Below are 72,089 nucleotides of genomic sequence, written 5' to 3'. Positions count from 1 at the left end.
GCGATCATAGCTAGGGTGTATTGAGCCCTTACCATGGACCAGGTGCTCTTCCAAGCACTCTTCATGTTTTCTAAGGACTTTTCATCTTCTTTGTTCCTCCCACCAACCCTTTGTGCTAGGTACCATTGCCTCCATCTTATAGATGAGGAAGCGGAGGCACAGAGAGCTTAAGGAACCTGTCCAAGTTCACATAGCTAGAAAATGGCAGGACCGTTCAAATCCAAGTGGTTGACCTCCAGAGTTCACTTCTCAACCACAAAGCTATGAAGCCTCGTTTCACTGGAAAGAGAAAGGGAAGAAGAGAGGGAGAGGGAGAGAGAACATGAACATAAGTGAGTATATGAGTGATTATAATGTTTGTCCCTGTGTAGGACTGTGTATAGTACCTGGCTATGTACTTTGTGTACATGGTTCTTTGTGTACTTGATTGTATGTAACTATATTTGTTCATTCATCCATTGATTTACCACCCACCTACCCACTCACATCTCTCTCTCTCTCCTCCCCCCACCCACCCATCCCTCCACCATCCATCTATTATCTATTTATCCATCCATCCATTCGTCTATTTATTATCTATCTATTCATCTGTCTATTCATCCATCCACCCATCCATCCATCCATCTATTGTCTATCCATCCATTCTCTATCCTTCCATCCATCCATTTATTATCTATCTATTATCTATATCTATCTATCTATCTATCTATCTATCTATCTATCTATCTATCTATCTATCTGTTTTTAAGTGTGGGGTCATATGTATGTGGGGATGCTTCCGAGCATGTCTGTACTTACGTGTGCATACATCTGAATGTGTATGATAGGTGTCAGTATATATCTGGGTGTCCAGACATGTGACCCCCTCCACTCCCTCACTGGAGACCCTTCCCCCACACCTGGACAGCCACATGAGGGAGGAGAGAGAGGCCCAGCCTCAGCAAGCCTGCCCTGGGCCCTGGCTCCCCTCTGAGCCCCAGCAGAGAGTTAATTAAATCCCTTTCCCAACAAGTGTGGTAATTAGTGCTAATGGTTGGGCTTCAACTCTGCAGCTGAAGAGGTTCCTGCTGAGTGTGTGTGTGTATGTGTGTGTGTTTGTGGAGAGTGGGGTGGGGGTGTGTAGCAGGGCCTTCTCAGCTCCAGAAACTCATGGAGTAAGGAGAGGGGGTCTTCGGAGAGCTCCCTGCTCTTCTCGCCTCCATGTCATCTGATCCTGGGGGCTCAGAAGGCTGAGTGTGGTGGGTCTCCTGCCAGCCTACCTGGAAAGGGCCTGGCTGTAGTACCCTCGGCCTGAGGACTCTGGTGCTCTGGGTGTCTGTGTTTGACAGAGGATGTGCTTCTGTGTGTGTGTGTGTCCATGTGTGTGCCCCTGCAGGAACACAGGACGCTATATCTATGTGCCTTGCTGTGTGCACATACATGATCATACATGAGAGTAACAATGATATGAAGGGTGCCCCTGGTGTTGTGCAACGTGGTGGTGCCGATTCATGGACCCCCAGTCTGCGTGTCCATGACACGTGGACGATTGTGTTTCTGGCTGTCCTCTGTGTGTCTCCAGGTATACCTGATGCGGGTTCTGGCGAGTGTGTGCCTATGTGTGCAACAAAGAGTGAGGAGCAGCGGGGCAGCCGACTTCCGGGGCCTGACTGACACCCCTTGCAAATAAATGTGACAATGAAATATAGTCCTGGAATTGCTTTGGATGCTCCGTCAAGCAGGCACGCAGAATAGGTGAAGTTGTAAAATGTTCCCTGGGGAGCTGCGCGGCTGAGTGACAGCCTGCTCCCGGCTCCCGCCTCCGCCTGGCTCCCCCTCCGCGGGCCAGGGCTGACGGCGCTCAGCCTGGCCCAGAGCCCGCGAGAAGCGGGGGGCCCCGTTGCCACGGCCTGTTGGAGGGGTGTAGGGTGGAGTTGACCTGTCAGGGCTTCTTCGCTTCGTGTTTGTCTCATCACTCTCTTCAGAATGGAGAACCCCAGGACATGTCCGGGCCCCCATGTCTCCCTCCTCACACTGGGCTCTCTGAGGTGGGCCACATCCCCCCCTCAGGCTGGAGCTCCAGGGCACAGCTCTGCTTCCCTCTCTGGTGACTCCCTTGAGGGTGGAGACGTTTCCCCTGGGATTGGGAGACTCCCCCCCCAAGAGAGTGTCGAGTGTCCTAGATGGCCTCTGGCTTGCACGTTGTACGTGCGTATCTCATGTGCGATGGGCACGCTTGTGCATTTGGAAGCTGAAGAGCAAAGTTCCTGTGAGGTTTGGCTTTGAAGACCTGGGTTCAAATCCCACATCTGCTAATCTACCAGCTGTGACCTCAGTGAGGTCCCCCCTTCTCCTCATCCCTTGGGGTGGAGTGGAGGGAGAAACAGCCCCCCACAAAGCCAGGGTGCCGCTCACGGCTCAGGCTGGATGGGCTGCCTTTTTTTATATCACAAAGATGTCTTCTGCTCTCTAAGCCAAGTGCCCTCCTCAGCAGCACCTGGTTCTAATCCATTAGCCCAAGGCGGGGGGCCTTGTTAAAATTCACCCCCAAACACTGACGCAGGCTGCAGTGGCCGTGAGACAGAGAGAGAGGAGAGAGAGAGGAGAGAGAGAGGAGAGGAAGGGAGAGAGGGAGGAAGGAGAGAGAGAAGGGCCACAGAAGAAGACAGGGAGACTCTTCCTTTCCCCTCAAGCCAAGTCCTCTCAATCGTCCGTCAGGGACATCATCTGGGATTCACTGCCCATTCTAGGAATTCCTGCGTCTCTCTCTCTGTGCCCAAGGATTCCAGGCTGTGTTGAGACTCCACACAGGGGGAAGCTCTTGCCACTTGTCCTCCTTGCCACTAGCTGGGAGTGGCTGTGGCCTGGGCCAGAGCCCATCTCTGCTCCTAAGCAGGCCATAGCCTGTCCCTGGACCGTGGCTTCTTCACAGCAACATCCTCAGCTGCTGGCACATAATAGCTGCTCAATAAATATTCATTTCATGAGCGTGTTTTGATACCAGGATCCACCCTCCCATAGATGTGGCTTCCAGCATTGTGCCTGGCATGACAAAAATTAAGACTGAGATTGCTTGGCTGGCAGAATGTTCTGGAGGTTTTTTGGACAGGTAGCATATTCCACAGGATGAGGGTCAGCAAAGTCCTGGGTCCAGCCTGACTCAGAGAGAAAGGTTTTCGCGCAGCCTTTATAAGCCCTGAAGGGACTATAACTTCCACACCTCCTTCTACTAATTTCATCTCCATCTCAATCTGGCCTCCCAGCCTGGGCAGGAGAGACAATTTGCGGCTGTGACTTTTGCTCTTCGTCCTGGAGGCTCTTAGCCCAATCTTTAATCTTCCCCATAGGCCACCAATTGACCCCTTCAGCCAAACTTGAAAATTCCCGAATTCTAGACTGTGCATCCCAGACAGAGGGAAACTAACATTTCCACCTTTTCCATCTGTACCCTCATTTACAGGTGACTGTTAGATCCCAGTCCAGAGGCCTCTGGGTTTAACAGAGGTGTGTATTTTGGCAGATTTAGTTGGGAAGAAAAAGAACAAAGGGAAACCATTATGCAGATGTGTGATCGTTTAAAACCACCCTGGCTTTCCCGGAAGGGGGAAGAGAACTGGGGGGAGAGCCACAGTTTGATACTGTCTACCCACGCCTGGGTTGTTACTAATTTCATTTTAATATTAGACCATTGTATGACGAATAATTATATACCTCCACAGAGCGGATGAAAGATGGAACGATGGTGCGCGCGGGGAGGCACGGAGCGGAGGGGTCGAAAGCGCGGGGTTTGGCTCTTCTGCCTCACAGTGGGGTGACTTCGGATAACTCACTTAGCCACTCTGTGCCTCAGTTTCCTCGTCTGTCAGATAAGAATGGCACTTACTTTACAAGGTTTTTGTGAGTATGAAGTGAGATTATGCATATAAGATGCCAAGTCTATTGTTGAGCAAAATATTAGCTATTATTATATCATTACATTCAGGGATCTGCATGTATGTGTGTGTGATGGACACCTGTGTGTGTGATGGACACCCAGGAGTGTGTGTGTATGTGGTGAATCCTGTGTATGTGTGCGTTGCGACAGACAACTGTGTGTGTATATGATGGACACCTGTGTGTGTGTGTGTGTGTATATGATAGATACATGTATGCGTGTTGTGATGGACACCCCTGTATGTGTGTATATGTGATAAACACTTGTGGGTATGTGATGGACACTGTATGTGTGTGTGTGTGATGGACACCTGTGTATAAGTGTGTGTGTGATGGCACCCATGTGCGTGTCTGTGTGTGATGAAAGAGCAGAATGTAGGAGAAAAACACTTGACTGGGAATTGGATTCTGTGAGTCGGGTTTCCATTTCTACCAAATACTTACTACGTATATGACATTGAGCTGGCCATTTTACCTGTTTCCTCACTTGTAAAATTGTGATAAAAATGATAATGATGATTATAGTGATGTTCAATGAGTGCTTACTATGCGCCAGGCTAACAGACCTGGTCCTGGTTACCGCACGGGGTTGGCATGAGGTGCAGTGCAGAAATGTTTTACCAACCAAGATGCCCTGGGCACTCAGGAGGGAGGTCATCGTGGATGTACATACGGGAGTGTGTGTGCACTGAGTCTGTTCCAGGCTGGGTGAATGAGCACACACCTGTGTACAGACAATTCCACCCACTGGGTGTACACGCATCTCCACCCATGGGGCCACACCTGTGGTTTCACGCATGCAGTCACGCACGTGCCCCCAAGTCAGTGCATGCTCACCTACATACCCCACAAAGGTGTATGCACACACATACACACCCACTGTGGCGCTGGCCCTGTTCCATCCACATACTCACTCACACCTGCTCGCTAGCACAGGCACACACGCCCCTATGAGCAACAGAGACTAAACAACATGCTATTCCCCGGATAACTGTTTATAACTAAACAGTATATTTGTTTGCTAGGGCTGCCATAACAAGGTACCACAGCCTGGGAGGCTTCAACAACAGAAATGTATTATCTCACAGTTCTGGAGGCTGGAAGTCCAAGATCAAGGGGTCGGCAGGGCTGGTTTCCTCTTAGGCCTCTCTCCTTGGCTTGGAGGTGGCCGTCTTCTCCCTGTGTCCTCACACGGTCTTCCCTCTGTATGTGCCTGTGTCCTAATCTCCTCTTCTTATAAGGACACCAGTCATATTAGATTAGGGCCCACCTATATGACTTCATTTTACCTTAATTACCTCTTTAAAGACACTGTCTTCAAATATGTTCACATTCTGAGGCACTGGGGGTTATAAAAGATATAAATTTTGGAGGGACACAATTCAGCCCGTAACATTGGGAGAGAGAAACTCTCTAGCCTAGCGTTCTCTGCAGACAACACCTTGGCCTGGCCCTGCTTCAGTTTCCTCCTCTGTAAAGTGGGGATAATACTGTACCTACCTGATAGAGTTGTTCTGAAATGAAATCAGTTAATCCACGGAAGTGCTTAGGGTAATGCCTGGCACACAGTGAGTGCTCAAAAGACATGAGCTGTTTATATGATCATTTATTATTACATAATAGTAAGAGTTTTCCATTTGCTGCATTACGGATGATGCTGCGCCTGTAATGAATGGTAGGTCCAGACAGCCAGGGACTGTGGGCAAGGCCCAGACCCCTGAGGTGGGCTTCCTGCTTAGCACCGATGGCTTTAGACAACTGTACCCCTGAGATCTGACCTTGAACCCCATAGCTCCTAGACTCCAACTCCTTTGCTAAGTGGAAATTCTCTCTGTAAGCCCCTGACAAACACTTCAGGGTTTTTTGCATGCCTCCAGTGACGGGGAGCTCATTTCCTCCCAGAACAAACTTGCCAGAAAGTTCTTTCTGGCTGCTGCCCTGAGCGGCAGTGTGTCATTCTGCCTCCGCTTCCTCCTTCTGCGGCCACACAGCAAGCCTGCTCCCCTTTCTAAACGGTTTCCCTTGAGCTGCACGCCTCCAATATTTCTTTTGTCACATGAGTTGTGGCCCAGTCAGGTCCTCAGCCTCTATCAGGGAGGCAGACTTTTAAAGAAAATATTAATAGTTCTATTATTTTTCTTGATTTAAAAATGTAATACATGGTCATTAAAAAAGCTTAGACAATACAGGAAAATATGAAGAGGAAAGTAAAACCACCCATCACCACAGCAACCAGAGATAACCAGTGTTAACATTCTTTAATTTAATTTTTGAATAGGCAATATATTCACAGGGCTCAAAATTAAAAATTAGAAAAGGGTGTTATTCAGGGAAAAATTACCCTCCCACACCCTCGTCCTCTGGCCTTCGCTCTCCTCCCCAGGGACTGAAAAAAGTTATTAATTTCTTATATATATTTCCAGAGATATTTTAAGATATATCAGGCTATTTTAAGATCTTTTAAGATATTGTAAGGCTATTTTAAACGATTTTAAAGGGCATTTTAAGATATATAAGGATACACACAACAGACGCATACACTTTTTTCTCTCTGTCCCTTATTTCTATTTACCGCTTTGTTTGCTAAACAGCATACTGTTTTACTGGTGGAACCTTCAGTTTTCAAGAGCATTCATCTTTTTGGCCTGAACGCACTGTTTTGGACTTTAGGAGTCATTTGACATTTTCCTGTTGGCCCTTCCAGCTTTATGACGTCTTGTCATCTTCAGATGTATTTGCAACGACCCTCTCCAATGACATGGCCTCCGAACCATTTAATCAACACTCAGCACGGCCTCAATCGACATATGACAGTATTTTACATGGCCCACATTTTACAGAATCAATGTGGCTCTCTCAAGAGAGCATCAAATGTGTTTCTGAAATATCTTCAGTGCTCTTCGACTCCTCATCTCAGAAATGCTTTTCGATGCGGAGGTTAGTTAGCAGGACATAACTTTTTATTTATTTTTTTATTTTATTTATTTTTAAAAATTTTTTTGTTTATTGCAGTAACATTGGTTTATAACATTGTATAAATTTCAGGTGTACATCATTATACTTCTATTTCTGCGTAGATACATCATGTTCACCACCCAAATACTAATTACAACCCATCACCACACACATGCGCCTAATCATCCCTTTCGCCCTCCTCCCTCTCCCCTTCCCCTCTGATAACCACCAATCCAATCTCTGTCTCTATGTGTTTGTTTGTTGTTGTTATTATCTACTACTTAATGAGTGAGATCATACGGTATTTGACCTTCTCCCTCTGACTTATTTCACTTTGCATAATACCCTCAATGTGCATCCATGTTGTCACAAATGGCTGGATTTCATCGTTTCTTATGGCTAAGTAGTATTCCATTGTGTATATATACCATATCTTCTTTATCCATTTGTCCCTTGATGGGCACTTGGGTTGCTTCCAAGTCTTGGCTATTGTGAATAACGCTGTAATGAACACAGGGGTGCATGTATCTTTATGCATTGGTGTTTTCAAGTTCTTTGGATAAATACCCAGCAGTGGAATAGCTGGATCATATGGTAGTTCTATCCTTGATTTTTTGAGGAATCTCCATACTGTTTTCCATAGTGGCTGCACCAGTTTGCACTCCCACCAGCAGTGTATGAGAGTTCCCTTCTCTCCACATCCTCTCCAACACTTGTTGTTTCCTGTCTTGTTAATTATAGCCATTCTGACGGGCGTGAGGTGATATCTTATCGTAGTTTTGATTTGCATTTCCATGATAGTTAATGATGTTGAACATCTTTTCATGTGTCTGTTGGCCATCTGTATATCTTCTTTGGCGAAATGTCTGTTCAGGTCTTTTGCCCATTTTTTAATTGGGTTGTTAGTTTTTTTGTTGTTGAGATGCATCAGCTCTTTATATATTTTGGAGATTAAGCCCTTATCAGATGTATGGTTTGCAAATATCTTCTTCCAATTGTCAGGTTGTCTTTTCGTTTTGTTGATGGTTTCCTTTGCTGTGCAGAAGCTTTTTAGTTTGATGTAGTCCCATTTGTTTATTTTTTCTATTGTTTCTCTTGCCCAGTCAGACATGGTGCTTGAAAATATGTTGCTAAGACCGATGTCAAAGAGCGTACTGCCTATGTTTTCATCTAGAAGTTTCATAGTTTCAGGTCTTACATTCAAGTCTTTAATCCATTTGGAGTTAATTTTTGTGTATGGTGTAAGGTAAGGGTCTACTTTCATTTTTTTGCATGTGGCTGTCCAGTTTTCCCAACACCATTTGTTGAAGAGACTTTCTATTCTCCATTGTATGTTCTTGGCTCCTTTGTTGAAGATTAGCTGTCCATAGATGTGTGGGTTTATTTCTGGGCTTTCGATTCTATTCCATTGATCTGTGTGAGGTCATAACTTTTTAAAGTGAACCATTGTTGGCTCCTGGTGACGTCTCTTTTCTTCCTGAAATGTTGACAAGTGACCATGACCACCAGGTGACTCTCCACCTGTCAGGCATGGTTATGAACTCTTTACATACATTATGTCATTTACTCCCCCAAAGAACCTTATAAGGAAGGTACTATTACCACCTCCAACTTAAAGGTAAGGAAGCAGTCTCAGAGAGGTGAAATAACCTGCCTGAGGCCACACAGCTTATGGGAGGCAGAGCCGTGCATGGAGCCCAGATCTGTTGGCCTTCAGATTCCACCATCTCGGCGTCCCCGCTCTGCTGCCAGTGTTATCCCGTCAGCTGAATAATGTGCTGGGGAGTTTTGCCAGGGATTGGCAACAAGTTTCTGCCCCTGCATTGCCACCATCTTATTGGGCCTGCTTGGCACAGTGGTCCAGGTTTCTTCATGGGGTCTCTTCTTCAACAGGCTCTAGAGGGGGCTTCATTCATTGGGTGACCCATGCTCTACCCTTGTGAATTTCCTTAATGCAGTTTTGTGGAAAGAGTTTTAATTCACAGGAACTTGTAGTGAACCAGCAGCAAGTGTGGGCCGGCCGTCCCACAGGGCCAGCAGGACTGAAGGGCCTTGGGCGCAGTGTAGTAAAGGGTAATGATTCAGACCACTTGAATTTCAGCCGGGTTCCACTTGTTACTGCGGTGTAACCTTGGACAAGTTACTTAATCTCTCTGGACCTCAGTCTCCACATCTGTAAAGTGGGGAGAATTACTGAGACGATGCGTGAAAAATGCTCAGTGTCAAGGAGGCCCTCAGTAAATTCACCATCATCGTTATTGTGGCCAACCCAACCTCATCTGTCCGACTTCTGTCACCTGGGCCCTCCTCTCTCTCCTCAGTTACTCCTTCTCCAGTGCTGCAGTTCAGATCCTAGGCTGAGCAGGGACTATAGAGATCAACAATCTTGGTCCCACCATTAAGGTTCCCAGTGTGTGGATGGGGCAGCCAGGCCTGGAGAAGGAACCAGGGACTGGCTCTCTGTCCTCTCCCCCACTCTGCCTGTCCCTTCCCCATCAGCCTCCAAGGAAATGCCGGTTCCCTGGTCCCTCCTGAGGGAGGGTGATTCCAGGCACACCCTTCCCCCACCCTGTGACTGCTCAGTCTCTCTGGGTTTCTGGGTCTCTCCTATGGAGACCCTGGTCTTGTGCCCTGTCTTCCCTCGTGGATCAGGGGTTCTCCTGGGAAGGGACCATGTAACCTGCCTCAGACAGACTCCCCACAGCCTTGGCTACGTCTCCCCCTTCAGACTGAGCCTCCAATGATGGGTGTGTGTCTTTCCCCTCCACTGAGGCCCCCAGAACAGGAGCGAGGCTGTCCCCCTCCGACTGCTGTCTTGTCCCTCTCAGAATTGGGATACTCAAAGAGAGAAGCTGTGCCTCCCCAGACCAGGGCCCCCCGGGGACATGAGTTGAGTCTTCCCCCTTAGGAAGATCCTTAGGGGTAAGAAATATATCTCTCCTCGCACACTTGGAGGTGTTCAAAGATGGAGGCTATGTCTTCCCCCTCAGTCTGGCGCCCTGGGGACCAAGGGTTGGCTTTCTGCTCAGATTAGGACTCTTCTGGGACAGGCCTGTCTCCTCCCTCAGACTGGGGCTCTCGGGCTGGGCATTTGTCACTCCTGCCACTGCCCACTCCATCCCTACGCCCTGGCCAGGAATTCAGTGCCAGGCAAGTAATTGAATTCCTGCACGTTAACAAGTCAATCATGGAGTCTTAATGAGTCCTGAGTAATCTCAGACATGCATGTTAATTAAATAGCTGTCCTGGTTCTAATCCGCTGGATGTTAATCATCGGGGAATTAGGAGGTGTCAGCTGGGGAACTTCATTAAGGCAGTGAGGGTGGGGCCTGGCCAGGGGAGGGAGGGAGCCAGGGATGGAGGACGGGAGTGTCCTGTCCTGGTGGGTGGGAGTCCTAGGACCAGGTGGCTCATCAGAGGGGTGGGGGTGGGGGCACACAGCTGCAGGGGTCCCAACTTCCTCTGGGCATCAGAGTCAGGAGCGTCCCTGTCCTCAGTCCTTGCCAGCCCCTTCAGCCTGGGCAGAAGCCCAAGGTCCCTTCACCCCTCAGCCCCAGCCTGGCCCAGCCCACGCCTGCCCTGCCCCTGCCCTGCCTCAGTCTCCAGCCCAGGACAGCTCAGGAAGAGGCGACAGCATACAGAAAGTGCTGGGCACACAGTAGGGAGAACATAGAAGTGCCCTGCAGACACGGGTTCTCTCCATCCTGTTGGTGTTTGCCCATCCCCCACCCCGCCTCCAACCCTCCACCCTCCTCTGTGCCCTGGGAGACAGAACTTCTATGGAGGGCATCACCTGCCCACCTTCTGTGGCTGCCAGTTGGGTCTGTCCAACTGGAGGCTTCTGTTGGGTGGCAGCCTGTTGGTCTCTCTAACCCTGCACGCACCTCTGCAAATAGTCTGGTCATTAAACCATCTCTTGGAGCTCTTTGAACGAGCAATCTGTTTCCTGTGTGAGCCCTGACTGAGGTTTTGAACAACCACCCCAGGCTTAGAGTGTGGCCCCATCAAATGTTTTGGTCTCTATGGTGGGTTAAAGATGGCCACACCACACATTCTTTGCCACTCTTCCCACTGAGGGTTGGGGTATATTTTCTCTCCTCTTGGATTTAAGCTGGCCCCCAACAGCTTTTACGAATGGCAGAAGTGACACTGTGTAACTTCCAAGGCCAAATCTTCAAGAGGTCTGCAACTTCCACTTTTCTTGCTTATCCCACTCCCCCTTGGAAGCTGGCTTACCTTACCAAGTCAGGTAAGAAGTCTCACCACCCGAGACCACCAGACCATGAGGGAGCCCAAGCTAGCCACGTGGAGAGGGAGGGGCCACGCAGAGCAGCATCGGGGCTCCAGACAGGTGAGAGAGGTTTTCGACTTTCCAGCCTGATCCACTTGTCAGCTGAACCCACACAGAGCAGAAAAACCATCCAGCTCACTCCTGTCTGGCCCACAGAATCACAGAAATAATACGTTGTTATTGTTTTAAACCACTAAGTTTGGGGTAGTTGGTTATGCTGCCCTAGATAACTGTAATGGTCACCAAATGTATTAGTTTCTCAGGTCTGTTGTTACAAATGACCACAAACGTGGTGGCTTACAACAACAGAAACTTATTCTCCCACAGTCCTGGAGGCCAGAGCTCCAAAATCAAGGTGTCAGCAGGGTTGGTCCCCTCCAGGGTTGGAGGCTCTGAGGGAGAGTCCATTCTGTGCCTCTTATCTGCCCCTGGTGGGGGCCGGCAACCCCTAAGCTTCCTTGGCTTGGGCCTGCCTAGCTCCCACCTCTGCCTCCGTCTCTACATGGCCTTCTTCTCTCCGTGTCTCTCTGTTTTCTCATTTTCTGTCTCTTCTGAGGATGCTCGTCATTGGATTTAGGGCCCACCTAATCCAGGATGATCTCATTTTGAGATCCTTACCTTAATTACACCTGCAAAGACCCTTACTTCAAATAAGGCCACCTTCTGGGGATCTGGGTGGGCATGTCTTTTGGGGGCCACAATTCAACCCACTACACTGGATAACATGGCCCGCTGGGACTTCTGTGAGGTCTATGCTGGCGATTCCACCAGGGACGTGGCGATCGCAGCCAATAGCGATTCTCTGACCACTGCCAACCTGCGTTGTTGCTCTTGGCATCTTTTTTCTCTCCGCTGGAGACAGAATCTTCTCTGGCTATACCCAAGCCATGGCCATACGTGCTGACCCACACAGCCGGACCCACGCACAGGCCACTTCACTAGACAGACGGTCATCAAAGTTCCCCTTTCTCTGCCGCCTCTGCTTCGTGTGTGCAGGTCCTGTAGGAGAGCACGGGGTTTTGTGTAAAAGGCTCTCTGCAATCCATACCCCCAGAGATGTCAGCCTTCCCTGATGGCTGGGTCACTCCAAGACAGCAAATGGAGGTCGCCAGGTGAGATGTGATCACACCTTCTCTGAGTTCTCACAGTCCAGCTCTTTGATAATCTCCCCTGGAGTCTTCTAGGGCTCTGCGGGATTAACTCCTCTCTCTTCCAGCTCCCACAAGGCTCTGTGGGAGCATGGCAAAACTGCTTGTTTTATCCTCTGCTCTTCTCCTATCGACTCGGAAGTCCCACATCTGGCCCTGAGCCGGGAGGACGGGGTGACGGCTGGCTGGCTTCAGTGGGGGATTCTGAGCTGAATTCTGGTACCTAGATGTTGGGAGGGACCTTACCCTGCTCCCAGCCAGATGGCAGAGGTGGCTATTTCCCTGGATCAGCTCACTATCTCAAAAGCTTCTAAAGCTGAGCTCTCGTTCTGTAGGGTTTCCCCACTGGCCATGGTCCACAGCCATGGCTGTATCCGTGTTTGGGTTTGGTTTGTCCTGGTTGACGGCCTCCAAGGCTGTCAGCACTGCCTCTAGGTCCCCATCACACCCGTGGTCTCGCCTCTAAAGCCCGCTCCTAAAGCCCCCAGCACGCTCTGGGTCTATGCAATGTCTAGGTCTATGTGAGGTGGCAAATGCGCAGGGGGCGTGGTGATGCCGATGGAGCTGAGGACCGTGAGCCCCTGACCTACGGTTTCTAGAATCCACGTCCCTCTGGGAGAGCTGGAATTGCATTTGCTGCCACACACGTGGACGCCGCTGCCCGTTCCAGGCTGGAGTCCTCCCATTGCTGACAGCACACTCGAGCCTGCATGCACCCCGGGACTGCATTCATCTGGCCTGGGGACAGCGGCTCATTTCCTATCTGTGCTCCATCTCTCCTTGCTCCTAGCTGAGTTTGTTCTGCCCCGTCTGCGCACTTGTAGATCAGCCGATATGGCAGCTGGGAGCCGGACAGAGGCGGAGTGGCTTTTACTCTGTTGGGGAGGATGAATACACCAGCCTAGAGCACAGCTGCCTTCCCGGACCTGGTGGGATGCCACAGCCCCTTTATCATCTCCACCTCCAAGTCCAGGCCCCTCACTCACCAGTCCCCAGTGGTACGTCCCTCTGGGAGACCAGCCCAGCCCAGCCCAGAGTGGCTTCCCAGTGAATGGACCTGCTGCCCGAGGGGTGGAGAGATCTCAGTTCTTTAACTTTTTAAAAGAAATCTGCCTTTCAAGAGGCAGTTGAGAGCAGTGACGAAAGCACAGGCTCTCATCAAATTTCCCAAGTTTGAATTCATCTCTGTCTCTCCCTGGCTGTGTGATTTCAGACAAGTCAACCTCTCTGTGCCGCAATCTCCTTCTCTGTGTAACAGGGAGAATGACAGCACCTGCTTCATAGGACTGGCAGTATGAACAGTGCCCGGCAGGTAAGTTCTCGATGTCAGCTGTTATTCCAGAAGGCCAAGGCCCAGGTCTGGCTATGTCCAGAGCTGTTTCTCTCCCTCTTCTCTTCTTTTCTTTCTCATGCAACCATTTACTAAGGACGATTCTGTACCTTGTCCCTGCTGCCAGCTGGGCTTCCTGGGGCGAAGAGAACCAGGTCCCTGCCCTCGCAGACTCACAGGCCCATGACAGGCAGTCCCCCGCGGAGGAGTCAATGATGTGCCCGGGGCAGGCGGAGCACAAAGGCCGCGCCTGCGGGCTGCGGAGGTTAGGAATCTGAAGGAGACTTCTGACTGCATGGTTTACAGAAGACTTCTGACCGCATGGTTTACAGAAGGCTCCGCGAGGCAGCAGATTTTGAGCCTGATCTTAAGGGATTGATCAGGTCAGGGTGGGAGGGGACATGACAGGTGGCTCCAGGCAGAAAGAACAGGGGGTGGGGAACTGTGGCATGTATTGAGGCTACACTGGCCGTGAAGACACCAGCGCTGGCCACGCAGGTTGGGATCAGATCCGAAGAGCCTTGAATACGAGGTTAAAGATTTTGGCTTGTATCCCCACTCTTTGGGTAGCCCGTGGAGGCTTCTGAGTAGACAGGTGACAAGGTTACATTGGGATCTGAGAAGACAAATCTGACACTGTGGGAAGGATGGAGGTGGGCTGGAAAAGAGTTTGATCCAGTGTCCTCAGTGCTGGAATAGACATCCCAGGGGTTGGCTGAGAGGGACCCCACCTTTGCTGCTTCACTTGTATGTGGGGGCTGTTTTGGAGCCATTCTGCCCTGGAAGGGAAGCTGGGTGGTCAGACCCTGGGGTGGAGGTAGGGGATTCCGGCAATGGTGCTCGGGGAAGGGCCCATAGGATAGCTTGCCCTGTGCACTGGGTCTCCCCAGGCTGACAGGGGACGAATGCTGCCATGCCCGGAGGAATGCCTCCCCCTTGCCTTCTTGCATTGGGGGTGTGCAGATGCACTGGGTTTTGATGACACCTGTGTCCATGTGTATTTGCACATGTCTGCATACCTGTGAGAGTGCACGTGGGCGGGTGAGGGGTTAGATTTTTGCTCCTCTGCAAGAGCCTGTGTGAATATGTACAATAATAGCAGCTCACACTTACGGTTATGTGCTGGGTACTGTTCTAGGTACCGCTATCCAGGTTAACTTGTTTCATCCTCACAAAAACCCATGATGAGGAAACTGAGGCTCGGAGAGGAGAAGTCACCCGTCCAAGATCACGTAGCAGTGAGTGGCAGGGTTGGGATTTGAACCCAGCAGTCTGGCTTCAGAGGCTTCACTCTTCGCTAGCAGACTTTCTTGTCTCTCAGGTGCAAGGGTGTTTGTGTGGGCTTCTGGTGTGTGTGTGTGTGTGTGTGTGTGTGCAGATCAAAGAGAGCCAAGAGGAGGGGAAGGGCAGGAACCCTAATCAGGGAACAGCCCCTCCAGCCCCCAAGGGAACACTCCCGGGTCCAATCTCCATCTAGGTGTGGGGGAGGAGCAGACATTGGGAAATGCCCCTCCCCATCCCTTGCCTAATACATACCTACACCTGGGGTGGGGGTGGGGAGCAGACTGCTCAGATCACTTGGATGACCTTGGGCAAGGTCACATGACCTTGGCCCCCATCTGGCTGGGGTGCTCTCTAAGTAACTGGAGAATGCCAGCCTCCTGGGCCCTTGGGCTCCCTCCCCCAGTCCATGCTCACCCCTACCCTCCCTGTCTGTCTCTAAGGCCTCTCACTCTTCTTCGTCCTCCTCTTCTGTCTCCCCCACCTCTAATGCTCTACATAAGGCAAAGGGAATCTGGCATTTGGAGTTCCAGCAACTTCCATCTTGCCTAATGTCTGGGTTGACTGAGACTGCCTCTGCCCTCAACACTGTTTGATTCCCTGTTGCAAACAGCTTTTAATGCCTGGAAGATAACTCTTTATCTTCCTTCCATCCTGAGGCTGCCTTTAGGGGAGCGAGATTAGGAGAGAGTGTGGTATGGGGGTGGGGGTAGGATGGGAAGGAGAGCAATTGATTGATTTCATGGAAACACTTATCGGTTTGTATTTTCCCAGATTTCTGTCTCCATCTCCACAGTATATATGGACTCAGCACCTGCCCGTAACCCCACCCTCCCTTAGTCACCATCATCATCGTCAACACCATCATCGCGGTCATCACCGTGATCATTGGCATCATGGTGAACATCTACTGAGCACTTGTGTACCAGGCATTTTGTGTCGTCTGGATGTACGGTGGTTTAGACACCACACAAAACCCTTGGGTGGCTTCCCGTCTCACCTGCTGTGAAATCTGAAGTCCTTATCATGGCCACAGGCACCCCTCTGGGTGAATCTCCTGGCATGCTTCTTGCTTACTTGCTCCAGCCATGCTGGCCTCTTTGCTGGCATGCTCCTGCCTCAGGGCCTTTGCACTTACCTCTCCTGCTGGCTGAACATTTCTGCCTGATACCCACGTGGCTCTCTCTTTACTTCATTTAGGTCTCTGTTCCAGTGTCACTTTACAGAGGTATCTGCTCTGGATAAGATAGCACTTCCCATCCCTCTCTCTCCCCTTCCCCTGCTTAATTTTTTTTCACAGCACTTATTACCCCCTGCGAATCTGTGTGCTATTTGTTGTTGGTTTATTCATTGCCTGTCTCAAGAGAAGATAAACTCCTTGGGGGAAGGGGCTTTGTTTGGGTCACCTCTGTATCCCCAGCATCTGTAGGGGTGTCTGCCGTATGGTTGTCAAATGGAGGGAGGAATATTGACTTATTTAACCCGCCCAACAGCCCCCGGAGGTAGCTATTCTTAATTATCCCAACCTAGAGAGAGAAACAGAGGCACAGAGACGCAGAGTAATTTTCTCAAGGTCACGGAAACGGTAAATGGCTTCATTGGTTCATAAACCCAGGCGGTCTCACTCCAGAACCTCATTTTTACCACATTCGTTCCCTGCTTTCCTATCTCCATCTGACCTATGGGGGTGGGCTAATCCCATGCTGCTCTCTATTGCTGACAAGTCAGGGGTCCGCTGAGTGGGCTTCAAAGGGCCGAATGTCTCACGGACCCCGCTCCTGTGCCTCCCACGCCTTTGCAGGAAGAGGGGACCTGGCCCAGCCTTCCCGGGGTCCACGCGGCTCTGGGTGAGGAGCCCAGGACGAGCTGGAGGTGGCTGCCTTGCAGGTAAGAGGGGAGCTGTCCCCAGCCCACCGCCTGGCCCTCCTCTTTGTCTTCACTGCACAGAGGCAAAACGATTCTTTCTTAAGAAAAGCCACACCACGGTGGGTGAACGTGGGACCCGTGCAAGTCACAGGAGGATCCCATTCAGATTTCTCTTGCCAAAGGAGAGCGTCTGTGACTTTTACCCGTTCCTTTCTGTTGCAGACATTCCTAGTGTTTATGCAGATCAGGTTTGCCTCTCCTGCGCGTGTGGAAGACCACACTTTGCAGCCTCCATGCAGCTAGGCAGGGCCGCACGACAGTTCTAGCTGAGGTATGAGCAGAAGTGATGCGGGTCACTTGGAGCCGAGGCATTTAAGAACCTGGGCGCTCACTCTTCCTATTCTGGGCAACCTTGGAGGGCCGGTGTCCCAGATGGTGCAGCTACAAGGTGGTGGAGACTTTCTATCAGCCTGGGTCCCTGAATTGCTCTGTGCCGGGCAGAGACTCGCCTGCTGCTGATCCAGCTTGAGCCTGCAATGTGGGCCAGAAATAAATCTTCGTTATGTTATGCCACTGAGATTTGGGTTAATTTGTTACTGCAGCTTGGCCTAGCCTCTCCTGACTAATGTACCATTTCTGATCTATTTTGTATATCTTCAATATTAGTGGCCCATGTCTCATTCACCACCGGTGGGAGTGTAAATTGGTACAACCTTTCTGGGAGACAACCTGGCAGTACGTATATATGAACAGCCCTAAATAAGTGTATTGTTTTGACTCAGAAATTTCACTTCTAGGAATTTATCCTAAGGAAATAATTGGACAAGTTCAGAAAGTTGTATGGAGAAGGAGGATATTCATCACATAAAATGGTGAGAAATTGGATCAGCCTAAATATCCCACAACAGCAAATTGGTTAAATAAATTGTGATTCGCCTCTACAATAGAATACTAGCTGCTGCCAGTGGCACGGATTTATTGACATAGAAAGAGAGCCACACTCCACTGCAGAGCAGTGTGTGCATAATGTGAGCCCAGCTTTGTTAAAAAATATATATATATTTGCATGAAGAATGTCTACATGATAGTCTGCAAGCGCTTAGCAATGGAGATTTCTGAGTGTGGAGTCTCAGGTGGTTTTATCTTGACTGTTCTTATTCTGCTTCTTTCTATTTAAAATTTTTCTTCTGTGATCATGCATAATTAAAAATTAAAGAGGAGGAAACAATGACTGTGTGATCCTGGACACGTTAACCTCTAAGAGTCATGACTTCCTTATCTGTGAAATGGGAGTAAAGATACCCGCTTCACTGGGTTGTTGTGAGGACTCAGCTAGATCTTGTGTTACGAGGCACCTGGCACTTGCCGGGCTCTCAAAACCCATAGTCATTGTCATCAGTTATCAGTGAACTAAGGAATCTCAGAGGTTGGTCGGTTCATTAATTAGTCCATCCATCCATCCGTTCATTCAATAAGCATGCCCTGAAACCTTCTGTTTGCAATGATAACAATAACAGCAAATACTTATATGGCACTTTTTGGGGCCAGGCACCATTGTAAGCACTTTACATTTATTAACTAATTTAATCTACACCATAACCCTACGAAGGAATACCATTCTGAGCCCCATTTTAAAGATTATGAAACTGAGGCGCAGAGAGGTCAAGTGAGCTGCCTGAAGTCACAGAGCTGGGAGAAGGCAGAGCCAGGCACTGGGTCTCCAGAGTCTCTGCTCAGTTGCTAGGCTACACTGCCTGAGGGAGACAGAAGGAGTCTGTTCCTCTGCTGGGTCCCACCTTGCTCACAAGCCGGGAACAGCAGGGAGAGGAGCAGCAGCTGGGCTGGGGACCTCAGAGCTACTCCAGACACCAGAGAGGTAGTTAACAGGCGTAGGGGACTTCTATTACTGTGAAGCCCCTGGCTGAGCTGAGGGATGGGGGTGTGACTGTGTTAGGGGAGGGAGCATCATTGGACCCTGCCCCTCCCTGCTCTCTGAATGCGGGCTCACAGGAACCTCAGACTGCAGGTGAGTGGGGGACACCAGCCTCCTGCTGAGCTGGGCCCATGGGTACCGTTTTCACCATGGGCACGTACTGGGTGAAGCATATTTATGCATTATCTCATTTAATCCTCATGCCCACTCCGAAGTAGATGCTGTGTTATAGAACAGGAAACTGAGGCTCGGGGAGGTGAAGTGACTTACCCAGGGTCTCACAGCTAGTAAGTGGGAAGTCTAGATTCAAACTAGGGTCCTGAGCTGCAGTCTTAACTACTTTGCTAAACATCCCCTGGGATGGGGCTCACCATCTCCCATGTGCCCTCACAGATGCCCAGGAGACCCTGGGGAGCCAGGAGACTTCCTCTGTCCGGCACACCCTCGGCAGCTATTGCTATCTCTGCAGCCGCACAAGTTTGCTGGCCCCAGCCATGGGACACTGTTGCATCAGGGCAGGAACTGGAGACCCCTGGGGCCAAATGGGGCCCCAAAACGGGAGTAAGCTATGGGGAGAAGGAGAGCCCCCTGTTCCTGGAACTACAGGGAGCAGGCTGGAAGGAACAGGACTAAAGCCCATCCCTTGGACCACCCTCTGTGCCTGGAGCGCACATGTATCTCCTACCATCCTCCCCACCGTGCTGGGAGGAAGGGATTATTCTCCCCATTTTACAGAAGAGGAAATGGAGGCTGGGGGTGGCGGATGGGACTTGCCCCGGGTCCCGTAGTGAGAATGGAGCTGATGCTGGAGCCCAGGCCTGTTGACTCTGAAGCCAGAGTTCTTTTCTCTGCACCAGCCGCCTCCGCTGGGATCCCACTGCCCCTGGAGGGCAAGTTCCTAAAGGAGGATCTACTGTTTCACCAGAGGGCGGAGCGTGAGCTGAGGCTGGAGTGGGGTGGGGGACAGTGGCCCCTAAGCAGTGGCTGGGGGACTGGGGCTCTTCTGGGGCAGGGAAACATGTAACATTCCTATTGGGGCTCCCAATAATTTCTCACTGAGTGTGGCCCAAGCCCCAGGCCGTCACTCTGGCCCCAGAAATGAGGGCTTTGCACTATTTTCTGAGACCTGCCTGTCTGACCTCCACCAGGGTTTTCCTGGGGCCAGGGGCTCACCCTCAGAGCTGCAGTACTACTGGCTCATTTCCCTCATTAAACAGACAAGTAGTGATTAATTCTGTTGTAAAAAAAAAAAAATCCCTTGACAGACACTGCCGTGTGCATCTTTTCCCCTTCACGGCGGAATTTCTGAAGAGCCTCGTCTGTCCTCGCCACCACCAACCTCCTTCCTCCCTCTCTCTCTTGAACCCACCCCAGACCTTGCCCCCACCAGTGCACTGAAGGAGCTCTTGTCGAGGTTACCAGTGCCCCCTGCATTGCCAGTTCAGCAGTCAGTTCTCAGTCCTCAGTGGCGTTTGAGAGTTAATTGTCGTCTCCTCTTCTGCTTGCGACACTGCACTGAGCTTCCAGGCTCCGCACACCCGGGGTCGCCTGCCACCTCACTAGCCGCCCTTCTCAGTCTCCTGTGCTGGGTCCTGCTCTTCCCAGCTTCTGCCTGTTGGGAAGACTGACATCAGACTCTTCTCTTTTGGGGGTTTGGGTACCAGATTTTCTGGGTGCGGGGGTCTGGACCAAGTGACAGTTCATCCTTATAGATACTCGTTAAGCAAACATGGAGTGATTAATTCCATCTTAAAAAAATCCTGGACAGCTGCTGCCCTCAATCCCTAGGAGTTCCTCCTCTCCCCTGACTTTATTTTTCTTGCAATAATGTTTTTTTTTTAAATTAAGGTGTAATTGGTATACACTAAACTACACAATTACGTAAGTTTTGGCTATATTTACATCCTTGAAGCCATTGCCACAATCAAGAGAGTGAACATATCCATCACCCCCAAAGCTTCCTCCTTCTCTTTTGTAATTCTTTCTTCCCATAGCTCCCTGCCTGCCCCATCCCCAGGCAACCACTCATCTGCTTCCCATCATTAGAGATAAGTTGAGGTTTCCTAGAATTTTACGTAAATGGGATCATTTAGTATGTACTCTTTTTTTTTGTCTGGCTTCTTTCATGATTATTTTGAGATTCATCCATGCTGTGTCCTGTATCCATAGTTCATTCCTTTTATTTCTGGGCAGTATTCTATTGTATGGATATACCACAGTTTGTTGATCCATTCACCCATTGATGGACATTTGGGCTATTTCCAGGTTTTGGCTATTACAAATAAATCTGCTATGAGTATTTGTGTGCAGGCATTTTTATGGACATATGCTTTCTTTTCTCTTGAGTAAATACCTAGGAGAGAAACGGCTGAACTATATGGTTGGTATATGTTTAACTTTTTATATGCTACTGCCAAACTGTTTTCAAAAGTGTTTGTACCATTTTACCTTCCAACCAGCAGCGTATGAGAATTTCAGTTGCTCCACAGTCTTAACAACGCATGATATAACCATTCTTTCAAATTTCAGCCATTCTAATAGGTATGTGGTATTATCTCATAGTGATTTTAGTTTGTAGTTGTTGAATGAATAATGATATTCAGCATCTTTTATGGACTTATTTGTCATCTCTATATCTTCTTTGGTGAAGTGTCTGTTCAAATATTTTGCCCATTTCCTCATTGGATTGTTTGATTTTTATTATTGAGTTTTGAGAGTTCTTTATATATTCTCGATACGAGTTCTCTAACAGATACATGCTTAGCAAACTTTTTCTCCCAGTCTGTATTTGTCTTTTAATTCTCTTAAACGCGTCTCTCAAATAGCAGAACTTTTGAATATGAACTTCAATTTGGCAATTTTTTCTTTTATAGATTGTGTTTTGGTGTTGTAACTAAGAAATCTTTGCCTAACTCAAGGTCACAAAGATTTTTTCCTAGCTTATTCTCTAAAAGTTCTATAGTTTTACATTTAGGTCTGTGATATATTTTGAGTCAATTTTTGTATATGATGTGAGGCATGGATTAAAGTTCATTTTATTTTTCATATAGATAATCCAAAGACTAGACTTTTTTATTGAAAAGACTAGACTTTCTCTACTAAATTGACTTTAAACATTTGTTGAAAATCATATATATATATATTTACATCTATGTTCGTGAGGAATATTGGTATATATAAATTTGGACTCTATTCTGTTCTATTGGTCTATATATCTGTCTTTACGCCAATACTGTACTATCTTAATTACTGTAGCTTTACAATCAGTTTTGAAATCAGGTAGTGTTAGTCCTTCAACTTTGTTCTTCTTTTTCAAAATTGTTTTTACTATTCTAGATTCTTTGTATTTTCCATATAATCAGTTTTTCAAGTTATACAAAAACTGTTGTGATTGTGATTGTGTTGAATCTATAGATCAATTTGAAGAGAATTGCCATCTTAACAATACTGAGTCTTCCAACCCATGACAACATATATCTATATATTTAGGCTCTCTATGATTTCTCTCAGCCATATTTTGTATTTTCATGGTTCAGGTTTTACACATCTTTTGTCAGATTTATCCCTAAGTATTTACTAATTTTTAAATACTATTGTAAGTGGTATTGATTTTTGAATTTCAGTTTCCAATAGTTAATTGCTAGTATGTAAAAATATAATCAATTTTTGTATATTTTTCTTTTATCCTGTAACCTTGCTAAAGTCACTTAATAGTTCTAATAGCCTTTTTTGTAAGATTCCATTGGATTTTCTATATAGATAATCATGTCATCTGTGAATAAAGACAATTTTACCTCTTCCTTTCCCATCTGAATGCTTTTATTTCTTTTTATTCTTTTATTGCATTGGCTAGAATCTCTAGTACATTGCTGATTTGTAGTGGTGAGAGTGGACACACCTACCTTGTTCCCAATATTAGAAAGAAATTATGAGCCTTTAACCATTAATTATAATAGTAGCTGTAGGTTTTTTGTAGATGCCTTTTATCTGGTTGAGGAAGGTCCCTTCTATTCTTAATTTGCTCCATTTTCAAAAAAATTATAAATGAATATTAGATTATGTCAAATTCTTTTTCTGTGTGGTAGGCAAAATAATGCCCCCCCAAAGATGTCCATTTTTTCTAATCCTTGAAACCTGTGAATGTATTACCTTACATGACAAAAAGGACTTTGCAGACATGATCAATTTAAGATTATATTAGATTACCCAGGTGGGCCCAATGTAATCACAAGAGTCCTTAAAAGATGAAAGAGTCAGAGAAGAAGACGTGATGGCAGCAACAGACGAGAGAGAGAGAGAGAAAGAGAGAGAGAGAGAGAAAGAGAGAGAGAGAGAGAGAGAGATTGGAGGTGTTATGCTGCTGCTACTTTGAGGGTGAAGGAAGGGGCCATGATCCAAGGAAAGCAGGCAGCCTCCAGAAGCCAGAAAAGATGAAGAAGAGTTTTCTCCCCTAGAGCCTCCAGAATAAGCGCAATCCTGCTGTCACCTTGATTTTAGCCTAGGGAAGCCCCTTTGGAATTCTGACCTCCAGAACTCTGAGATAGTAAGTTTATGTTGTTTTAAGCCACGAAGATTGTGGTAATTTGTTATAGCAGCAACAGGACATTAATACTTTCTGTTAATATGATGAATTACATTGGTTTATTTTTGAATGTTAAACCAACTTTGTGTTCCTGGGATAAACCTCACTTGGTCATGATATATTATCCATTTTATATATGGTCAGATTCAATTTGCTAAAATTTTGTTTATAATTTTACATCTATATTCATGAGGGATATTGGTTTGTGGTTTTCTTTTCTTGTAATGGCTTTGCTTGGCTTTGTTATTAGGGTAATGATGGCCTCGTAGAATGCGTTGGAAAGTATTCTTTCCTCTTTAATTTTCTGTAAGAGTTTTTGTTGAATTGGTATCATGGCTTCCTTAAATGTTTGATAGTTTTCTCCACTGAAATCATCTGGCCCTACAGTTTTTTTGTTGGAAAGGTTTATACTACAAATTCAATTTGTTTAATAGATATAGGGCTATTCAGGTTATCTGTTTCTTTTTGAGTGAGCTTGGGTAGTTTGTGTTTCAAAGAATTTGTCCATTTCATCTAAGTTGTCAAATTTATTTGCAGAAAGCTGCTCATAATATTCCCTTACTCCTTTCAATATTTGTGGAATCTGCAGTGATGCCATTTCTTTCATTCCTGATATTGATAATTTGTGTCTTCTCTCTTTTTTCCTTATTGGCCTAGCTAGAGATTGATCAATTTTATTGCTTTCTTCAAAGAACCACTTTTTGGCTTTATTAATTTTCTTTATTATTTTTCTGTTTTTTATTTCCTTGATTTCTGCTCTAATTTTTATTATTTCCTTTCTTGTTCTTACTTTGGGTTTAGTTTGCTTTCCTTCTAGTTTTTTTTCTTTTTAAAATTTTTTTTAAATTTAAAAAAAAATTGACATATAACATTATATTATTTTCAGGTGTACAACATAATGAATAGATATTTCTATATTTTGCAAAATGACACCACAATAAGTCTAGTTAACCACACACAGTTACAATTTTTTTCTCGTGATGAGAACTTTTAAGATTCACTCTCTTAGCGACTTTCAAATATGCAATACAATATTATTAACTATAGTGTCCATGCTGTACATTACATACGCAGGACTTATTTTATAGCTGAAAATTTGTACATTTTGGCCTCCTTCACCCGTTCCCGTCCTCTCCCATGCAGTTTCTTAAGGTGGAAGCTGAAATCAATGATTTGAGACCTTTCTTCTTTTCTAATATTGGCATTTAGTGCTATAAATTTTCCCTTAAGTACTTTTATAGCGGCATTCCACTAATTTTGTTTTATTTTGTGTTGTGTTTTTATTTTCATTCAGTTCAAAATACTTTATAATTTTCCTTTTGATTTCTTCTTTGACTCATGACTCACAGCTTATTAAAATTGTCTTATTTAGTTTCAAGGCATTTGGTGACTTTCCTCATATCTTTCTGTTATTGATGTCTAATTTAATTCCATTGTGGTCAGAGAACATTCTTTGCAAGACTTAAATCCTTTTAAATTTATTCAGACTTGTTTTGTGGCCATATCTTTTAAAATATTCCATGTATATTTGAAAATAATGTATATTCTGATGTTGAGTGGAGCGTTCTATAAATGTCCATTAGGTCAAGTTGTTTTTCAGTGTTGTTCAAGTCTTCTATATCCTTAGTGATTTTCTGTCCACTTGTTCTATCAAATATTGAGAGAAGAGTATTGAAATCTCCAACTATAATTGTGGATTTGTCTATTTCTCCTTGCAGTTCTATCTGTTTTTGCATCATGTATTTTGCATAAACATTTTGGGTTGTTATGACCTCTGTATTAATTAACCCCTTCATAGTTATGAAATAAACTTCTTTATCCCTGGCAATATTTTTCGACCTGATATCTACTTTGTCTTCTATTAATATAGCTATTGCAGCTTTCTTTTGTTTAGTGTTATCATGGCATACTTTTGTGTACCCTTTTACTTTTAATCTATTTTTGTCTTTATATTTAATGTGTCTTTTTTGAGATAGCGTATAGTTGGTTCTTGCTTTTTTATCCAATCTGACAATCTCTGCCTTTTAATTGATGTGTTTGGATCGTTTACATGTAATGTGATTATTAATATGGTTAAGCTTAAGTCTATCATCTTGTTATTTGTTTTATATTTGTGCCATCCATCTGTTCTTTGTTTTCTTTTTCATATATTTCAGAATATTTCATATTTCTGTCTTCTTTTGGCTTGAGTATTTTTTTATGATTCCAGTTTATCTCTATTGGTTTATTAGCTGTAACTTTTAGTTTTGTTATTTTAGTCATTATTTCAGGGTTTATCATATATATCTTTAACTTATAACTGTCTACTTTCAAATGATATTGTACCACTACATGTAGAGCATAAGACTCTTGCAATAGTATGCTCCCATTTCCCATCTCTCAGTCTATTGTCATATATTTTACTTATATATATGTTATAAACTCCACAATATACATTGTTATTCTTTTTGTTTACATAGTCAATTTTTTAAAAAGTGGTTTAAACAATAAAATTCTTATATTTACCTGTGTAGTTACCATTTCTGGTGTTTTTCATTTCTTGAATTCATATTTCTATCTCGTATCATTTTTCTTCTGACTGAAGGACTTCCTTTAACATTTCTTATGGTGAAAGTCTGTTGTTGATGAATTCTTTAAACTTGTATGTCTGAAATAGTCTTTATTTTGTCTTTGTTTTGAAAGATATTTTTACTGGGTTTGGAATTACAGATTAACCCCCCACCCCAACTTCCTTTGGGCACTCCAATTACACATATATTGGGCTCTTTAAGTTGTCCCACAGATAATTGATGCCCCCTTTTAAGAAATTCTGATTTTCTCTTTGTGTTTCGTTTTGGGTAGTTTCTATTCCTATGTCTTCAAGTTCACTAATCTTTTCTTCTGCAATGTCTAATCTGCCATTAATCCCATCCAGTGCATTTTTCATTTTAGATTGTGGTTTTCATCTGTATGAGTTTGATTTAGGTCTTTTTTATATCTTAAATGCCTCCACCTAACTATGTGAATATATGGAATATGATTATAACAATGTCTTTTTTTTGTGTGTGTGAGGAAGATGGTCCCTGAGCTAACACCTGTGCCAATCTTCCTCTACTTTGTATATGGTAAGCTGCCACAGCATGGCTTCATGGGTGGTGTGTAGGTCTGTGTCCAGGATCCAAACCCATGAACCCTGGGCTGCCGAAGCAGAGCACATGAGCTTAACCACTATGCCAGTGGGCTGGCCCCTATAATAATGATTTTAATGTCCTTGTCTGATAATTCTAACATCTGTGTGAGTTCTGGGTCAGTTTTGATTGATCGATTTTTCTCTTCATTATGGATCATATTTTCCTGCTTCTTTGTATGCCTGGTAATCTTTGATTAGATGCCTGACCTTGTGATTTTTACCTTTTAGGTATTTTTGCATCTCTTTGGGTACTCCAATTACACACACATTAGGTGTTTTTATATTCCTGGTTATTTTTGTATTTCTATAAATATTCTGAATTCTGTTCTGGAATGCAATTTATTTGCAGGAAGAGTTTGATCCTTTTGAGTTTTGCTTTTAAGATTTGGTAGGTGGGACCAGAGTGGCATTTAGTCTAGGGATAATTATTTCTCACTATTGAGGCAAGACTCTTCTGCATATTTTACTCAATGCTGCATGAATTATGAGGTTTTCTGGTCTTGGTGAGAACAGACGTTAGAGTGATGTCTGGGCACTATTCCCTCTAATACCTTTGGATTGTTATTGGCCTGGCCTTGCTTATTTTCCTTACACATATGATGATCAGTAGTCTGACGGATACTTGAAGGGGGTGCTCTGCAGATCTCCAGGGTCCTCTCTCTCTATATAGGGCTCTCCTCTCAAGTATTCTATCCTGCAAATTCTAGTTGTTTTGGTTTCCCTGAACTCTCAGCTTCACCTCCTCAACTCAGAGCTTTGCGGCTCCACCTCCATTCCTACTTTTTCTGCTGCATCTTGGAAACTTTCTCAATGCAGTAAGCGAAGATGACTTGTTTCCTGTCTCTCAGGGATACTGTCCTTTGTTGTATGATGTCCAATGTCTTGAAAACCATTGTTTCATATATTCTGTACGGTTTATTTTTGTGTTTCAGGTAGGAGGATAAACTTGGTCTCTGTTACTTCATCTTGGATGGAAGCAGAAGTCTCTCCATGGCTTTAAACACCATCTATATACTAATGACTCCCACATTCGCCCCTGAACTTCAGGCTCCTATATCTAATATGGAATGTCATGGCCAGCACCTCAAACCCACCGTGTCCAAAATGGAACTCTTGATTCTCTTCTTGCCAAATCTCTCCTTCCTGTTTTCCCCATCCCAGGAAATATTCACCCAGATGTTCAGGCAAAAAACTCTGGCCTCATCCTCTTTTCCTCTCTTTCCCTCAAATCCTGTGTCAGTACCTCGGCAACCCCTTTTGGCTTGACCTCAAAAGTGTATCTCAAATCTGAGACCTTTTCATTCCCCCAACTGCTGCTAAAGCCACCATCATTACTCATCTGGAATCTTACATTAGCCTCCTAATTCCAAACTAACTGCTTTCATTCCTCATCCTCCTACAGTCTATTTTTTCTTCGGCAACCAGTGAGCCCTTAAAGATGTTCGATGCATCAGGATTGTTCAAAACCCTCCAATGACTTCGTAACACAACTTAGAACAAAGGCCAAGGGCCGGCCCCGTGGCTTAGTGGTTAAGTGAGCGCGCTCCACTGCTGGCGACCCGGGTTCGGATCCCGGGCGTGCACCGACGCGCTGCTTCTCCGGCCATGCTGAGGCCGCGTCCCACATACAGCAACTAGAAGGATGTGCAGCTATGACACACAACTATCTACTGGGGCTTTGGGGGGAAAAATAAATAAATAAAATCTTAAAAAAAAAAAAAAAGAACAAAGGCCAAGGTCCTCATCATGGTGCACAGGACCCTATGTGATATGGCCTCCCCCACCTCTCTCACCTCATCTTTTCCCTTCTCTTCCTTGCTCACTCCGTTCCATCCACCCAGGCATTCTTGCTATTACTGGAACATGCCAGGGACCACTCTGCTTCAGGGCATAGTTCCTCTTTCCATTGCCTGGAGTGCTCTCCCCCTAGATATTTCCCTGTCAACCTCTTCATTGGGTCTCAGCTCAAATGTCACCTCCTCATAGAGCCCTTCCATGACTATCTGACCTAAGATGGCCCCCTGCTGCTTCTCCCCCTACTCTGCTTTATTTTTCATCATAGAACTTATCCGCACCTGACAGCCTGCATATTTATTTGTTCATGTGCTTATCATCTCTTCCCCTCAGTAGAATGCAGGCTCACGAGGGCAGGGACTTTGTCTTGCTCACTCTTGGGTTATCTATGCTTAGAACAGTGCCTGGCACATCATAGATGCTCAACGAAGCAGATGGAATGAATGAACGAATGAATGAATGAAAGAATGACTGCTCTTCTTGGCCACTAGGTACAATCTACTTGCTGTGTGACTGTGGACAAGTTCTGTGACATCTCAGGGCATGTGCTTTTCTAGTGGGCACTGGCTGAAAGTCAAGCCCCTCCCACCCCACTGTGCACTGTGCCAGACGAGCCATGGGCTTTGCTGTTCAGTTCCCCGCCATACTGGAGGGGGCTGGGCCAGATGTTCTCCATCCAGATGATCTCCATTGCTTGGTGGCTCCAGGCTTTGGATTGTCATGATCACCACCAGGGGGCGCTCGATGCTTAGATTCTGGACCAGGGGCTCTGTGCCCTCGCTAGTCTTTGGTTGATAGAAGTCACTGTGATTGACTATCATTTAGGACCCGTGTATGCAGGTGGTGCAAATGCATGTGGGAAATGGGAAGGTGTTTCTAGGAGCACTGACTCTGGGGCTCGGGGCGTGGGGTCTCAGCTCTTGCTGCTTACTCTCCCGTGGCTCCCTACCCAGAGACAGACCCTGGAAATGGTTCACCTGTGTCTTCCTGGGGAAGGGAAGAAGTGGGCCCACTAGGATGGCAACTCCATGGGGGTGCTCAGTGGCTTCTCACATGTCCTGGACCCCAAAATCACCTTGTGGCTTTGGACAAGTAAAGCATTTGGCATCACTGAGCCGGGTGACCCTATTATCCTTGAGGTCCCTCCAAGGAGCCAGAAACCTGGCAAACCTGTCCCAGTCCCTTGGCCTCCTTCAGGGCTGAGCCCTTCACTGCCCCTCCTCAGGTCAGGGAAGGCCCACACCCCGGACTGCAGATGGTCCCTCAGACTCCTGGGCCCTAGCAGGCCATCCCAGGAGGAGTGGGGAGACGCCTTCTGAGCGGAGAGACTCACACATACGCAAGCTCATTTCATTTTCTCTATAAGTTGGAAGGTTTTTGCTATCTACCCATAGACGGATGGGGAAACTGAGGCCCAGAGAGTAGGAAGGACAGTTTGAAGTCACATATCAGCACCTGGTGTGCATGGTTCTACTGCACTCTCTGTTTTGGGCATGTCCAGTGCTCCCTCGGGCCGTGCTCTTTCCGGAGGGTTACCTCTTCCAGCTCAAACAGAGCCTCCGAGCCTTTGCACTTGCTGTTCCCTCTGCCTGGAACATCTTTCCCTCAGGTCTTCATGTGGCTGGTTCCTTTCTGTCATTGGGCAATAAGCCAGATGTTACCTCTCAGAGATGCCTTCCGTGAACAACCTGTTCCCTCTCTATCTCACCAGCCAGTTTTATTCCTTCTAGAGCACTTATCACCATCCGAAATTAGTTCGTGGTTTATGCTGCATCTCCCCTGTCAGAACGAAAGCACCTCTAGAGCAGGGACCTTGCTGACTTGTTCCGCGATGGGCCCGGTCTCGCACATGGCACACAGTAGGAGGCACCCCACGGGTATTATGGAATGAGTGAACGGGGAAGATGGAGAGTTGCCTGTCACTCACGCAGGTCTCCAGAGAACAGTGTGGAGTCACACTGGCCCCTCCCTAGGGGCCCCAGGCTCTGGGACGCTCTGGGGCTGCCTGCCCCTCCCTCTCTGGGCTTCTCACTCCCTCCTCTGCTCCCCCATGAGCGGCATGCTCCTCAGACAGGAAGCAAAGCCAAGGTGTAGGCAGAGGCAGCAGGGGAGCAGTGGACCCCGAGCATGGGAGGAGGCCCTGTGTTCTAGGGAGGGGAGCCCAGGGAGTGCAGAGATGCCTTTGCTTTTCCCAACTCAGGCTGAGTGTGTGGATGGGGTTTCTGGCCATGACGACCGCCCTGTGTGAGGATGCGGGCTCCCTGTCAGAGGACAGTCTCGTCAGGAGGATGCAGAGGGCACCCCCCTCACCGTGCGTGAGCGCTAAGTGCTCCTGAGACCCTTCCCAGTGCCGTGAGTGCCGCCCTGCAGGACGGCGTGGTGACGGGGTGCAGAACAGACAACGCAGCACAGCAGGCGATTGAATCATGATTTGGGCCCAGAAGATCTGAATTAGAATCCTGGCTGAGTCACTTCCATGCTGTGTGACCTTGGACATGTGACTTCCTCTCTCTGAGCTAAGAAGAAATGAACTCTGCTTTCTAGGACTGGCTCTGGAATGTTATCCTCCAGGCCCAGTCTTTTCTGTCTGGGGTTCCTGGCCATCTTTCAACTCCCAGCGTAAAAGGTACCTCCTCTGGGAAGCCATCCCCCACCCCCCGGGGTCGCCTAGTTCTGTCTATACCGATAGCATGATGGCATTGTCTGTCCAGATTCTGTCCCCTCCCACTAGACTGGAGCCCTTGCAGGCAGGCCTGGGCGTTCTTCATTTCTGCATCCCCCATGCCTGGCATGGGGACAGGCCCACTGCAGATATGGTGATGATACCGAGTGAGTTGGGTCCCCGAGACTGGGTTGATTTCTGTTCTCAAGGATCCCTCGGGACAAACTTACCATCCACATCACCCCCACCTGATACTCATCCAGCATTCCCCGCCCTCCTCTACCTCCTCAATAGGGCCGCCCAGAGTGAGGTAACGTGATCATCAACAGCAGCACCTCACTTCCCACGTGTCAGGCGTGGTGCTGAACACACCTGTTATCCCATTGATTCCTCATAGCCACTCTTTGATACTATTTTAAACCCATTTTAGACATGAACACACTGAGGCTCAGAGAGGTCGATAGCTCATAAGTGGCAACAGTGTTTCGCCAAACAAAAAAAGCCGCAATGTTTGTCAATTTCTGTTGTGTAAATACTCCCACAGAGTTTCGAGCTACCAATGTGACATCACTGAACTTGAAGTTGGGAAGGGATGCTCACAATTGGCTCTTGTGAGCAGGTAGGAACCAGCTTCAGCATAGCGTGGGGCTAGGCTGAGATGCAAACCCAGGCCCGTTGGATGCTGGATGAGTTGGGTGGACCAGTCAGCATTCTACTCTAGAGTCCTAAGATCTGGTATTAAGCAGAAAAAGCAAGGTACATAAGAGTGCATATCAAGGGGGAAAAGAATACACACACATACGTACGAAAGAATAGACATGTAGGTATTATATATTTTTCTTGTGTGTATGGATCTTGAAAGATTTGCCAGAAACTGATAACATCACTGTTTTTTTCCAGGGAGGAGGACTTGGTGGCTGGGGGATAGGGTGGGAGAGAGATTTACTCTGGGCATCCTTTACACTCTTTGAATTTTGAACCATGTGAGTGTACTAACTATTCAAAAAAATGAACGGACAACAAATCCAGACAACCAACCAACCACAAATGGACGCTGGGTCTGTGGCTCTGTGCCAGGCTGGTCTGTGGGTCTGGAGCTGGGCAGGGTGTGCTGACTGGCTTGGTTGGGGCTGCCCACTGACCACACTGTCTGTTGGCAGCCCTTGGCCTGTGTAGCCAGGCTGGTGGGAGCGGTGGGAGGCGCGACGGGGAGGCCACCGTCTTCCCAGAGCGTGAGGGATGGGTGCACTTGTTTTAATTCTCGTCCATGCTGCTTGGTCACTGAGACCATGGCCCTGCACTCTAAACTCAATTAGAGATTTAACAAACCTCATAAATCCTCCCCAGCCTGAGACTTGTGAATCTCCAGAGTGGGCCGGCTTAGCGCTTATCCATCTCCGGCTTAATAACCCCGCGGCCCGGCCTGGGAATGATTCAGGACCGGGATGGGTCTAATTAGTGAGCACAAACCGCAGCCCCAGCAAGGTGAGGAGAGAGAGCCAGCTTGCTCCCCGCCCCGGGGCGTTGGGAGGTGAGTCCTGGCCTTGTCTAGTCTGGACCTGGGGGGCTCTGGCACATGGGAGGAGGGGTCAAGGAGGGTGTGGCAAGTGCCCTATTGACTGTCACCGTTAATGTAGCCCTGTTGGTGGTGTCTCAAACATATCGTTCTTTGGGGAAGGCTGTTTATGGCGTGCCTCTTGTAATATTATTGCGTCGAGGGCTAAGTGGGACCCCACTCATCTCCTAGCGAGGCAGCAAGATCATGGGCAGATTCGAAGCTGTGTTGATAGCCTGTGTGGTGGGCATGGGAGAGTTTTGAGGGTGGGTTCTGATCTCCCAGTACCTGAGGGTATTGCCTTCCAGAGCAACACATGTGAAATCAGAGGGGGTCCAGATAGCCCCATTTTCAAGGGTGTAGGGTTCAGGTTTAGTAAGAAGATGAATTTTCCAACCAAGCTGACTATCTTTATGAGGTAGTGAGCTCCCCGTCGGTGGATAGACAGCCCAGGGTCCTCTACCATTAATGGAGCCCCAGCTGTGTGCCTGGCCCTTTACACATTGTTGGTGTGATCTTCAGGCCCCTATTTTACAGAGGAGGAAACTGACGTTCAGAGAGGTTACATAACATGTCCAAGGTCATTGAGAACCAGGATTTGAGTGCTAGGCTGCCTGGCTTCAGAAATTGCGGCTACTCTGCCGCGCCTCCCCGCTCTCTGCTGCAGATGCACCGTTCAGGCTGTCACTTAAGAGGACGTTCATGATGATTCTGGGCACAAGATGATTAAAGGCCCCAGAGCCAAGAGCCACAATCTCTTTAGCCATATGGGCCACCTTTACAGGCTGTTGCACCATGTTCCATGCTAGGGTGGGAAGATGTGGGTTCTTTCTCTCTGCTCTCTCTCCCTCCTCTCTTTCGATCATTCTCTGGTCTCATTTTCCTGTCCTCCCCCAGCCTCCTTCTGGCTCTCTCTCTGGTCCTGATCTCCAGCTCCCTCTGAGTTATTTGCCAGAGAGTTTGGAGTGGGGTGGGCCTGAGCCCTTCTACCTGTCACCCCCTTGCTCAGATGCAGGAGGCAGAGCTGACACTGTTGCCTGGGGTGACAAACACCAGATCTGCCCCACCAGCCCCTCTGCCCTCCCCCTGCCCCTGACCCCAGGCAGTCACCAGGAGGAGGCCTGGGTAATTGGTTCCATCCAGGCCTCATCTTCAGTGGCGCAAAAGAGAAAGTTATAAATATTTTTGTCTATAACTCAAGACGAATAAAAATTTAATTACACTGAAAAATTTAAATTTCATAAGAAATAAATATTAATCCTGGAGAGTGTCTTTTGTGAGAAGTTAACTTTCAAATGTCGTCAGTCTGGAGGTACCTGTGGTCTGGGAGGGAGGGGGAAGCCCCCAGCTCAGGCTCCTGGTCTGGGATGAGGGTCTCCATCCCGAGACTGAGGCCCAGGGACCCAGATCTCCACCCAGGAAGAGCCGCCCTCAGCCCCCTCCCTCTCTTCAGTGATAATTGATCACCTACTGTGTGCAGACATTTTCTAGGAGTGTGGGTGCTGCAGGAAAGGAGACCGACATTGTTCTTGAGTGCGTGGAGCGTAAGGGCATGTAGTGGCAGACACCAAATGAATAACCACCAATACCACTGACTGCTTAGTACCCCTCTCCTGGGCATGAACCCTCCCCTTGCTTGGTTTTATTTGATTATTATTATTTTACTTAAAAAAAATTCAAGTATAACAACAGAAAGATGCACCAGATAGAAGCAAGCAGCTAAGTGAATGATGATCATGCATGGGAAGGTGCACTGCCCCGGTCAGGGAATCCGACGTCGGCTCCCATGCTGGGCATTTGGGGGAGGGGAGGGCCATGCCTTGTGGACCTTCGCAGGCTGCTTGGTGATTGATTCTTGCTTCCCGACCAGGGAGAGAGCGTTTAGGGTAGGGTGGCCTGATGTTAGTAACAACATCTCAGTACACACAGAACGTTTATCCTGTGCCAGGCCTGATTCTCAGTGCTTTATGGGCATTAGCTCATTTAACCCTGACAAAACCCCACCAAGTGGGTGCAGTTATCACTTCATTTTATTGATGAAAAACAGACACACAGAGAGGCTAAGTAACAAGTCCAAAGTCACACAGCTGGTGGGAGGCAGAGCCCCGTTAAACCTGAGTCCCCTGGCTTGGAGCCCCCAGGCTCTTCTGAGATAAGAGAGCCCAGGTCTTGGCCCCAGGTGACCTGGGTTCCAGTGCCCTCTGGAACCTCTGCAAACCTTTTGATGTTTCACACCTGCTGTGTGGCCTCAGGCAAGTCTCTCAACCTCTCTGAGCTTCAGGTTCCTCTTTGGAGAAACAAGGATAAAAATCCCCACTCTGTGCCTCCCAGGGTTTGTATGGGGCTGGGAAGAGGTGGCAGAGGTGGATGTTATAACCCTAATCACAGTGATAAAGTGAATCCTAACAGTGTGCTGTTCTGGCCCATGTGTTGATGGGGGTACCCCGAGTGCTCACTGCAAGCTGCCTGCCTGTGAGGCAGGCCTTGTCGTTATTCCCATCTGATGGTGAGGACACTGACGTCTCCAGAGGAGCCTGGGGAGGGTAGGGTGGTCAGATAAGCTGCCTGTGGGGAGTGGTGGGGTGATGCTCCGGGCATGGAAGTGAGGGCAGGATTTGGGACCTGCGTTCCAGGAGGGGTCCCGCATGAGCAGAGATGAGGAGGTCGATGTGTGCATGTAGTGCTGGGGGGCTGGGAGGGCAGGCTGGGTTCTAAGCTGTCCGCCTCAACGGCTTCTCCATTCCACAGATGCTAAAGCTGAGGCTGTCCTGGGCGGGGACTGCAGAGCTGGGTATGGGTCTGTGCTGCACCTGGGTGGAGGAAGGGGGCAGTGGGCGTGGGAACTTGGACTTGAGCCTGGTAAGCAATGTCCTTGGCTCTTGAGCCTGAGACCAAGGTGAAGGGGGCAGCTGGGCCTAAATGTCCGCTTGGGGCAGTCAGGTGGTGCCCAGAAGGCCTTGTCCTGCAGCTGTCAGTGATGTGGCTGGCTGGGACAATTGTGGCCCAGGAGTGGAAGAATGCCCAGAGGAGGCTGGAGCCCAGGGATCTAATTTCCCCTTTTATGCCCCTCCATGGAGGTGAGTGACAGAGACCTACAATTCTCCAGGTACCGAATGGACCAGGTCCCCTTTAGCACTGGAAAAACACCCTGAATTCTTATTTGGCTGGCCCAGGACCCTGAATGGGGGTACTTTAGGCAGCAGGTAGGAAATCCACCTTCTGTAGCAAATACATGGGACTGCTCCCTCTCCCCCCAGAGGCAGACACACGTCTCACATATCCAGACATGGACATGTATGCTGACATGCATGCACTCAGACACGTGTGCTCACGTGCATACGTATGCACACACAGATGCTCGTACACAGGCGCCCACACAACCACAGACAGATGCCCGGGTGCTCGTGTAGCCTGGAAGGCCCCCTCCCGGCAGCATTCCGCTGATGGAATGCTGTAATATTTTTCTATTAAATGTTGCATTTGTTGTGCCTTTTAGTAGCTTCCCTCGTTAAAAACGATATTATCCCCATAAATAAGCCGGCGCCCGAGAAGAGTGCCCAACTCCATTTCTCTTCCTAATTGAGACACTTAGCTTTGATTTGCACTTCGGCACGTACCGAGCGGATTAATTTTCAATTAATGCTCCTGGGCGGGTGGCTGCAGGCAGTGTGGGCTTGCAGCCCAGTGGCCTGGGAGCAGGGCCGGGCGGGGACCAGGAGGCCCTGGCGAGGGTGTCGCTCTGTTTCCTGGCTACGTGAAAGAGAACACCGGGGACTGTCTGGAGTTTTGTGGTTTTGTTCTTCGTGGGAAAGTGGACCCTTGGGGCCTCTCCGTGGGAAGCATCCTTTTCCTATACTAGGTACTATGGACCAAATGTCTGTATCCCCCCCCCCCCCCCCCCCAGTTCACATGTTGAAGCCCTAACTCCCCATGTGAGGGTGTTTGGAGATGGAGCCTTTGGGAGGTAATTAGGTCATGAGGTTGCAGCCCTCGTGATGGGCTTAGTGCCCTTATAAGAAGAGACACGAAAGAGTTTGTTTCCTCTCTTGTTCTCCACCATGTGAGATACAGGATGCCATCTGCAAACCGGGAATTGGGCTCTCACCAGGCTGGATCTGCCGGCACGTTGATCTTGGACCTCCCAGCCTCCAGAACTGTGAGAAATAAATGCTTGTTTAAGCCACACAGTCCATGGTAATTTGTTAGAGCAGCCTGAGCTGACTAAGCCACCAGGAAAGAGCCTCCAGACTCTGGCGTGAGCCTAGGTTCTGCGACCAGACAGGCCTGGAATCACAGTGCTGCTGGACCACTTCCTGGCAGGATGCCTTTGGACCACTCATGTTTATCTTCTCAAGACTTAGTTTCCTCATCTGCAAAGTGGGGATAATGAGATTAAGGACCTTGAAGGGTTGTTGTGGGGATTAGATAAGATGCTAGCAGTGCCTGGAGCTCAAAGAAGTCAGTCCTCCTCTCCTCTTCCTCTGCCTCCTACATGTCTGTTCATAGGGTTGGTTTCCCACCTGTACCCTGCCCCTCTATCTGCCCAGACCCTTTGCCTTGGACCTACATCTGTGAACAGGAGCCTGCCCCATCTGGGAGCAGTTGCTTTGTGGTATTTCCAGCGGCCACTTGTATTCTGTACCAATGGCCTCTTCCCCCTGGTGCCTGTGGGTCTTTAGTGGCTCAGGGTACAGGATGTACTTGTTGGCACCCCAGGAAACCCTCCACTCCAAGTAGAATGGGTAGGACATGGTCTCACCCGCTCAGCCCAGGATGTCTGCTCAAGGCATTGGCAGCCACTTCCTGGTCCTGCCTTCAGCCCCTGGCTGGCAGGTCCCCTGGGCTTCAGCCTCCTGTGGGTTTGGCCTTCCTTGTGGGACCTGTATAAAACCAAGCAGCCGCATGGCTCAGTCTCTGCCTGTTGTCACAGTCAAAGACACACCAGTCTGGGAGCCAGAAAAAATGGAAAAACCACTTGAACATTTATTGAAGTTCTTTTGAAGAACACTAAAGAAGATTCTATTCACAACAGCATTGCATCTTAAAACTCAAGTTTCTGTTATCTATCTATCTATCATCTATCTATCTATCTATCTATCTATCTATCTATCTATCTATCTATCTATCATCAAACAGGCATGACTGCTGTCCCTCAAACTTCTCTCAGGACTCCCCACACTCTCCCCCATACCCAGTCTATGCTGGCTCTGGTCCGGAGGTTGCAAAATGGTGACCCAAGGGCATATCTTGCTCGTAGACTGATATTATTAGGTCTGCACAATATTGCATATATATTTTTTGCAATAGTGGGTAACATTTAAAAAGTGGGGATTTCACATAAATATCTGCATTTCCAGCTTCACTTGAAAAATCGGCTCTGGCCACACTGGGCCCTGATGGAGCCAAGTGCTTTCCGGCTCCCCTCATTGCCCACCTCACTCCCTCCTGACACCCATCTGGCCCTTGTTGGCGTTTGAGCGCATGACTTGCTCTCATCTCTTCCTTCCCCCTTCTGAGGCTTACCGATTTCTCTCTGACAGTGACTCTGCTTTACTTCCTTGGCCAGCCGGTTCCTGGGGCCTCTCAGTTCTCCCCCTCACTGTAACCACAGACACTGAGGAACTGGGCAGGCAAGGACCCCTCCTGGGATGTGAGCAGGAGGGAAGGGCGTGAGCATTTTCACGTTTGTATTTTTTCTCCTGTGACACTTGCAAGGTCATCCCCTAAGCCCAAGGCCAGGCCAAGTCCTCCCAGCTCCTGGTCCCTGAGGGTGAGGATTCCTTCTCATTCTGGCTCCAGAGCCTCTTCCCACACCAGTTAAAAATTTCTCTCTTCAAAGCAAACCATCCCCAGCTTGAAGCTCTCCCATTAAAGGAGGAGAATTTTCCAGAACCAGCATCTCTTTCCTGGATACAGCAGCACCTGCTTTCCAAACTGCAACTTCCTCCCGGGCTGAGGTCAAGGATTCTCTTGAAGATCCCAACTCCTTCCAACACCACCTGCTGTTGCATCCTCGGAGCTGCTCCGCTCATCCTCAGAGCCTCACCCTGGGGTGGCTCAGACGATTCCAGGTCATTGACTTTTCAGACAAACGTCAGGGAGATGGTCAAGCTCTGGGGCTAAGTGGGCAGACTCAGGCCAGGCGACCTGGGTTCAGATCCTGGTTCTTCTGCTTAACTCTGTGACCTGATCAAGTTATCCCGTCTCCCTAGGCCTCAGTTCCCTCTGCAAAACAAGGATGATGATGAGTCCCTGTTTCATAGCAGTGTTGTGCCAATTAAATGAGATAAAGCATTTAGCGCCTTGATACTCAAAGTACGGTTTTTGGACCAGCAGCATCGATATCTCCTGGAGCTTATTAGAGATGCAGACTCTCAGGCCCCACCCGAGACCTGCTGAACCTGAATCCGCATTTCAGCAAGATGCCCAGGGCTTCCTTGTGCACTCAAGTTTGAGAAGCTCTCCTTTAGCACAACTCTTGGCACAAGGTGGGCACTCTCAAGTGGTGGCTGTTACGATTATTGGTCTAACAAGGATCCCGTATATTAAGGCAGGTTCTGGCGTTGGAGAGAAGACTGGGGCCTCAAATCTTGGCTCTGCAAATGAGTGTCACGCGCCCACTTCAGTTGTGCTCCCTGCCTCGCGTTCCCCATCTGTAAAACTGGAGCACTTGACGCTTCTCCTGGAGCTGAATGCAGAGCGAAATAAGAGTACGCACAAGGTGTCTCAGAGAGTGGTGGAAAGTGGTTCTGAGATATCGAAGCTCCAAAAGCATTTTTGCGTGTTTTATGTACTCCTCTTGCTATCGTTCCCATTTTAAATGTGAGAAATCGAGGCATTTCAAAACCAAGTGATTAGTCCAAGCTCATTTAGTGAATCAGCTACAGGACTGGGTCTAGTCCCAGGACCTGGGCCCGTGAGCAGTGTAAGGCCCCTTAGAGAGCCTACATCAGCCAGATCGGGCCACAGCCAGTCCCTGGACCCGCTTATCTGCCACTCTCACGACTGAAACCCTCCGGCGCCTCTCGCTGTATTGTGCTGTTGGCTGATTGCTTCTTTTTTGTGTGTTAGGGTGGAGGTGGCTGCAGACCAGGGAGGGAGGCTGGGACAGGAAGGATGGGGAAGCTCTGGGAGCTGACGGTTAATTAAAATGTCCTCAGAGCTGATCAATCCACAGCCCATGGCTTGAATCCGCAATGACCCAGCTCCTCTCTGGCCGGGCATGTGGTCTTCCTGGGGGTGGCGGGCAGGAGGCCAGGCTGTCCTCCTTCTGGTCCTCGGAGGCCCTGCACAGGGCTGCGCTGTCGATGCTGCCTCCAAAATATTCCCGTCTTGTTTCCATAATAGCTTCTGTCACCACTCTTGACAGGCCAGCCATTAAGTCTTGGGCAAAATTGTAAGAATTATTAACATATGAGGTTTTATATTATTTGACAGCTGTCGGCTCCTTTGGAAGACACATCATCCTGTCCCCTCTTTTCCATCCCACCCTCCCCCTTGGCATCACTCCTCCCTACCCCAGAAGGATGGGAGGGGCCTTCCTGTCACTGGGGAACCAAGAGGAGATGAGCCAATGTCAAGCTTCACTCACAGTCGCTCCTGGGCATCTGTGGGATGTTTCCTGAGGCCCCGCACACTCCATCTCTGGTCCTAATCTGGATCCTTCCTTAGCATGGACCTGCCTCATCCACACCCCCGGCTTCAATGGCTTCAATGACAACTCCTAACTCTCCATTTAACTCCAAACTCTGCTCCAGACCCCCACATCCATCTGCATCCTGGACATCTCCTGTCTGATGCTCCAAAGTCTCCATCCTGGCTCTTCCTCTCGAGTATCCCATCTAGATGCATCCCTCCATCATCTATCCTGTCTCCCAGGCCAGAAATCCCCTAGTCTCTTCTCCCTCCCACCCCCTCATGGTCTCGGTCCCCAAGCTCTGTCCATTCTGCTTCCTAAAAGCCTCCTGACTCTCCCCTCTTCCCCCCACACTCATTACCTTTGCCCTCGTCTGTGTCTTGTCCTCTCTTACTGGGCCACCACATCTGTTCCCTCACTGGTTGGTGCCCTGCCCAGATGCCCTTGGGCCTCCCCGTGTATTTCATGCTCATCCTACTTCCAAAGCCTGCAGCATCCTCTGGGGCTATAGCCTGCTCCCTCCAACCAGGCCGGCAGGAAGTGCTAGAGAAGTAATGGTCCTCCCTGCGTCTCAGGGCCACTCTCAGCCAATCGCTGAGGGGAGTTGGTGTATCAACGCCCCAGCTCCTTCCCCCATGGGAGGGGTAACTGAAGCCCACGGTCTACATGAGTCTCCGAGGACCCCAGTGGAATGAGGCTCCATTCCCCCATTGTAGTAACTGGCTTGACAAAGGTACGATTCTCGGCTGCCTCCCTTTCCCTGCCTCACTCCCCACTCCCCTGCTGGGGTTTCCTGGGCTCACATCCCAAGGAAACTGTTTTTATACAAATCCTTGTCTTGAAGATGGCTTCTAGGGGGACCCAAAACAAGACAGGACTCATGATCTGTCCATCCTGCACACCCAGGGGCACATCTGGATGGATACGCACATCTGATTCTCCCACTCCCTTCTCGGGGTTGCATGGGAGTCCTCTGTGCTTCAACTCTTGTTCCGTCAGGCTGCCAGCGGCCCCGGATCCACAAAATCTGAATCTACACAGTGTCTGGGGCTACTTACATTTCAAAAGCAGTCGCCACAGGCTTCAAATAGTATGCTTTTCTGGTACCTTCATTAGATAAAGTTTAGCACTTACATGGCTATAAAATAATACAGATATAGGGCCATCAATGTTAAAGAGACATGCATTCCCACCTATCAAAATATGTCATGAAGCTAACCTAAATAAAACTTGTGTTGGTTAGCACAAGCATTAACAAATTAACCGAAATGTCCCAAATAGGACCCTAATATAAATGATAAAAGTGGCATTTCAAATTAGTGTAGAAAAGATAAGATAGTCAGGAAATGGAGATGGCTAATTAGTTAACCATTTGGGAAAAATAAACATGCGTCCTTCCTGAAAATTCCAGATGGATAAAAATGTTAATAGAAAAAATGAAATCCTAAAAGAACCGGAAGAAACAAAGGTGATTATTTCGGGATGAGGGGGGCCTTCCCAATGAAACAGGAAAGAAATCACAGACAAGACTGGGAGAACTGACAAAATAAAAGTAAAGAATCCCAAAGTTAAAAAGCAGACCAACTGGGAAAATATATTGGCAGTATGTACTACAGCAGGAAGAAAAAAAAAAGAAATTGAGTACAGTTTAATTGAATCAAGCTCCATTTTAGTTTGCTCCTGACACCTCGTATTGAAAAACAAAAGCTAGAAAAAGTCCTGAAAATGCGAACATATGGTCATCTGCTCGTGAAAGTGCTCACCCTAGTGATCAGGAAGTTCTTCCTGGTCTCCAACCTGCATCCTTCTTGCTGCAATAGGAGCCTTTTCTGTTCCTCAGGCCTAAGGGGAATGGGAAGGCCTTTCCTTGAAGTGACTTCACACACTATATGTGGCTCCCGGGCAGCCAGGCCAGGAGGCTTAAGGGCATCCATGCATTGGCAGACATTGTTCAGCCACAACCGAAGTCTGGGGGGTTCAGGCTTCTCAGAGGGTTCATGGGATCTTCAGCCTGGACACACAGGCCCACAGCTGGCCCTCCTCTCTGTCCCCATCTCCACCCTGAGCTCACTCTGATCTTACCTGGGCCTTGTCCTGAGCCCCATTCTGAACCCCATCTGGACCCCAGTCTTGAACTATCTCTGACCCCCACTCCACCCCTCCCAGGCCTTGGCCGGAGCCCCCACAGCCAGGTCCTGTTGGGCCGTGTGGCTGCTCGGAGCCCGGCTGGCTGTGCAGGGAGCAGATGGGCTCCTGCGGACGCGGCAGCAGCGCAGAAGCTAATCCACTTTTATCTCGTTATGGTGACAGCCACCCTGTTAAATGGAATGGACTATCGATTCGGGGCTCACTTCCAGCCCGAGGATTTTCCATCACAGGCCTGAGTAGAATAGGAGAAAAGCAACACTTATTAACTCGGGTGCCAGTCAGGGAGAGGCTGGGGTGGGGGCAGGGGCTGGGCGGGCGCAGGAGCTTGGGCTGGCACACCAGGCTCACAGGGGCTCTGGGGATCCAGGCTCGGACCCAGGGTCTAAAGGGGCCTCTCCCTACCTACCCCCCTCAAGGCAGACAGGGGATGAGGGGGCAGAGACCCACGTACACACTCACTGCTGTGCATACATGTTGAGTGCTGGCACATGTGCACACAACACTGACACACATATGCATCCAAAGCTGACACACACCTACACATACACCCAACCCTGTAACACATATATGTACAGTCACAGGTACACTCACATACACACACTCAACACTGACACACGCATACACACAATGCTGCCACATATGTACACCCATCCTTGACACGCATATATACACAACACTGATGCACACATACACAACATGCTGACACACATACATACTCATTGCGGATGCAGACAGACACATGTATGCTGACATACAGAAACACACACACCCATCACTGAACACATATGAACCCACCATTGACACACATCTACACAAATACTCAACACTGACACACATACCCATCACTGACACACACATACTCCAAATGCTGACACACAGAAATGCCCAATCCTGACTTACATATATGCTCAGTGCTGACACACACATACACACAACCCTGGCACACGCACTCACGCAATGCTGCCACATACACGTGCATACATACACTGACATCACGTACACACATGCTGACATATTCTTGCTCACGGTGCTGAAACATGCCCAACACTGATACACACACACTCACACTCACTGACCTGTGGTCTACAGACACACCCAGTACCCACCAGCACCCACACCCAAGTGACACATATGCACCACACTAGTAGCCTAATACTGACAGACACAAACACAGTAGTGATGGTTGCGTATATATTTGCCATCTCCACTGACACAGAAGTTAATGATGCACATGTATATAACACGCACACACCTATACACAATCTTGACACACACACTCATACACCCACTGGCTGTTCCCTTTGTTCAGATCCCCGGTCATTATGCAACACCCTTCCTGCTATGTCCTGGGCAGGTGCTGGGCTCGAAAGAAGACTAGGACTTGGTGCCTGTCCCCAAGGAGCTTTGCCTCTAATGGAGGGATGGACGCACGGTGATTACAGCTAACTCACACTTAGCACTTATCAGACGCCCCTCACTCTTCTAAGCACTTTACATGTATAAACTTTTAAAATCTTCACAATAAGATAGGTTTTATTATTAGCCTCAGTTTGTAGATGAAGGACCTGAGCACAGAGAGGCTAAGTGACTCTTAGCCCAAGGTCACACAGCTCTGGAGTGGTAGAGCTGGGATTTGAACTGAGGCCATCAGACTCCTAAGTATGAGTAACCTCTATGTACACTGTTTCCTCACATCTGCATCCAGCCAAAAACCCCCCATGCCACCACTGTCACAGACCCAGATCCGTCTGCACACACAGACACACACAACCACGGTACCGGCATGGCTCATTTGGAATGACCTGCCTGGGGAATCCGCCTACTTCCAGGGAGGGCTGTGTGCAGGGAGGGTGCAGGTCAGGGACTTCACGGTGGCCTGCTTCCGAGAGGAGGGGCAGTTCACACTGGAAAATGCCCTGGAGAGGAGTCCTGGGGGCTGGCTTGGGGTGGGCTTCTCTGGGGGTCCTGTCTGAGCAGGGCAGCTCTCCTGCCTCTTGTCTCTCCAGTCCCTGAGGCTCTTCCTCCGCCTGTGTCCTAGATCTCCCCTGCACGTCACGAGCAATAGCTGCTTTACACAGCTGGGCTCTCCTAGGGCTGGCGGGGCCTGGAGGAAGAAGGCTGCCAGGCAGGGAGTGGCAGCCGGAGAACTGGTTTTCACCAACATGGAAGAGGGGGTGAGTCAGGAACCGGGACAGCGGCGAGTGGGGCCTGGAGGCTTTGCTCCCTGGGACAAGTTCTGGAAAGGTACTTTGGGCTGCAGCCTAGTGACGAAGAGCCTGGAACCGGACTGGCCACGTTCAGCCCCTGACTGCTTTTGTCTGACCCACCCCCGTGTGCAGGTCCCTTAACCTAATCCTCAGGTTTTTCGTCGGCAACATGGAGTTCACAAGACTGCGTGACACACAGGTCACTGGGAGGATTAAGTAAAATGACACATGTAAAGTGCCTGGCACATTGAGGTGGGACATACGGCTCCCCTGTCCCCTTGGCTGCTGAGTTCTTGGCACCTTCACCGAGGGCAACTCCGTATATTCGTGGTTAGGTCTGGAATCTGGAGAGGGGCTCAGCTCTCCTTCTGGGAGGGAGTTTCAGATCAAGGCAGTGCCCCAGTGGCCCGGGTGGGGAGTCGAGTGGGCTGGGGGATTGCTATGGACTGAATTGTGTCCCCTCCAAATTCATATGTTGAAGCCCTAACCCCCAATGTGGCGGTATTTGGAGGTGGGGCCTTTGGGAGGTAATTAGGTTTGATGAGATCATGAGTGTGGGGCCCTCATGATGGGATTAGTGGCCTTGTGAAAAGAGACCCAGAGAGCCCTCTCTCTCGCTCTCCCCCTCCTTCCCCTCAGCATAACAGGAGGTCGTGTTAGCACACAGCGGGGTGGCAGCCGGCTACCAGCCGGGAAGGGGGTCCTCACCAGAACCCAGCCACGCTGGCACCCTGATCTTGGACTTCAGCCTCCAGATCTGTGAGGAAGCAAATGTCTGTTGTTTAAGCCCCCCAGTCTGTGGTACTTTGTCTGGGCAGCCTGAGCTGCCTAAGACAGGGATGGGAGGCTGCTGGAGCGGGCTGGTCTGAGGCGGCGCCAACACCTGGCCCTCTCGTGACCACCCTGTAGCCCAGGACTTGTCTCAGGTCTCTTTTCTCCCTTGGAAAATGGGGGCCTGGGTTGGACTCGCTCCAAAGACCTCCTGCATTCTGACACCGTCTGGCCCTGGAATTGGGGTCTTTCCCAGCTCCTGGGTCGGTCCCTGGAGGGGAGTGGGAGGCACACTCAAATGCCCCCGCTGCCCGCCCTCCCATCCTGTTTCCTGAAGCTGTGGTTTGTGGCAGTGGGAGGGGGGGTAAGGGGGTGGGGGAGGATGCCCCACCTGTGACCCTCCCCTGTCTGTGGCCTGGAGCATCAGGGTGACACTCTGGCCAGGTGTTCCCAAAGCATTTCTAGAAAGTAGGATGTGGGCCGGAACACCGAGGACAGTGGTTGATAGCCGGGGTCTCCAGAACCTGGGGACTCACTGACACTGCTCTGTGGCTCTGCTCTGTCCCCTTCAGCCAAGGTGTCCTTCTCCCTACCTCTGACTAGCTGTCCCCCACCTCTGCCCAGCTGTCCCTCACCTCAGTCCAGCTGTCCCCCCACCTCTGCCCAGCTGTCCCTTCACCTCAGTCTAGCTGTTCCTTCACCTCAGTCTAGCTGTCACCCCACCTCTGCCCAGATGTTCCCTCACATTGGCCCAGCTGTTGCCCCACTTCAGCCAACTACTCTCCCAGCATCAGCCTAGCTGTCCCCCAATGTTAGTCAAGATGACCTTCCCACATCAGCCCAGCTGCATCCCAGCACGTTTGTTGTTCTCTCACCTCTGCTACCTGTTCCCCTGTATCAGTCCAGATGTTCCCCGTGTCACCCAGCTGTTCCACCTTATTAGACCAGTGGTTCTGCCCTCACATCGGCCAGGTGTCCCACCCATCTGCTCAGCTATTTTCCCCCAACATCAGTCCAGCTGTTTCCCATTTATTCAACATCTTTCCCCATCACCTCAGCCCAGCTGCGCCCCCATCAGCTGGCTCCTCTCTCCTCATGTGGGTTCAGTGGTTCTCTTTTTTGAGCACCTTCTCAGGGCGTGGGAGGAGTGAATGTACCGGGGTCCCCCAGGGCAGCTTCTCTGGCATTGCTAGAGGGTCCCCTCGCTCTGCTCCAACTTCCCTCACCCACATGGGGAGCAGAGCATGGCTTGTGGTGTCTGATCCTAGGGCCATAGCTTACTCTTCCCTGACAGGGGCAGGGTAGGGAGGGGGAAGCACTGGAGACTGGAAGAAGATAGAGAGGAGTCAGGCACCCCCATCTCCTGATTGACAGGAGGGACCCTGGCATCATCTCCAGCCCCTCCCAGCGCCAGGGGGAGTACCTAGCGTTACCCTATCCCCAGAGAGCCAGGAGGAACCCCGAGCATTCCACAGTCACCCCAGCTCCGGATAGGAGAGACACCCCCTCATCATCCCCTTCCCCATGAAGACAGGAGCAACCTCTGGAGTGATCTTCCTCACCCTTGTCTGAACCCCAGAGGAGAAAAGACAGATCCTGATTAAATATGCAAATGCAAACAGATGGCGGAGCACCGTGATGGACGGGCTGTCAGGAGAGCATGTCACCATGTGATGTGTGTGCCCGTGTGTAAGTGTGTGTCTCTGCGATTAGTGTGGGGGGTACTGCACGGGGGAGGGTAGGAGCTGTGGCGGGCGGGCTGCCTCTGGCCAATGGGGCTGGACGTCGAGGGGCAGGGAGCCTGTGGGAGGGGGAGGAGGGAATGAGATGACCTTCCACGGTGTGCCGGCCTGGGACCTCCCCATGTCCAGCTCCCCAGGCCTCTCCAAGCCAGGATGCTAATTCCACAGATCAGAGCTGGATGGGGCGAGGGGGGTGGGGTTCATTAGTGTAATCTGCACCTGTCTCTTTGCTCTTGCCATCGGCCAAACAATAAAAGACACAATATTTACACAACTTACTGGGGGAAGCAATATTGGGCCATTGATTTTGTGTCCCTCGGATTTTCACGGTCTAAACCTTAATGATTTTTAATCATAAAATATTAGCACCGCAGGGCACTTAGCACCGGCAACTCACTGGTGAGGGATGGCCCCCCACCCCCTCCATGGCTCCAAGGGGAGCGCCCCATGGAGGATGGGCCCATATCCCCCTTCACACATGCACACCCAGGGCAGCAGAGCCTCCAGGAGCCCGCTGTGCTATTGGCCCAAGCCTGGGCACATGTCAGGGAGCCCTCCAAGAACAGGGCCTCCTATGATCAGTGCCCCCCCGGTTCTAGAGGCAGAGCAGGAGTGAGGAAATCAACTCATCCTCAGAAAATAGAGATCTGCCTTCGTCAAGGGTGTTTAAAATAAAAGCTTTTGCCCTTGTCTTTTCCTCCTGCAGGTACACCCTTCACGCTGCCTCAGTTTGGGGACCCCTACCCATCTGTTGAATCTCCTGGGTGGGGTGGTCCACAGGGACGGGATCAGGTCGCATTCATTTCTGTATCTTCAGCACCTGGCCCAGTGCCTGGAGCATCACTGGCACTCAGTATTGGTTGAATGAATGAATGAGTGAATGTGCTAGACTCTGAAGGCAGGTTTCAAAGAGAGGCTTGACATTCGTTCACTCATTCATTCATTCAACAAATATTTACTGATGACCTACTATGTGCTGGTCTCGGAGATGAAACTGTCCCTGGCCCTGCCCTCACCATAGTGAGTACTGTCTGCTGGGGGTGGGCTCAGGGAAGGGAGCCTGGAGAATGAGCTAGAAAGGGCTTTTCAGCAATGAGTTTGAAACTCCTGAATGAAGCTCAGCCTCCTAAAGGGACCACTTTGAAGAACCAAACTTGTGCGATGTTGACATCCGAACACGTCACATCTCAGTCCCTTCTTGCCTCGGCCGGGGAGGGCTTCCAGATGGGGCTCCCTTGGAGAATGAGATTTGGCTGTTGTGTATGTGTGTGTATGTGTGTGTACGTGTGCACGCGCAGGAAGCCTTGCTGACTGCATGGGAGATGCTGGTTTCTCTGGTGCAGAGGAAAACGTGGGTGAGGGTGGTTGTTGCTGTTGTTTATTTTTTCTGAAAATGAATACACTCCCCCTCCCCACCACAACTCCCCTCCCCAACGCCTGCAGGGAAGTCGATAGCAATGGATTAAACGGCGAGGAGAAGGCTGAGAGCACAATTGGAAGAAAGATAAAGATAATTAAAACTAATTCCAACTGTTCCCAGAGAAATCAATTTCATAACTTCAGCGTGTTCCTAAACTTGTTCCTGAGGCTCTGCGGCGCTGGGCAGCGGGCACGAGTCGGAGCAGGCGGTGTGCAGACGCAGGTGTGTGTACGCGGGCGCTTGGACATGCATATGTGTGTGCATGTGGCTCCATGCACATATGTGTATGCTTGTACACATGTGTGTGCTTTGTGTATGTGGGGGGCACACACAAGTGTATCCAGCAGCAATTCCTCTGAGTCTCCATGGGCACCAGTTCACAGCCTCACCTTCGACCCGGGTGAGGAGGTATGGAAGGGACAAGAGAGGCAGGGTGGCTGGGTGGGCTTAGCCCTCCTCCCCTATACCAAGCCCTTCCTCTTGCCTGCTTTAGAGGCCTCCTGCCTAGTCCAATTTCCCTTTACACACGTGGGGAAACTGAGGCCCAGAGAGTGGAGTCTTGCCATGGGTCACATAGCAAGAGAGAAGCAGAACTGGGACTAGAATGCTGTTCTCCTGGGTTTCCTCTACTCTAGGGACTTCACTGGCCATTGGGGGGAGGGCAGCCAGGGGTGGAGGGGGAGGTAGATCTGACCTTATATGGCCAGGAGCTCCCATGTGAACAGCCCCTAACTCACTCCCTAATTCTTCAAACATTGGCCGAGCACCTACCGTGTGCCAGGCTCTGTGGGTTCTCCAGCGTGGCTAGGGGGCTGAGGGTTGGTCACAGGTGCCTCTGGGAGAAGCTGGGTCCTCTGGAGAAGAGGACTGGTGGATGGTGGCCTCTCCTTGTCCCTCACTGGGTGGCCTCTGAAGGAGAGCCCAGGACAGAGCATTCCTAAGAAGGATGAGCTGCAAAGGGTCCACCCTGGCCGTGGATGATTCTGTTAGCATTGCTGTCCCAGAGGGTGACTTCTCACAAGGACCTCATGGCTCGTGGCTCAGGTGACTTCCTGGTGAGTGGGCCAGGCTAGAGGTCCTGCTCCCACCCTTCCCCCCATGGTGAGCATGCCCAAGGCAAGGGCGAGGGCAGGGTCTGTAATGTCTCTGGGTCTGTCCCAGGACCTGGCACAGACCCTGGCAAACGGTAGGTACTCTTCCAGCACAGGACCAGCATATCAGCGAAGCTCTGAGTACTGAAGTGAACCCGAAAAAACAAACCAGGAAACTGCTCATGTTGAGGCGCAGACGTCAATGGCTCTGAAGGGATGGTTCCCTCCAGCTGCCTGAGCCTGTGTCCTCGTTCATAAAATGGAGCAATATTATCCACATGGCAGCTGCTGCGATTCTCCGGTGACATATAACAAGTGCCCAGCGAATAGTTTTGTCTTCCTGTGGTCCTAGGTTTCCTAGACAGGGTCAACCAGTGAGCAAGGAGCCAGGGGACAGCTCATGGCCACGTGGCTGCCTGGAAGCAGGGGGATGGATGAGATTACTTCTCCTGGTGCATCCAGGGAAAGGTGTCTGGGCATCCCCATCCTTGGTCTATCCTTCCATGGTGTGCCTGGGAGCGAAGGACCACGGGGCTCCTGGGCCACGCACCAGTTCCTGCAGAGCCCCATCTCACCTCTAGATGGCAGCATTGGCGAGCAGGAGTCGAGAAGGAGATGACAGGAGGGGGCTGGGCTGGGCTGGGCTGGGCAGGACCGGCTAAGACAGAAGTTGGTGGTGGGGGGGCGGCAAGGGGAGGATGGGATAGGAGATACCTTGGGAATTCCTGGATTGGAGAGGAAGGCTTGTCCCTTCTCTTCTTGAGACAGTCCCTGTGGGAGCTAAAGATTTCTCGCTGTTGGGTCTGGGGGTCCAGGCAGGACAGGAAGTGGCTGCAACATCTTCTCTCAAAGACCCTCTCACCTTTAGGAGTGGCGCCTCCAGGGGTGTGGGTGAGCAGGTCTCTGGCAGCAGGGCAGGGGGCACCCATGCAGGCTGGAGATGCCCAGCAGCACCCCAGCATGAGATGGGGCGCAGCTGAGGATCGGAAGCCCACCCTGCTCTCTCTGCGCCACCTTTCTTGGCATCCCCTCCTCTCTCTCCCTTTCCCCAGGAAGCCAGAGAGGAGCAGATGGGAACTGTCAGCAGCTCATTAGGGTTACCGATGGGGAGCTGGGGGTGGGAGAGGGAGGAAGGGAGTTGGAGGGGGCAGAGTTCTTGGCCAGGCCCCTGTGGAGCCCCAGGCAGGGGCTGGCAGGGGCTGCAGTGGCCCAATGTGGGGGCCCCATATTCTCTTCTCTCAGTCCCTCCCAACCCCAGAAGAGATGCAGAAGTCCCAGGCTCTCCGGGCAGCTGAATCTGGTAGTAACCTGGAGGTGAGCATGGGGGCTGAGGAGCTGTAACCCTCCTGGTTTCCTGGAGACGGCTGGATGGGAGTGCCCCTCCTTACTCCCGTCATCTCAGCACATCTCGGAACTTCCCAGGGTTGGGGGCTGGGAGGCAGCCCCAGATCACAGAGGAGAGGCGACTAAGGGCCACCCTCAATCTGTGGGTGCTCTGGGGAGGGAACGGTAGGTGAGTCTAGACTATGGGGCTCTCAGTTGCTTGCTGCACCCCGGGGTGCTGGGGAGGCAGCTGCTTAGAGATGGAGAACATTCAAGGATGTGTCGCTGAGCCCTGACTGCCCAGCCAGCCACCAGCGTCTTGGCCATGAAGCAGGAGAGCAGCTGGGCAGTGGGTAGTGCCCGGGGCCAGGGCACAGGAGCCCCGAGTATGGGCATCTGTCTGGTCTGCCACACGTCACTTTCTCTCTCTCAGCCTTAATTGCACCACCTGACAAATAATAATAATAATAGTAAAAGAATGGCTCCCATCATTAACATTTACACAGGACACAACATCACATGCGCTCTTTTATTTAATGCTCACAACCAGTCTATGGGGACTCAGAAGGGTAAGTGACTTGACTAAGGAGACACAACAAGGAGCAAGAACTCAGACCCTGTCTAGGTCAATGCCTAGGTCCTCCCAAGTCCTTTCCATCGGGTCATCAGCTCTTTCCCTGGAGGGGTGAGGGGCTGACACTCCTTTCCTGATGTCTCCCCAGGAGGGTTAGGAGTAGGTGAGTGGGAGGGGGAGGTCATTGTAGGGTTCCAGATGTAGCCAATAAAATTACAGGGTGCCTTGTTAAATTTGAATATCAAATGACAAATGAGTTTTTAAGTACATTTCATGCATTATTTGGGACATTCCTATACTAAAAAATTACTTGTTGTTTATCTAGCCACCCTGGTCAGAAGAATGCATTTTATTGTGCACTTACTAATTTCCAGGCATTGAGAGTCTGGGTAGAAGCAAGCAGACGTGTGTGTGGGTCATGCCCAAGCTTCACTCACTGCTGGGGGCGACTCTTTGGGCTCTGTTTCCTCATCTGTAAAATGGGCAAGAAGAACCTCTCCTCCTCCCTCCTGATGATGATGTGAGCATCTAATGCCCAGGGGCACGTGGTGGCTTTGAAGAGTCCAGGGAGCTTTGCCAAGACTGGTTAGTAGTGGGTGCCGCCTTGTCTCCAGCCTCCTCCCCATCTCCTGGGCATCCACCGGTGGGCGTCCCTGCCTACCCCCACCCGCAGCTCCATATAAGCCCAGGAGGAGCAGGCTGGTGTCCATGATAGGGTTCATCAATGCTTCACAGGACATCAGTGGTCTCTTAAACCTTTTGGGGAGGTGTCCTGGTCAGTGATGGGCGTGTGTTTGCAGCATAATGCCACCCCTGTCTAGCCCAGGAAGCCTGTCCTCTCTTAGAGTCTCAATTTCCTCATCTGCCATGGGGAAGAAAAGGATTTCCATCTCACCAGCTGTTGGGAGGGTGCACAGAAATGGCAGCGAGGGGATGCTTCAGGACACGCGGGCTCTGCCCCATTCTCAGCTGTATCTTGTTGCCAGGGACACAGATCATGTCTCCAACAGCCCGGGCCCAGCTCACTTAAGAAGAGGACCTGGCCACCACCACTGTCACTGTCACCCGCCATAGACAGATGATAGGGTGGATAACTCTGGTTCCCAGAGGTCTGAGCTAGGACTTGTCTGCTGGGGGTAAGCGACAGGGACACGCAGATGTGCTCCCACCAACACCTGGGCACATATACTCTCCCACACGCACACATGCACACACAGACACACACACTCAGCACACTCACACAGATAGGAGGCTCCTCTGATTCATCTCCCCTCCACTGTTTGCCTGGGGTTCGCCTTTTTCTCTATAAAACCTAGAGCCTGACACCTACCCCACATGGACCTTGCCCATCGGCAAGGCTTGTGTCTAATATACTAGTCCATGGGCTTCTGCTTCCACAGGCTGAATTACAGGCTTACCAAGGGTCATTTGCATTTATTTCCAAATTCAATTTATGACAGTGGCAGTTGTTATTGAAGTTGTGTAATTCAATTAAATAATAAGTAAACCAAAATATTGTGAACACACAAAAAGTTGTTGTTTGTATAAAACTAAATCGAAGTCTTTAGAAAGATTCTATCAAGGTGAATTGCTAAAAAAATTGCTGTCAAATTAGGTGTGGAAAAGCAACTGTAAGACAAGATTGGGAACAGGATTATAAAAATCTAGAAGATTCGGCACTCACATCACTTTACAAGTGTCTTTTAGGTTCATGCTCCACTTTAGAGAAATTGAAATTGGAAATCGAGAATGATGTGTTGTGGGTTTAGTTTACCCAAGACAGATGACACAGCTCCCATCAGCAGACCCACAGGCAAAGGAAAGACTTTGGTCTTGCACTAAAGAAAATTAAAAAGGCAAAAAACTTATATGCTTTTATTTTTATTGAGATAAAATGTTTGAGTTGTGAAGGTGTGTAATTTTTTAATGATTTCTCCCAGAACTAACCTTTGATTAACCCACTACCCCAAACTAATGGAATTTAACCAGAAGGCTTTTCCTGTCCTAAGGGACATGTCTGAACACACTCACTGTCACACACCCTCCTAAGCGTATCCATGTACACACACACCCATGATACACACAGATACATGCATTCACCACAAACCATATACTTACAACAGACACTTGGTACACATGCTCTCATGCCCCGGCTCCAGTGGACACATGGATGCTCACATATATCTATTCACAGGCACCCCCCCCACCCCCAATCAGTAACTCACACACACACACCTGAGCACACATGTGCATGCACACACGAGCTGATCTTTTTTCTCCTGCAAGAACAGCTAAGGCAATAAGCAGAGGTGGTTTTTAATCAGAAATTCATACTTGGGTGTTTTTCTTTCTTGGCCCAGTGGGAGGTTGGGGAGGACCGTGGAGGGAGGAGGAGGGAGGATGGGGAGGGACCCGGTGGGAGGAGTCAGGCCTCCAGGCTAGATTCATCTAGCTGGCACCTGGCTGGGGAGACATGTGGCGGTGCAGGTGAGCTAGGTCCCAGCTGCATTACTGAGTGCCCCGTTCTGCTTTTATCTAAAATGTAGCCTGAGGAGGCCACCCTTCCAGAGCTCCAGGGGGGAGGTGGAGGTGATGACTCCCGAAAAAAAGAAGGGCAGAGGGCTCTGTGGGGATCCAGGGCTGGGTGTGTCCTGTTCAGTCCAGCCTATCTGTTGCCAGACTTGGGGAGATCATTGGGGTTCTCTGGTCTGGAGCTTCCCAAACCTGGCCTCAGAGGCGCCACGTCAGACCTCCTGCGTCTGAATCTCTGGGAGTTGGGCTAAGGAATCTGCATTTTTAAAGTTCCCCAGGTGATTCTGATGAGCAGCAAGATTCGGAACCCCTGACGGAGAACATCCCACTTCCATAGAAAGACCACCCTCTGGGGATCCCTGGAGATGTGCTGCCTCCCCGGCCCCTTCAGGACCCTGCGTGATCTTGGCCAGGGGTGGGGAGATTTCTAAGACAAGGGTAGAGAGTCTTGGAATTCTGGGAGCTGGAAAGAATCTCATTCATGGATCCTCCATTTTTTTTTTTTTTTGGTGGAGAAGATTAGTCCTGAGCTAACATCCGATGCCAATCCTCCTCTTTTTGCTGAGGAAGATTGGCCCTGGGCTACCATTTGTGCCCATCTTCCTCTACTTTACATGTGATGCTGCCACAGCATGGCTTGACAAGTGGTGCCTTGGTGTGTGCCCAGGATCTGAACCTATGAACCCTGGACCGCCAAGGAGGAGCGCATGCACTTACCTGCTATGCAACCAGGCAGGCCCCGCGCCTTCATTTTTATAAAAGGGGAGACAGAAAACCAGAGGGAAAAGGACTTGCCCAAGGCCACTCAGAGAGTCAGTGGAGTTGTGGGATTAGAACCCGGGCCATCTGGTTCCAAAGCTCGTGTTTTGTGTATCAGTCAGCATAGGCTGGGTGGTGCTGCCATAACAAACAATCCCCAAGTCTCAGTGGCTAAAAACAACAGACGCATTTCTCATTTCTGCTACATGACCAACAAGACTCAACAGAGCCTCAGTTCATCTTGGTCACTCTATTCACCTTAGCCACCTGGCTGACAGAGTGGCTGCCATCTTAGATTTTGCCAGTTGCTGGGCAGAGGGCAAGAGAGCTCTGGAGGATGTGTTGGCACTTAAATGCTCTGTCCCAGGGGAGACCACACCACTCACAGAAGTGGCCAGAACTAGCTGCACGCCTCACTTCCAATGACAGGGAGTGCAATCCTACCACCTGCTGGGAAGGGGGAAGAATTGGAGATATTCAGTGAGCAGCGCCTGTCATGTCTACTCTCTGCCAACTGCCCGTGACATGGAGCCCAGGAGCTCCACTGGGTCCCCAGCAGGGGCCCTCTACAGTGCCAGCCTGGGGCAGCCCTTCTCCTCCCCTCTTCTCCAGAGTCCCAGCCTCTGTGGCTCTGTCTCTGCAACTCCTGGTCTCCCCACCTCTCCCTTCCCTACCCTCCTCCCTTCCTAGGCCCACGGTCTTCTATTCATATTCCAATCCGGAAGTTTCAGGTTCCAGTCCTGGTTTTGCCTCTAACCCTCTGTACAGGGTGATCCAGACTCCATCCTTTTTCACCCAGGGGGCCTCAGTTTGCCCATCTGTAAGCTGGGACTCTGCCTCCTGTGGGAAGTGTTTCTGGAGGCCTCTGCATGTTGAGACAACAGACCTGGGGGAACAGACTTTATTTTTCCTCCTTTCCTGTCCCTGTTTTTGGAAGATCCCACATATGTTGGGCCTGAAGGCATCCCACGCGTCCTGGGAGCTGAAGGGGCTGCTGCTTCTGCCAGGAAAATCCCTTCTTGGAGGTGGGAGCTGGCTCCAGAGTGGGGCCAGGCCAAATCCGTCCCCTCCTGCTCTGTACTTCCATGGGGCGGGGTGTGTGTGTGTGTGTGGCTCCCGAGGCAGCAGGTGTGGGAGGGGAGGGGGTGATGGCTAGTGCTCAGGCTGTGGCTGGGGAGAGCATTCTGCCAGCTCCTCTTCCTCTCTCCTGGAGACAGCCCAAGAAGTGAGCTCTACATCTCGAAGGATTTAGGCTTGATGTCTGGAAGGACTTCCCGGCAAGGATAGTTACTGGATGGGGTAACGGAGGACGAGGGAATCTTCTCTGATATAGATTTAATTACATTTAATTTTTAATTCATCTACAAAGCTTAAACATTTCTTTCGTTTTAAAAATTGTTCTTAAAGTTACAAAAGTAATACATCCTCACTATAAAAAATAAAATAGGGACGTTAATAGAGTACAGGGTGCACATCCTTCCCTCTTCCAGGCCCGCTCTCCAGGGGCAACCACGGTCTGCAGTTTGGAGTGTATTCTTCCAGACCCTTCCCCGTATACATACAAATAAGGCCACACGGCTTTAGGATTGTTCTTTACAAAAATGGGATCATGTTTTTGCTTACAAATACAGTTCTGTCACCTACTTACCCACTCTCTCTTCAAACCCGTGCTGAGCCGCTGCTGTGAGTCTGGCCCTGCACTGGCCCCCGGGGTCTTGCACAGACCTCCGAGGGGGAGGCCACTGCCGACTCTGGGAGAGGCTGGGTCCTTTGGAGAATGCCACTGGGCTGTGGCCTGGTGGACAGCGGCCTCACCAGACAGGCTCTGAAGCAGAGATGGGGGTCAAGAGGTTGTGCCGGCCTCGTCACAGGGCCATGAGGTGATACTTGTCCCTCCTCGGATGGATCGGAGGTGTGCACAGGGACAGGGTCCAGGCCAGATGGGGTCTGGGGCAGCCAAGATCTTCCCTTCTCTAGCTATGCGGGATTGAGTCCACTTCCTGGACTCCTGAAGCCAGCCGCCTTGGGTTTCTGGGTTGGGGAGGAGGTGGAGTCACAACATTTATTGAGTGCCCACTGTATACTAGATGCTTCTTGCAGGTTAGTGGATCTTCTAGGCTGCCTTCGCCCATTCTAGAGCTACCTGGATTAAATGCCACCTCCTCCAGGAGGCCTTCCCTGGGGAGGGGTGGGAGTCTTTCTCTTGCTGCTGTGACCCCCCCGTGCTTTTTTCATTCCTCTAGGTACCCTCTTCAGAGCAATGACCTGTTTGTAGGTCCCCCCAATCCACCCCACTGGACTGTAAACAGCTCCCTGAGGGCAAAGACTGTGGTCAAGTTCAAGGCTATATCCACCATTTCTAGCACATGGAAGACACTGGCTCTGAAAATGACTGCAGCTTCCTCCTGGCCCCACATAGATCAGGACTCTGGGTGGAACCTGGGGTGGGGCTCTCCCTCCCCAAGCCTTTCCTTTCCCTTTTCTAGAATGCGGACAACTCTTCCCGCCCTCCCCACTCTCCATCCTGCCCCAACCATCAGATTCTGCTTAAGTATCTGGGGGTGGAGTTGAACCTTGCCAGAGAGAGCAGTGAGTCTCTGCACATCCTTGTCACAGTTTGAATACCTTCTTTGATGGGGGACTCACCACCACTCACAGAGCCTCTTCCTGTCTGCTGAGAAGTCCTTCCTTACAAGGAGCTGGAGTCTGTCCCTGAGACTAAGAATCACAGCCAATCAGCCCAGGATGGGCCTGGACGCAAGCCAACCAGCTCACCCCACCTTCTACAGATGAAGGAACTGCCTCCAGAGAGGTTAAGTGACTTACTCAAAGTCACACAGCCAGTGAATAGAGGATTGAAACCCCTGCTCGTGACTCCTAGTCACGCGCTCCTTCCCCCACCCAAGGGTCCTGGTTCTGATCTCTGGGCCTCACCGACCAGGGAGCTTCCGGTGTCTCAGGGATTCCATGACTGAGGCCACGACGCTGGCGTCTTCCCCATCCTGACCACTTCCCCCACACTGTCCGTGTGTCCCATCCCTGGGACAGAGCTGACTGAGCCTGGAAAGGTGGCAGATTGCCCCCGCCCTGCGCCCCCTGCCTCCTCCTTCCCCGGCTCCTCTCATTTTTCCTCTGAAAGGAAAAAATTAATAGAAAATGTAAGTGAGCAGTCTTGCGGCCGAGGTGGGTTTTCATTATTTGCGGCTGGGGAAGGCAGGCTGGGGCGAGGATCCCAGTGAAGCATGGATTCTGCCAGGAGCCTCGGGAGATAATTGAGCGGCAGCGGCAGAGGCGGCGGGCGCGGGGCGGCGCGGGCGCGGGAGCTGTATTATCATTAGAATTTACATGACACATTAGCCAGAAGTGGCAGCGTTCATCTTTCTAACCAAATCCCAGCTACCAAATGAGCAGCGGACGCTTGTTTTATCAGCCTGCTCTGTTCTCCACGCAGCTTCCTGCTCGGAGCCTCAGAGTGGGCTACTGCCCCCTGGGGCACGGGAAGGAGAGGCCACTAACATTTACCAAGTGCCCACTGTGCGCCAGATGCTGTGTTACATGTGACTGGGTCCTCCTAATACCCCTGTGGGCAGGCAGTGTTATCACACCCATTTTATGGACAGGGAAACTGAGGCTTAGAGAGGTAAGCCTGGGCTTTGGTTTAGTCTTGCATTGCACTGGCAAAAATAACCGTAAACTTAAGAGGGTGGATTCTGAAGCCAGACTTCCTGGGTTTGAATCTTGGCTCTTTCACTTGCCAGCTCCGTGGCCTTGGGCAAGTTCCTTAACCTCTCTGGATCCCGCTGTCGTCACCTGCGAAATGGTATTAATCATAGCACCTCTATCAGGGCTGTTGTGAAGACTAAATACAACCCTGAGTAAGCTCTTGATATCTATTAGTTATGACTATTATTATTTTTATTGCTAGCATTTATAGGGCCCCCACCAGATGCTAGGCGTGTTCTAGCCACTCTCCATTCACAACAGCATTTGATCTTCCCCATTACACTGTGTTTTTTCCAATGGGAGACCTGAGGCTCAGAGCGGTGAATTGGCTCGCCTAAGGTCACTCAGCTCCAGAGTGGTGAGGCTGTTTCCTGAGCTGGAGTCAGGTCTTTTGGAGACCAAGACCTGTGACTTTCTGGCTGCCCCGCTGCTTTGCCGCCCAAGAAGGGAGCTTTCCCTCAGGGCAGGACGGTAAGTCCTTGACAATGCTGGTCCTCTTTGAGCTACTCCTCCCAGCCTCCCCTCTGTGACTTGCCCCCTTTCCGCTCCTTCCCTCTGCCCAGAGACCTGCGAGGGTCGGGGAGGGGGCTGTCTGCTCAGCCCCGCTGCTCCCGCCCTCAGGAGTGTCTGTTGCCTGCTGCCGAGCCCATCACTCACGCGAGGGAGATGGTGAGGGCTAATGACAGGGAACCCCTGATGGAGCACCTACTATGCGCCGGGCCCTGGGGCAAGACAGAGATGGATGAGATGCAGCCTCCAATGACAACACAAAGGGTACCACCGACAGAACATGATTAATTGCAGAAAGAACTACACAGACAAATGCCGGGGCTGGGATTTGCAGGCCGAGAGCCCGGCTCTGAACAGGGAGCTCGACTCTCAACCGCTGTGATGAAGGGCCTGTTCATTCATTTGGCAGATATTTACTGAGTGCCTACTATGTGCCGGGCACCTTCCTAGGTGCTTGGGGCTATCTCTGGGCACAAGCCAGACAGGGGCTCTGCTCCCACGGAGTTTAATATTCTAAGCAGACAACAAAGAATAATGACGTAAAACCATAACAAACTAATTTCAGATGGTAAATGCTCTGAAGACAATGAAAAAGGCTGATGGGGCAGAGGGAGGCGTTGTTAGATATTGAGGTCAGAGGAGGCCCTCCCGGAGCAGGTGACATTAAACGGTGACCTGCATTGGGAGAAGGAGCCAGCCACCCGAGGATCTGCGGGAAGGGTGTTCCAGGCAAGGGAAATGGGGGGGCAAAGGTTCTGGGGAGACAATGAGCTTGGCAGGCTGTGCAAACAGACGGAAGGTGAGTGTGTCTGGGGGTGGTGTGCGAGGGGAGGGTGGAAGGAGACAGGTGGGAGTGCAGGCCCCAGCCAGGGAGAGGAGGGAGGAGGGGACCTTCAGGTCTCCACAGTGACCCTATCTCTTCTCTGAGGGCCTCTCTCCTCTCCCAGTTGGCCTCTTTGCCTCTCTTTGTCCCCCATCAATGTCCCTTTCTGCTTGAAGGCCCTCTGGACACACCTCAAGGGTCACAGCTAGCTCCTGGAGATGGGGCCTCCCTAATCCCTGCCCATCCCCCAGCCTCACCTCCTGCTTCTCCGTCTGGCTTGGCACACTCGACACTTCAGCCTCCTTCACACCTCTGTGCCTTTGCCCACGCTGTGCCCTGCATATGGAATTCCTTTCTCTCTTTCAGCTTGGCAAGGGAAGGCCGACATCCTCTCCTCTGAGTCCCTCGGTCCTCACGCTCCCTACCTTAGAGCACAGGACACACCGAATTAGAGACACCTGGAGCGGGGAGCGGGGAGGGGGCTTGTTCATAAATGTCTGTGGAGGAATCAAAGACCAGATCCCCTTTTTTGTCTGTGGCTGTGTAACTCCCCGACTACGGTTGCAGCTGTGGCCTCTGGGGCCTCCCTCTGACTCCCTCTGAGGTGGGAAGGGGCTCAAAGGGCATCTCCCCACCTTGTTCTCTCCCCTCCCCCATGGGGGGAACCCAACCTGGTGACCTAAGCTGGGGGGCGGAGCAGCCCCCTGGGCTCAGGAGTCTGTACTTCTGTGCGCCAGGAAATGACTTGGAGATGCTCTGTCAAGCACAAGATATAAATTGCAGGCAGTTTTTAAACGTTTGGAGAGATTGCTTTTTGAGTGGCAACCTGCATCTGTGCGTAGCGGGAGGGGGCGGGGCAGGGAATCATTTACTTTTCTCTATTCTCTCTCCTCTCTGGGGCTCAGTCACTTCTTGGCCCAGCAGGACCCCAGCTCAGGCCTGGAGTAAGAGGTAGGGGGCTCTAGACAAAGGGGGGTGTCGACTGGAGGGGGGTCTCCAGCATTAGCCCCTGACCTCCCACTGCTGGGAGCTGGGCAGAGGCTGCCAGGCCCTGGCCAGGGAGTTGGTGGACAGGCTGGCAGAGCATATAACAGGCTTACCTGCTGGTGGGCAGAGCCCCCCCCCCCCCATCCCAAATGAGAGAGGCTCAGGGGCCTGGCTTTCAATTCTTCTCTGCTCTACTGACTTTCAGGGCATCGATTTGACTGCATTTTCTTCCGTCTCAGCCACACTCATCAAATCCCACGGAGGCCCCGGCTCGGAATGGGTGTCCTCATTTTCTGGACCTTCCAGGACTGTGGGCTGGGCCTCTGTGTTCCGGCTGTGGGGGCTGCTGGGGGTCAGGGCTGATGGGAGACAATCTGTCAGCCAGCATGAGTGCAGTGGGGCCGACTGCAGACCCCAGAAGCAGTTATTCATTTGTTTCTTCATTTGCTCATTCATTCATACAAGAACATTTTTGAGTGTTTCTTCAATATTAGGTATGGTTGTGAGCCTGGGGGTACCGGAGTGAATTACACTGAGAAATATCTGCCTTCGTGGAGTTTACACAGGCATTTGTTCCCTAACCTCAGCTTAAGCTTTCTCATTGTTTTATGGTGACAAAATAGTGCTCACCGCATGGGGAGGTTTGAGGAATCAGTGATGCTAAGGCTGTAAACGCCCCATAAGGCTCCGTCAGGATTTCCTAGATGGGGACCATACTCCCGTCCTGGTGCTGCTCTTGTTAGCCCTGGGCCCCTGGGAAGCTGGCTGAACTTTCTGTGCTTCTGTCGTAACACAGCAGTGGTAGGAATGAGGTATGAACTCGGAGGATTGCTGGGAGGATTGAAGAAGCCCCCGGCCCGGCCCATGTGAGGGCCCCGGGGTGTTTGCTGCTCTTTTACCCTGTGCTGCTGGTCTTGGTGAGGGAGGAGCTCACGAGTGGGGATTCCCGCTGCTCCCGAGCCCTGTGACTGGCCCAGGGAGGTGGACGGTGGGGCAGCAGTCAGGGACACGAGGGCCCCAGGGAGCTGGTTACTAGGGAAATCCTTGTTTCCACCCCAGGAGGAGGACAGGGAAGTGGGGGCTCCCGGGCAGGCGTCAAGGATCTGTGGTCAAACTCATAGGGAATCCGTTTGCCGGGAGGTTGAGGGCTGCTTCCAACCCTGGGAAGGGAAGAGGCTTCGGGCCATAGTATGGTACCTGCCCAGGTGGCCCTGCAGCCATTTCTCCCTCACGGGAAACCAGCCCTGCCAGGTGGACTCAGCTGGCAGCAGGGCAGGCGGCCTCTGAGGGGTAGCAGTCTCCTGGGAACGCATGGGGCTGGGTTGGGGGCCTCTGCCAAGCGATTCCCACTTCCGAGCTGGAATACGAGCCTGCTAACTCCTCTGTGGCAGTCAGGAGGGCTCCCCGAGGACCTGGCCTCCCCGCAGGCGCGGAGAGCTGCTTACGGTTTGAGTTAATGCTCCTTAGAAGGAGACGATGGGTCCCTCCGGGGCCTTTTGGGAGATTACAGATCACATTCAAACCAATCCACCCTGGAGAGAGAGAGCGGAGGGAAGTACACTACACCAGCCCTCTGAGCCCAGGAAGCCAGGAAAGTGGGCGAGGGCTGGAGTCAGCACTAGGACTGGGGGCAAACACGTGCTAGCTAGCCATTGTCCTGTTAGCTCACTCACTGCCCCCTGTCAGGTAGGTTCTATTATCACACCTATGGTACGACATGCTTATGATACGATCTATCCCGACAGATGAGGGAATTGGCAGCAGGGAGGTTAAGTAACTTGCATAAGGTCACAGGGCTACTAAGTGGTAGATCAGAGATCTGAACCCAGGCAGCCTGGTTCCAGAGCATGGTTCTAGAGCAGGAACTGGAGCGACAACCGGAGGTGGATCCTCCCTGGAGCTGGTGCTGATGTTGAGACCTGGGCTGAAGCTGGGTGGCTGGGGGCAGGCTGGAGCTCTTGCCCACAGAGAACACTCTCTGTTCTCCTTTGTGTCCAACAGGTCTGTGGGGGAGATGCCAGGCTCACCTTTCTCTCCTTGGAGTCTCAAGGGATATGGGCTCCGGGAGATGTGCCACCTTCATCCCTCCTGGTTCACCCTGCCTGGATGGCTGGCCACCCTGTCTGTCCCTAAGGCCCAGGCAAAGACTGCATCTCAGGCATATTGGGAGATGCTCTGGTCGGGACTGTGGTTCTCCTGTTCTGGGCTGGGACGTCTCAGGGGCTGGAAGCAGCAAGGGCAGCTGCATCAGGTATAGCATGCGTGGGGCCCTGGGCAGCTCTATCTCCTGTTCCTGGGTCCCGGGAGCTCCAGATCCAACTAAAGTTTTGCTGTGGGAGGTTACAAAAGCTCTTAACGTGGAGCCAGAAGGTGAGTGGGTGGGTGTGGCCCAGAAGCAGCCAGAAGCCATTCCCCTGAGATATCAAGGCCCCCTCTCTAGCCCTCTTGACCCCTGGGGTCTTGGGTACCTGAAGTCCCAGGCTACCTTCTTGCTTAAACATTTCCAATGATTTACAATTGCCTGCAGAATCAGACTCAGTTGAGGCATTATATAAATTCCAAAGTTCTTTTGTCTCAGCCTCCTGCAGCTAGTGACAGGTAGAAGAAGTCTCAAGGAAAGAACCAGGCTGGGCTGGGAGTGTGCAGCCTCCCCGGTCCCCCTGACAGAGTTGCTATTGACATGGTTTGAGGGTTACCACTGTTACTTCTCCTGACACACCCCAGCCAAGGGCCTGGCACAAGAAACCTGTCTAATCAGCATGTTTCCATTAGGAAATGAATCCTGTTGGTCCCTTTGCTCTGGGCTGGAGTTCAGAATCTCTTTCTCTGTACTTTGGCTGCTCATCCCACAGAATCCTGGATTTGGCAGGTGTAACCAATACATTGAAAAATTACAATTTGTGAGATGTAAACAAAATGTAACTTTATTTGTATCTCCCATGATCCTTTTAAATTTCATCCCCATGGCCCATTGGCTCACTTTTAGGAAATAAGTCCATTTAAGAAAGTCACTTTCAGGCATAAAACAGGTTTCAGTTCCAAAATTGGAATGTATAGTCCCAAATATTAATCTCCATGTCAAATTTGATTCAATACCAAATCGTTCCTCTCCCCAAGCCAGAGCGGCTGATGGGTTGTAGGGGACACGACCCCTCCAGGGTTGCGGAAGGGGATGGAGGAGGGGAAGGGGGGCAGTGAAATGCCTTCCTTGCTCTGGTCTGAGTAAGGCTTGGCACTCTTGGGGCTGGCTGGTGTGCATCTCCTTCTGCTTCCCCTCGGCTCCCGGGGTCCTCTCCACACAGACTTTTGCTGTTGAGTCCTTGCTCTGCCTGGCAGGACTTAACGTGTCCCCAAGCTCTTCTCTCTCCCTTGGCTCTGCAGTAAACAATTGCACAGCCTTTGGCCCCACATGCTCTGGACATGCAGGCCACCCCCAGGGCAGCTGCTTCCTCTCCGCCATAGTCTTTTCCAGTTAGATTTCCCAGGCGGGAGTTAGACCCCAGGATCGAGTCTTGGTCAGACCCCTCACGTGGGGTAGGCAGCATCTGTTGTATCTTGGTGCCTCTGTGAAAAGTTTTTAAACTCCCCGTTTCATGTGCAAGAGGACAGTCCTGCCTCCTGCCTATTGCTACGAGTCAGCAACAGGGTGTGCAGAGCCAGCCATGTCCAGCTGCCCACAGGTCCCAGCTCAGCCGTCCCCGTCCACTGGCCATCAGAGTGACAGGAAATGGTCAGTCTGGGTAAACTATAGAATACTGAATCCCAGCTCCATTCCTCACTCCTGTGTAGCTGACTTAACCTCTTCATGCTTCAGTTTTGTCATCTGTGAAATGGGGACGCTAGTACTTACCTCAGAGGTTGTTGAATAAATGAGATAACCAAAACCACTTAGAGCAGGCACACAGTAAGCACTCAACAAATTTCAATTCATTATCAGTCTTAGTAGCTATGGGCTCTGGAACTCTGGAGGCAACAGGGGAATGGTGAAGAGCACAGGCTGTGGAATTTGGGGTGAGATAGATCTGGTTAGACTCTGGCTCAAGTTTTGTGACTGTCAGCAAATTACTAACCTTCTCTGAGCCTCAGTTTCCACAGCTGTAAAATGGAGCTTTCATTGTCCCCATTTTGCCTCAGGGCTGTTGGGGAGATCTATTGAGATAAAGTCTCTGATGCCCTGAGTTCAGGGTTTAGCGTACACCAGACACTTGGGAAAGGGCAGCCATTGCATCCTATTCCTGAGGGAGACAGATTTTCTGGAGGTCTGGGAAGTGGCCGTCCTCACCAATGCCCCTTTAAATCAGCCGCCCTGCCCTGACATATTTGTGCTGCTTTAATCGCCAAAGAAACAGGGAAGGGCCCCGATATTACGGAGAAGCCCTTGATTTGTAATTACTGCACCTCACAGGCAGCCGTGGCTCCTCCCCCACCCCCTCCTGGTCCTGCAGGTTGGACTGCGGCTCTCCACGGTCAAAAGCTGGGAACTTCAGCCTCAAATTAAATGCAAACAGATGAATCTCTCTCATCTGTGTTTTAGTTCTCGTCTCCAAGATGTCCCGGAGAACAGGGCGGGGGGGTGGTGAAGGGGAGACATCTCGGGTGGCCTTGCTAACGAGCAGTCTCATTTTCCTTGTCCTCCTCCCGCTGTAAGGACAGAAGAATTGTTTTCCTGTTTGGCAAGCCAGTATCAATATTTCCAGAGTGAGCGGAGGAAGAAAACAACCCCAGGCTTTATTCGTCCTCTGGTGGCTCCGGGGACACGTGCTGGGAGGATCGCTGGGGACGTGGCTCCCCTCCCACCTGGCCTCACCCCCACCCCACAGAGCGGCCTAGGGAGTCGAGCTGGACCAGAGACCCGCAGGGGGCAATGCCGCTTGAAGGAAAGCTCCTTTGTGCAGGCCTCTGCACACGGAGGGAGGGTTGTGTGCAAGGTCACGGGCTTTCAGCTGCCTGCTTCTTGCTTTTCCCACTAAATGGGGAGTCGCAAACTTCTAAAAAGCTACCGAATCTTTTAGAAAGTGGCATCTCATATGGACACCCCAAACATAAAACAGATAAAGTGGAGATGTTCTGTTTGAGGTGTGGTCGGGGGGGGAAAGGGGGTCACGAGCCCAGTTTAGTGACATCATACACCTGGTTGACCCTTAAAACTCCTTCAAGGAACCCTAGGGTTCTACGGCACCCAGTTTGAAAACCCCTGAGGCAAACTCTGCTGTCTTGCTTCCCAACATCTGCATTCGGGGGAGAAAATTTGGAGCTTTGCACTCCAGTTTTTTGAAACCGACCAGAGATTTGGGATGCTGCTTTGTTGCCTCTCCTCCCAGTGTGGGCATTGAGCAAGAATGGACAGAGGGCACCTGCCCGCCTGTTTCACAAGAAACTGTCAATGAGAGACCAAGCTTCTGAGTGGGTTGAAATCCACTCCTGGGAAGTGCCTTCTTTCTAGCTGGGTATGGTCAGTGTTTCCCCTTGGCGAGTGGTGGGGTCCAGCCTGTGAGAAACCATCACCTCTCCCTTCTGGACCCTGGAAGGGGAAGGACCCAGGGGGTCTCCGCCCTGGGCTGTTGGGGGCAGCTGTGTGTCTGCTGTCAAGACAATTAACTACTCTAAGGCAAGTCTCCTCACCTCTGAAACAGGGACCATAACCTGACCTAGGGTTGTCGTGAGATTGAATCAAATCATTTTTTTTTTAAAGCAAGAAAATGTTTTTTAAGAAGAAATAATAATGATGGAATTCTTGCTATGTGCTCAGAACTGTCTCAGCGCCTGACAATCCTGTGATTCTATTACTATGCCCATTTTGCAGCTGAGGCAATTGAGACAAGGAAGTTAAATAATGTATCTAATGTCACAGAGTTAACATGAAATTCCAGTATACAAAGAAGGTCTAATGGGCCTTGAAGAAGGAATTGGGGCCCCAGCTTCTCCTCTTACCCCTCTCTGCCACATAGTCCTTGCACATAGTCCAAATGCCATGGATGCAGGTCAACCCTCTCAATTGATGAAAAGGGAAACTGAGGACCAGAGAGGCGTAGACTTGATCAAGGTCATTCAGCTAGCCGGTGGCAGAGCTGGTACGTACACCCAGGTCTCTGGACTCCCAGCTCAGGGTCTTGTCCTTAGCTGCACTGGGCAACATGGAACATCATTCTGGCCACATGAGATGATCTCCTTCCAGAACATTCCTGAGTCTTCTCTCTCCCCTTGGTGGGGCTGGGCTGGGCTGGGCTCTCCCGTCAGGGGTGTTGAGCAGAACCCTCCTTGAGGGGAGAAATGGACCGCGAGACAGCCCCCAGCTCAGACTTCTTTTCTTTTCTCTTTGAACTTCCTCAAGTTACAAACCACACTATTAAGGGCTCGCTAATAAGCCATCCGTCTTGTCCCACAAAGAGAGAACTGCAGGCCTCCTGCGGCTTCCTCCTCCTCTGGAGGGGACCAGCGCCTTATCTCAGCCCGGCCTGTGTGGAGAGGAAGGAGGGAAATGAAAGCACTTCATTAAGGCGCAGAGGAGCGGAAAGGGAACACCGCGTCCTCCCCGGCTCCTTGCTCTGCCTTCGCCTCCCCCACCTCCCCTCCGAGGGCAGTGGGCAGAGTCCACCCAGACCCAGTCTGCTCGGGAAGCAGAGGAGGAGGTGGTGAAGATGAGAAAGATTCCAGAGGGGGCCCTGCTGTCTGGGCCTGAGCTAGAGTTTGCCCCAAACGGAAATGCCCCATTCTTTACCGGCCACCCGCCCCCATCCAAGCAGGCCTGGCCTTGGCCGTGGGTAGTGGGGAGGGTGGTAAGCAGCAAGAACTCTGCCCAAAAAATGCCCTCCCTGGGCCTGAATTTCTCCCACTAAAGTGTATTCTTTCAGGTAAGGAAAGCGTTCTTGGCTCTCTCTACGTGACTGTAAATGCTTACAGAAGGGAGCTCATCTCACGTGCTTCGGGGGGAAGAGTCTGGACTCCATGGTCCACACTTTCCCTTCTCTCGGGCCCTGGGCGGTGCCTGAAAAACCAGTCCTCAGTGTAGCCAGAAAGGTGAGCGCCCACATGTACAAGCTTCCACACACTTGGAAGACCCCGTCGCCAGAGTTTTCTGGGCTGTCAGCATTTTCCCCCTGAAGTTCTTCTCTACTATCTCATGTGCCTCTCTCCTCTGTGAACTTGGCTGTTGACACCTGGACATCTCTTGCTCCCTTGGCTCCTGGCACCTTCTATCCTGACTGATGTGCAGCTATCGACCTTCACAACCCCTATGGCCTCCTGGCCTGAGTGTGACCCTTGCCTCTGGCTTTTCTGAACGTGTCCTGTCCACACCTCTAGTCTTTCACACCCAGCTCCAAGACAGCAGGTGGCACCTTTGAGGTTCTATGACTCTGGTGGTGGCCCTTCCTGCCCACAGTGGGAGGACAGATGAGGTGAGAGCCATTCTCAGAGGATCCTGGGCCTGGATGGAGGAGCATTGCTCTCCACCCTGGAGGATCCCCCAATAAAGCAGTTGCTACAGACTGAATGGTTGTGTCTCCCCAAATTCTCTGAGTGTTGAAATCTAATCCCCAATGTGATGGTCTTTGAAGGTGGTGGTGGGGCCTTTGGGAGGTGACTGGGTGATAAGGATGGAGCTCTCACGAAAGGGGTTAGTACCCTTATAAGAGAAACCCTAGAGGCTCCCTTGTGCCTTCTGCCATATAAGGACACAGGGAGAAGATGGCCATCTGTGAACCAGGGAGTGGGCCCTCACCAGACAGTGGAACTGCTGGCAGATTTGTCTTGGACTTCCAGCCACCAGAATTTGCGAGAAATACATGTCTGTTGTTTATAAGCCACCCAGTCTGCGGTCTTCTGTTACAATATCCTGAATGGACCAAGACAGCAGTCCTGTTCTGCCCTGTCCTGGGGTGCCTGAGGAGGGCTGGATTTTGCCCACCGTCCCTCCTGAACTGCTAAGGGGATTCAGGGATGGAAACTTCAGCAACAGCCTGGGGAAAGTTGACTATGCCCACGGGGTGAGCCCTGCTTCCTCACCCCAAGAGGCGCTCTGTTCAATGGGACCAATGCTGGCACCTCATTGAGAGCAAGGATTTTTTAAGACAATTTAGTAATTCAATGAATGTTCATTGCGGTAACAAAAGGGGGAGTGGAGAATGGATCCCACCCCAGGGGATGAGCCATGTCGAGTTCTTGAGTTACCTTGAGTATATACAGAGCTGTTGTCCCCTGCTGGTCCCCTGCGGGTGTAACTACCGTGTTGTCCTGGCCGTAACCACCAGCCCCTCCTCATGGGGTAGTGACCCTGGTGACCATCTTAGCCTCCCCTCCTCTTGTCTCCTGGGTCTGGGTTTCTCACTCACATCGTTCACTCTTGAGGCCCACCCGACATGGCCTGGTGGCTTCCTGAGAAACTCACCAGGGTCCTTGCCGCCCCTCTGCCTGTTCTTGCTCAGGGTGTAACCTTGTGTTGGGCAACTCCTGTGCTTTCCTTGAGATCTCTCGGCCCACCTTTCACCCCAGCCATTGCTCCCATCACCTGCTTCAAGCGGGTGTCCCTGAGGCCCCTCGTGCAGCTGTACCATGTATCTTTCACTTCCTGCCCTAGCGCCTCCCTGTGCTGGGGCTGGAGGTTCCCATGTGGACACACTCAGCACACACAGGTGTGCAAAACTGAGAGTGTGAGTGAGGGATGTGCTGGAGTCAGCTTGAATCGGCTTGAAAGAGCCAATTGTTACATATTCAGAAAATTTGCCAGATGTTAAACCATCGGCCTTGGTTTAAACCATCGGTTAAAACTTGGTTAAACCATCGGCTTGACATCAGCCTTGGTGGGAGTATTTCTACCATGGGAGTTGACAAATCAGGACTCCTCCCCACCCCACCCAGAGCCAATTTATCAGCATACACTACCAGAGGGAGTTAACACCCACCCCATGGGGCAACCCTTGACCAGTGGGGGTCAGGAGCTGGTGGCTAAATACTCTGCCCTTCCATCTTCAGATGGACAATTCTTTGATGTGTTTGACACAGCTCCTGTCCTCAAAAGGTCCCAGCAGGGTAGAGCCCCAGATGCCCATGGCTAGTCTGATAATGTACCTTCATGCTGGATTTTCATCCTTCTCTCCAGCCCCCCTACTCCTATTCTCTGGGATACTTGACAAAATAAATGACTTGCACGCACACCCTTGTCTCAGATTTTACTTTCATGGGGCGGAGAGGAGGGGTCAGGGGGTGGGAGGTGCAGAAGACTGTTCCTTTAAGTACAGACTATATTTGCTTCCCCATCCCAGAGCATACCATTTCTGTGCTTTTATTCCTGCGTTTTTTATTCCCGTGTCTCGCTGTGATTGTACAGAGTCTTCCCAAGGCAACGACTCCTGATTTGCCTTAGAACATCTTTTGTAGCAGTGGAAAGGATTTAAAATATTCAGTTGATTTAGGCAGCAAAAAAAAAATCTTCCGGCCTGAGTTCTGTCTGCAAATCTCGTGCCTCTTACTCTGACTTTCCTCTATGACTGATTTCAGTTTCTATTTGCAAGTATAACCACCACCTGTGTCTTCTCCTCGTGATTGGATTTCTCCATCATATCCCTGCATCACAGCTGCCCAGAAACCTTAAAGCTGGGGGTTCCATCCTCAAATCATTTAGCCGGCTCTCCCCCCAAAAGGATTTATATGTTTTCATTTTGTTTCCAGTTTCTAACCCAAATCATTTGCCCTGATCTGCCCACTGATATGTTGCTGATGATTGAATGTGCTTAACCATGACTCAGTTCCCCATTTTTTAGCAGAGTTCTATGGGTTGCACTTAGCTAAGCAGGTTGGGCGATGGTTGGAGAGCTTTCTAGTTAACTGGGTCATGCATAATAGCTATGGTGATTCTTGTGCATGTCTCTTTGAGACAGTCATGTCCCAAGAAAACCAGGTCAGGTCAGAATGCAAGAGGATTGGGCATTCGTTTCCTCCCTGTCCCTCTGCTAAAGGATGTCAACCCTGGGCTGCAGAGAAGCATTTCCCCACGTCAGTTCCATTTGGTCCATGCACCTCCTTGAGATGTGGGCCTCTTGTCATCAGTCTTTAGGGGGGAGGGGGGTGGTGGTGGTGGTGGTAGGAAGGATGAAAAGAGAAGAGGTCATGGTCATCAAGACCCTGGGCAGGGCACTGGGAAGAGAAAAGAAGTGATCATGGTCAACAGAACAACCCTCCATAGCAGTGCCAGGCTGACTCTCTGTTGGGCTCCTTGGGGGTTCGTATGTCAGCAACCTCCAAGGTACCCTACAGTAGGTGCTCCCAAGGAGGTCCTCACAACTCTGTCTTGTATCCTGGATGTGGTCCTCAGTTTGCAAGTCTCTCGTATTCCATCTCCTGAACTCAGGAGTGGATGGTGATGCACATGGTGGCCTCGCTTCCCTTCATCTCAGGATCTTTGGCCCATGGGCAGACTGACATACTTTTATAGAGCCCACTGGGAGGCCCTGGAAAGGAGAACCCCAGACTGAGGTTCTGAGACACAGTTTCCTGCTACTTCTCCTTGTAAAGAACCAAGATGGCAGGCTCTTCTCTTCCTCCCAATCTTCTGCCTTTTGAGTCCTTAGAGCTTGGGCCCTATGATAGAGACCTATTGTGAGCTATCATGTGCACACATATCCATGTGCTCCTGTATGTTTCTCAGCCTTCCTTGCAGTTAGGTTGGGGCCATACGACTGGTTCTAGCCAATGAGATGTGGGCAGAACTGATGTAAGTTACTTCCAGGATGGCACTTGAAAATATCCCATGAAATTATCCAGCCCTTTCTTTTCCTTCTGTGGCAACAATGGGGACCACAACTTGAGGATGGCAGAGTTGCATGACAGAGGAGCCTGGATCCCTGAGTCACCACTAGAGGAGAGCCACTTGACCCAGTGGGGTAGGCAGAGTTTTGGCCCCCATGACCTTTGCCCCTAATGTTCCGCCCATAAATATATTACATTACATGGCAAAAGGGACTTTCCAGGCATAATTAAGATTACTAATCAGATGATCTTAGATGGGGAGATTATCCTGGATTATCTGGGTAAACCCAATGTAATCACATAAGTCCTTAAGAGCAGAAGATGAAGGCAGAGAGATGGGGGGAGAAGTCAGAGAGACTTGTAGTGTGAGAAGGACTTGATGAGCCCTTCCTGGCTTTGAAGAAGGAAGAGGCCATGAAAGTGGGAATGTGAGAATGTGGGCAGCCTCTAGAAGCTGAAAATGACTCCTGGCCAACCACCAGCAAGGAAATGGAGACCTCAGTCCTATAATCTGCCAACAACCTGAATGAGCTTGGAAGCGATTCTTCTCTGAGCCTTCTGATGAAGAGCCCTGATGGCCAACACTTTGATTGTTGCCTTGTGATACCCTAAGTAGAGGACC

This window comes from Ceratotherium simum, chromosome 22 (genome assembly GCF_057802395.1).
Source record: "Ceratotherium simum simum isolate JZ-2026a chromosome 22, ASM5780239v1, whole genome shotgun sequence".
NCBI lineage: Eukaryota > Metazoa > Chordata > Mammalia > Perissodactyla > Rhinocerotidae > Ceratotherium > Ceratotherium simum.
The sequence above is the reverse complement of the archived record's forward strand: the minus strand, read 5'-3'. Positions refer to the sequence as shown.